Source organism: Trachypithecus francoisi, unplaced genomic scaffold (assembly GCF_009764315.1).
Source record: "Trachypithecus francoisi isolate TF-2019V2 unplaced genomic scaffold, Tfra_2.0 Contig00111, whole genome shotgun sequence".
In the NCBI taxonomy this organism is placed as follows: Eukaryota; Metazoa; Chordata; class Mammalia; order Primates; family Cercopithecidae; genus Trachypithecus; species Trachypithecus francoisi.
This window is the reverse complement of record NW_022680477.1, coordinates 1-69,717: the sequence shown is the minus strand read 5'-3', so window position 1 is coordinate 69,717 and position 69,717 is coordinate 1. Positions and strand designations below refer to the sequence as shown.

Here is a 69,717-nt window from a genome sequence, read left to right as displayed (position 1 = left end):
CGGATCACCTGAGGTTAGGAGTTCAAGACCAGCCCAGTCAACATGGTGAACCCCCGTCTCTACAAAAACATACAAAAAAATTAAATAAGCCTGGTGAAACCCTGTCTCTACAAAAAATACAAAAAAAAAAAACTTAAATAAGCCTGGTGCGGTGGCAGGTGCCTGTGGTCCCAGCTACTCGGGAGGCTGAGGCGGGTGGATCACCTGAGTGTTAGGAGTTCAAGACCAGCCCAGTCAACATGGTGAACCCCCGTCTCTACAAAAACATACAAAAAAATTAAATAAGCCTGGTGAAACCCTGTCTCTACAAAAAGCACAAAAAAAATGAGGCCGAGGTGGTGGACGGCTGGATCCCAGGAGTTCAAGGCCAGCCCGGGCAACACGGTGAAACCCTGTCTTTACAAAAAGCACCGAAAAAATGAGTTGGGTGTGGTGGCAGGTGCGTGGGAGGCTGACATGGGCGGATCACTTGAGGTTAGGAGTTCAAGAGCAGCGCAGGCAACGTGGTGAACTCCCGTCTCTACAAAAAATACAAAAAAAAAAAAAAATTAAATAAGCCTGGTGTGGTGGCAGGTGCTTGGGAGGCTGAGGTGGTGGATCACCTGAGGTTAGGAGTTCAAGACCAGCCCAGGCAATATGGTGAAATCCCATCTCTACAAAAAATACAAAAAATTAGTTCAGTGCGGCGGCAGGTGCCTGTGGTCCCAGCTCCTCGGGAGGCCGAGGCAGGACGATCCCTTGAGGCCAGGAGATGGAGGCTGCATGGAGCCGAGAGCGCGCCCCGTGTGCTCCAGCCTGGATGACAGACGGAGACTCTGTCTGAAAAAAAAACAAACCAAAAACTAAAATCAATAAATCCAGCTTTTCAAGGAATCCGCCAGGGACGGCCGGAGCCCGTGCGCGACGCGGGATTTGCAGGTACAGCCAGGAGTGGGAGAGTCTCCGTTTCTGGCCCAGATTCAGACCCAGGTCGGAGAAGCGGCTTTTCCGTCCTCGGAATCTGGGGAACGTGGCTGGTTTTCATCTCCTGGGCGACAGAGATGTCGTTTTGCCACGGGAACGTCACACACGGAGTCCGGCCAGGTTTTCCCCGGGACACGGCCCCAGGCCGTTCGGAATGAGCCGGTCACAGGTCTGGACGGCCCGGGGCAGGTGGCAGCTGAGGGAGGGAAGGGCTTGATTCTGGCTTGGGGTGAATTGAGAGACCCGGAGGCCAGCCCGGGAGGCGGGAAGGAGGCCCCGGCGTTGGCAGCGGGGGACCCAGCGGGGTGAAGGCCGTTCAGGGCTGAAAACGCGGCGAAGGCCCCGACGCACGCCCACCGTTTCCGTAGGTGACATCGCCATCGTGTGGCCGACGGGAAACGACGCAACGAAAGATGCGGGGCCGGAGTGACCGTCCTGTCTCTGGAGCGTCCCTCCCGTCTCTGGAGCGTCCGTCCCGTCTCTGGGGCGTCCGTCCCGTCTCTGGGGTGTCCGTCCCGTCTCTGGGGTGTCTGTCCTGTCTCTGGGGTGTCCGTCCCGTCTCTGGGGGTGTGTGTCCTGTCTCTGGGGCGTCCGTCCCGTCTCTGGGGCGTCCGTCCCGTCTCTGGGCGTCCGTCCCGTCTGTGGGGTGTCCGTCCCGTCTCTGGGGCATCCGTCCTGTCTCTGGGCGTCCGTCCCGTCTCTGGGGTGTCTGTCCCGTCTCTGGGGGTGTCTGTCCCGTCTCTGGGGGTGTGTGTCCTGTCTCTGGGGCGTCCGTCCCGTCTCTGGGGTGTCTGTCCCGTCTCTGGGGGTGTCTGTCCCGTCTCTGGGGGTGTCTGTCCCGTCTCTGGGGGTGTCTGTCCTGTCTCTGGGGCGTCCGTCCTGTCTCTGGGGCGCCGTCCTGTCTCTGGGCGTCCGTCCCGTCTGTGGGATGTCCGTCCCGTCTCTGGGGTGTCCGTCCCGTCTCTGGGGTGTCCGTCCTGTGTCTCAGGTCACCGTCCTCTCCCCACAGTGGTCGTCCTGTCTCTGGGGCGTCCGTACTGCCTCTGTCTGCCGTGGCCGTCCTGTCCCCCGTGTGCCTCTCGTGTCACTGCAGTGGCCGTCCTGGTTCCAGATGCCAATCTGCTGCTTCCTCCGCCCAGCACGGAGCCCAACCTCGGGGCCCAGAGGCGTCGCACGGCCTCCCGGTGAGTCCGGTGGGGAGGCAAGGAGCCCGCCCCAGTGATGGTTGGACTTTGACAGGTGAGTCACGACGCTGGAAATTCTGACATGGACGGACCAGACCGTCTGTGTTGACGGAACCGTTGCTTGTTCGTCAGGGCCGTGGGCGGTCGTTATTTTTACGGAGCTATTCACTGAAATCGTCTAAGCCATTAAAATCGTCTTCTCATGGTTTAAATAGACAGATACGTCTCACGTGTATCTATCCATGCACAAACACCTCTACAGCTGTAGGAATGCGTCTATGCGTACAAGCATGTGTGTGTGTGTGTGTGTGTGTGTGTGTGTGGAGAGAGAAGAGAGATACTCGCTGGTTTAAATACACGTCTACATCCTACACACGTATACATACAAGGGTGTGTGTGTGTGTGTAGAGGGAGACGAGGCGGACGGTTCCCTTGAGGTCAGGAGTTCAAGACCAGCCCAGGCAACCTGGCCAACATGGCGAAACCCCGTCTCTACTAAAAATACAAAAATTAGCCGGGTGTGGTGGTGGGTGCACCTGTCATCCCAGCTACTCAGGAGGCTGAGGCAGGAGAATCGCTTGAACCCGGGAGGCGGAGGCTGCAGCGAGCCGAGATTGCGCCACTGCGCTCCAGCCTGGGTGACAGAGTGAGACTCTCTGTCAAAAAAAAAAACAAAATTAGCCCAGTATGCTGGTGCACACCTGCAATCCCAGCTCCTCGGGAGGCTGAGGCAGTTGCAGATCAGCCGAGGCAGGATGGTGAACTCCCATCGCTACAAAAAATACAAAATAACTGAGCTGGGTGCGGTGGCAAGGACAGTTTTTCTAGGTTTGGAATTATGTGTCTCCCACAAAAGACCTACCTATTGGCCTCCCAAAGTGCTGGGATGACAGGCAGGAGCCACCGTGCCCGGCCTGCTGGTGATGAGTTGTTTGGGATAAATGAATTCATGGCGTGTTGAGATGGGGAATAACAAGGGTAATGATCTTTTAAAAATGCAGAAAGGGACAGGTACTGTGGCTCACGCCTATAATCTCAGCGCTTTAGGAGACCGAGACGGGAGGATGGCTTGAGGCCAGGAGTTTGAGAGCGGCCTGGGCACCCTAGCAAGACTCTGTGTTTATGAAAACAATAAATAGGCCGGGGCGCGGTGCCTCACACCTGTCATCCCAGGACTTAGGGAGGCCGAGGTGGGCGGATCACGAGGTCAGGAGATCGAGACCAGCCTGGCCAACATGGTAAAACCCCATCTGTACTAAAAATACAAAAATTAGCCGGGCGTGGTGGCAGGTGCCTGTGATCCCAGCTACTCAGGAGGCTGAGGCAGGAGAATCGCTTGAACCCGGGAGGCGGAGGTTGCAGTGAGCCGAGATCGCGCCACTGCACTCCAGCCTGGGTGACAAGAGCGAGACTCCCTCTTAAAAAAAAAAACCAAAAATTCATCACAAGCAGCAGTTAGATACTATTTTCTTTGTCTACTCCCTCCCGATCTCTCTGCTAGACAGGAGGGAACCTCACAGTCAGTTCCCCCCTCCCACCCGGCACCCAGCACAGCACCCAGGGCTCCGTGGATACTCCACAAACATCCACGAAGCCCAATTCAGCCCGGGGAAGGGCCGGGAGTATTTGGGGACGATTCCCCAGGGGTCCGTCCGTCAGCCAGAACCACTTCCAGGCTGTGTTTTTCTTCCCCGTCTCCGAGGCCGGGCAGGCGATAAATCTTTCAGCAATGTCGGGGCCTCGCAGGTCGGAGCCGGGCCGCCACCTACGTGGTGTGGCTCTGGGGACCCCCGGAACCTCCCCGCCGTCCGCATCCAGAAATCCCGCCGCGCCATCCCCAACCCGGCCGCAGGTGCCTCGACGTCCTGCGTTCCTTCCTCGGGGCACAAACAAAAATGAGCGGCAGCTGTGAAAACACTCATTTTATCCGGGTGGCGACATGCATGAGACCGGGGGCCCTAGATTCCCAACACGGCCTGGGAGGTCTGGACAGGGCAGGCTCCAGGTCCCAAGAACCAGGACAGACGGGAGCCGGGAGCAGGTGCGCGCTCTCAGAGTTTGCAGAGTGAAGATCTTCTCCCACCGACGTGGCTGGCTCAGGACCCCCAGCCAGGAAGGGTGGGAGGCAACTGGAGCAGCCTGTGTCTCCCTTAGACATTCCCTGTAACCCCTCACAAGACCCTGATGCCCTGGCCTGTGTGCTGTGTCTGCAGCATGAAAACAATGGCTTTTATTATTATTATTATTATTTTTTTTTTTTTTGAGACGGAGTCTTGCCCTGTCGCCCAGGCTGGAGTGCAGTGGTCGGATCTCAGCTCACTGCAAGCTCCGCCTCCCGGGTTTACGCCATTCTCCTGCCTCAGCCTCCGAGGAGCTGGGACTACAGGCGCCCGCCACCTCGCCCGGCTAGTTTTTGTATTTTTAGTAGAGACGGGGTTTCACTGTGTTAGCCAGGATGGTCTCGATCTCCTGACCTCGTGATCCGCCCGTCTCGGCCTCTCAAAGTGCTGGGATGACAGGCTTGAGCCACCGTGCCCGGCCTATTATCTTTTTTATCCTATGTTATTTGTTGAGACGGAGTCTCGCTCTGTCACCCAGGCTGGAGTGCAGTGGCACGATCTCGGCTCACAGCAACCTCCGCCTCCCGGGTTCACACCGTTCTCCTGCCTCAGTCTCCCGAGTAGCCGGGACGACAGGCACCTGCCACCTCGCCCGGCTGATTTTGTATTTTTAGTAGAGACGGAGTTTCTCCATGTTGGCCAGGCTGATTTCAAACTCCCGACCTCAGGTGATGCACCTGCCTCGGCCTCCCAAAGTGCTGGGATGACAGGTGTGAGCCACCACGCCCGGCCTTGTTTTTATTATTTTTGAGGTGGCATCTTGCTCTGTCGCCCGGGCTGGAGTGCGGTGGCGAGATCACAGCTCACTCCGGCCTCCAGCTCCTGGGCTACAGTGATCCTCCCGCGTCAGCCGCTTCAGGAGCTGGGGCGACAGGCACCCACATCACTAGGCCCAGCTAATGTATCTTTTATTATTTTTAGAGACATGGTCCCGTTATGTTCCCCAGGCTGGGGGACACTCAAACTCCTGGTCTCCAGAGATCCTCGTGCCTCGGCCTCCCAGAGTGCTGGGATTGCAGGTGTGAGCCACCGTGCCCGGCCCAAAACAAACTTCAGAAGCAAGAGAAGCAAAGTGGCTCACGCCTGTCATCCCAGCACTTTGAGAGGCCGAGGCGGATGGATCAGCTGAGGTCGGGAGTTCGAGACCAGCCTGACCAACGTGGAGAAACCCCGTCTCCACTGAAAATATGAAAATTAGGCCGGGTGTGGTGGCTCAAGCCTGTCATCCCAGCACTTTGGGAGGCCGAGACGGGCGGATCACGAGGTCAGGAGATCGAGACCATCCTGGCTAACACGGTGAAACCCCATCTCTACTAAAAATACAAAACACTAGCCGGGCGAGATGGCGGGCGCCTGTCGTCCCAGTACTCGGGAGGCTGAGGCAGGAGAATGGCGGGAACCCGGGAGGCAGAGCTTGCAGTGAGCTGAGATCCGGCCACTGCACTCCAGCCTGGGCGGCAGAGCGAGACTCCGTCTCAAAAAAAAAAAAATATATATATATATATGAAAATTAGCCGGGTGTGGTGGCACATGCCCAGAATCCCAGCAACTCAGGAGGCTGAGGCAGGAGAGTCGTTTGAACCTGGGAGGCAGAGGCTGCAGTGAGCCGAGATCGCAGCCATCGCACTCCAGCCTGGGCAGCAGAGCAAGACTCTGTCTCGAAAAGAAGAGAACAGAAGAGAGGAGAAGAGAGAAGAGAGAAAGGGGAGGGGAGGGGAGGAGAGGGGGCGACATAGCCGCTTATAAGAACAACAGAGTGGCCGGGCACAGTGGCGCATGCCTGTCATCCCAGCACTTTGGGAGGCCGAGGTGGGTGGATCACCTGAGGTCAGGAGTTCGAGACCAGCCTGGCCAACATGGTGAAACCCCATCTCTATTAAAAATCGAAAAGTTAGCCAGGTGTGGTGGCAGGTGCCTGTCATCCCAGCTACTCGGGAGGCTGAGGCAGGAGAGTATCCCCCACCGTGCTCTAGAGACTGAGGCTGTTTGTGCCGTTACGTTTCTCAAAGTTTTCTCGAATGAATTTATTTCTTTCCTGTATCATGTTCCAGAATTTTCTGCCAGGAACCTGTATGCCTTTTTTTTGCCAGCAGAAGGAAGCCCTGTTTTCTTTATTTTTAAAATCCAACGGCCGGTTTCTTTCTTGTCTTTGACAGGAGGATACAGTACGGTGACCGGTCCCAGCGCTGCAGGGACCCCGTTTTGTGGGGACGTCCGTGGGCAGAGTGGGTGAGACAGGAGGGCAGAAGGCGCCTCGGGCTGGGTCAGGGACAAGGAGCTGCCATGCAATGCCCTGATTATTCTATTCCGTGGCACAGCCGTGGGCAGGACCCCCTCACGCAGGTGAGCGGCCCCAGGTAAACCACACCCTGCCTCACCTTGCAAGCGTGCTGGGGAGGTGACCCCAGCCGCAGGTCACAGGCACGGCCGTTCTTACGGGAAGCCCGGAGCGTCCTGTGTGGCGAGGTGGCCTGGAAGGCGGTGGGGGGATTAGCGCCTCCGGGCGTCTGCCGCTGTGGCCTGACGTCGGCTCCCGGCAGAAACAAGTGGGTTTCTGAGACGCAGGCCCTGTGATGTGGGAGCCGGGCGCCCGGGCTGTGCAGACGTTTCTCAGTAATATTTGTCCAGAAGCAAAGACTGAACTCTTGGCTGGAGCCTGCGAGGCCACTATAGACAGACCACGGATTCTGGCGGCGGGGAACGTGGCAATTAGCAGGATTTATGATGTTTGCACGGCTCCCAGGGGCGGGATCCTGTGGGAGGCGGCCCCGGGCGGGAGCGTGGCGTCCAGACCGTGTCTCCAGCCCGGCTTCGGATCAGGCCCCGTGCTGTCCGGGAGGATCCGTTGTCAGAGATGAAAGAACCGGAGCAACTCCATCTCGACTGACGGCCGGGAAATGAGGCTGGAACCTCCTGGCTGCCTTCTCAGAAACACCCTTTGGAATCCCAGCAGTTTGGGAAGCCGAGGTGGGTGGATTGCTTGAGGTCGGGAGTTCAAGACCAGCCTCGCGTCTGGTACGGACGGAGAAACCCTGTGTCTACGAAAACACAAAAATTAGCCGGGCGTGGTGGTGGCAGGTGCCTGTCATCCCAGCTACCCAGGAGGCTGAGGCAGGAGAATGGCGTGAACCCGGGAGGCGGAGGTTGCAGTGACCAGAGATTGGGCCGCTGCACTCCAGCCTGGCGGCAGAACGAGACTCTGTCTCAGAGGAAAAAAAAAAAGGAACAAATTAATAATGTTTACTGGCCGGGCTCAATGGCTCATGCCTGTCATCCCAGCACTTTGGGAGGCCGAGGCAGGTGGATCACCTGAGGTCAGGAGTTCGAGACCAGCCTGGCCAACATGGTGAAACCCCGTCTCTACTAAAAACACAAAATTAGCCAGGCGTGGTGGCAGGTGCCTGTCATCCCAGCTACTCGGGAGGCTGAGGCAGGAGAATGGCGTGAACCCGGAGGCGGAGGTTGAGGTGAGCCGAGATCACAGCACTGCACTCCAGCCTGGCTAACGAGAGTGAAACTCTGTCTTAAGAAAAGAAAAAGAAAAACGTGTGTTTACTAAACATACTGAGACTTGGGAGTGTCCAGATAGGCTCATATTCGGAGAACAAAGGGATATTCCTAATTTTGCTCTAAACGTAATACTAATTCTTGGCCGGGCACGGCGGCTCACGCCTGTCATCCCGGCACTTTGGGAGACCGAGGCAGGTGGATCAGGAAGTCAGGAGTTCGAGACCAGCCTGGCCGCTATGGTAAAACCCATCTCTATTAAAAATACAAAAATTAGCAGGGTGTGGTGGCAGGTGTCTCTAATCCCAGCTACTCAGGAGGCTGAGGCAGGAGAACGGCAGGAACCCGGGAGGCAGAGGTTGTGGTGAGCCGAGATCGCACCACTGCACTCCAGCCTGGGCCACAGAGCGAGACTCCGTCTCAAACACAAAGAAACCAACAAAGAAAAAACGGCGCAAAAGGTGAATTCTATAGGTTCTGCTGTGCGTGTTACGTACCACGGTAAACGCACAGGAAAGCAAGCCTCAGCATTCATCAGCCACAGTGTGACAACCAGGCCTTCATCCATTTTTACCATTAATTTCAGACGGTCAGTCAGGGCAACTCAAAAAGCAGGTATTTGGTTTAAGAGCCGCGTGAGTCCAGGCTACCCGGGGTGCTCGGATGCTTAATTGCAAAATAATTAGAGAAAATTGGTGACTTCTCTCATCTCCCTTTCATCTTTCATCTGCGGCTAATGAGAATTCTGCAGCTTGGAGGGTGGAAGTTAAAATCTAGATGCTTCCAGTTCTATTCTAATGATGGTCCGTTCGCCGCGGCCCGGGCACAAAGCAAGCTGACTGTTTTGTACCATTTGGACTTTTTTTTTTTTTTTTCCCTAAATGTCATAAGGGAAATTTAATTCCTTTGAATTAAACGTCTTTAAAAGCCCATCCCTTTAGTCTTTGAGCTCCTCTGCTCAGGCTGCTTCCACGCAAAAAAATAAAAAAAAAAAAATAAAACAGGGCCAGGCGCGGTGGCTCACGCCTGTCATCCCAGCACTTTGGGAGGCCGAGGCGGGCGGATCACGAGGTCAGGAGATGGAGACCATCCTGGCTAACACGGTGAAACCCCGTCTCTACTAAAAATACAAAAACTAGCCGGGCGTGGTGGCGGCGCCGGTAGTCCCAGCTACTCAGGAGGCTGAGGCAGGAGAATGGCGTGAACCCGGGAGGTGGAGGTTGCAGTGACCTGAGATTGCACCACTGTGCTCCAGCCTGGGCGACAGAGCAAGACTCCCTCTCAAAAAACAAAACAAAACAAAACAAAAAATTGGCCGAGCGTGGTGGCAGGTGCCTGTCATCCCAGCTACTCAGGAGGCTGAGGCAGGAAACTCACTTGAACCCAGGAGCAGAGGTTGCAGTGAGCTGAGATGGTGCCACCGCACTCCAGCCTGGACATCAGGAGTGAAAGTCTGTCTCCAAAAAAAAAAAAAATTTAAATAGGCCAGGCAGGGTGGCCCATGCCTGAAATTCCAGCAGTTTGGGAGGCCGAGGCCAGTGGATCACCTGAGGTCAGGAGTTCGAGACCAGTGTGGCCAACACGGTGAGACCCCATCTTCACTAAAAATACAAAAATTAGCCAGGCACGCAGTGGGCACCTGTCATCCCAGCTACTCAGGAGGCTGAGGCAGGAGAATCGCTTGAGCCCGGAAGGCAGAGGTTGTGGTGACCTGAGACTGCACCACTGCACTCCAGCCTGGGCGACGAGAGCGAAAGTCCATCTCAGAAACAATCATCATCGCCATCAGATCAGTAAAAAATAAAAGAAGCCATTTCCCCTGCAACGGGTGACAGGCTTGTCGGTATGACTGTGGGCAGCAGCCGGCCCTGGCCCTGCAGTCCAGCGGCACCTGCTCCTGCCCCGGCCCCAGCTGACCGAGGTCTGTTTATGTCTCCCCCCCGGTATCACCCAGCAACGGAGACCAAAACACAGCTGAGCCGCGAAAACAAGGGCCCCCTTCTGCTCTGCACCCTGCACCCCACACCGCGAGGTCTCAGGCAGCACCGACCTCAGCCGTGGGCCCTGGAGGAAGGAGGGAGACGCTGTGTCAAGGTTCCCCGCGGGTGGGACCCAGTGCCCTTCTAATTCAGAAGGTGGCACATTCCCCAGGCCTGAGGTCATGCTGGCTGGAAGGGGGGCTGCCATCTCCGTCCAGGAGCCTGGCTCGTTTTGGAAGGGCAGGCACTGTGGAGGCTGGGGCTCCCGGCTTCTCCCCAGCTTCCTTCCTCCCTGACCGGCCCAGCGGAAAAGCAAATCCTCCTGCAGACCTCAGAGCTGCAGCATCTCCGGCATGCAACCGCCCCGGGTCTCTGCCAGCCACCCTGACCGCAGGTGCCAAGCGGGATGTCTAAATCGGGCACGTGCCTTCCTGCTGCTCCGCGTCAGCCTCGGTGAATCCCTGGCAGGGGCGGTTGTCTTGGTCGTGGAATGCGTGGATGGAATGCTGGGGCCAGGTGAGCTGTTGAAAGCTGGTCCCCGGCGCCCACCCAGCTGGCTTTGCGGAGAGGCAGGAGCCACAGCTGTGCTCCCCTCTATTCTTATTTAAATCTCACGGATCTAAAACAAAATCCTTCTCTATCTTCCTCTAGGTGGCTTGAGACTCTGTGCCTAGCAGGTCCGTGGTCGCCCGGGCTCTATTTTCACAAAGCATCGATTTTTTAATTTTTATTTTTTTAGACAGAGTCTCGTGGTCGCCCAGGCTGGAGAGCCGTGGCGCGATCTCGGCTCACTGCCACCTCCACCTCCCGGGTTCAAGCGATTCTCCTGCCTCAGCCTCCCGAGTAGCTGGGATGACAGGTGCCCGCCACCACACCCAGCGAATTTTTGTATTTTTAGTAGAGAAGGGGTTTCACCATGTTAGCCAGGCTGGTCTCGAACTCCTGACCTCAGGTGATCCACCTGCCTCAGCCTCCCAAAGTGCTGGGATGACAGGCGTGAGACACTGCGCCCAGCCTAACAGTAGCTACTTTTCACACTATGACTAAAGCAAGCTGCTTTGGGGCAGACATCAGCAAAACTCTTTATTTTTTATTATTTTTATTTTTTGAGATGGAGTTTCGCTGTTTGTCGCCCAGGCTGGAGTTCAGTGGCGCGATCTCAGCTCACTGCAACCTCCACCTCCCGGGTTCAAGTGATTGTCCTGGCTCAGCCTCCTGAGTAGCTGGGATCCCAGGCACCCACCACCAGATCTGGCTAATTTTTGTATTTTTAGTAGAGACGGGGTTTCACCATGTTGACCAGGCTGGTCTTGAACTCCTGACCTCAGGTGATCCACCCGCCTCAGCCTCCCAAAGTGCTGGGATGACAGGCGTGAGCCACCATGCCCGGCCCAAAAGTCACTGCTCTGAACACTATGACTAAAGCAGTAGGCAAGTGTGGTCAGCAGATTCCCAGATATAAAATCCAGGACTCAGGCTCTTTTCCAGAGTTCACCGTGGAACCCGTTGTAATGCCTGGGATCCACCTGGCCACCAGCTCCTTGCACCCCACAACCACGACAGCTGCCCTGGGTCCCCGGGACCGTGGAATTCTCCAGATCTGCCTATCGCGCCTGAATTGAGTAGCTCTTCCCACAAAACCTCCGCAAACCCCAGCCGAGGCCCTGCTCCGCGGGGGGCGGTGGCTCACGCCTGTCATCCCGGCACTTTGGGAGGCCGAGGCCGTGGATCACCTGAGGTCAGGAGTCTGAGACCAGCCTGGCCAACATGGTGAAATCCTGTTTCTACTAAAAATACAAAAAATGAGCTAGGTGTGGTGGCAGGCACCTGTCATCCCAGCTACTCAGGAGGCTGAGGCAGGAGAATGGCGTGAACCCGGGAGGCGGAGCTTGCAGTGAGCTGAGATCCGGCCACTGCACTCCAGCCTGGGCGACAGAGCGAGACTCCCTCTCAAAAAAAAAAAAACATGTAAGCAAAGCCTAGGAATCCCTTCGTCTTCCTTCCCATAACAGCAAAACCACACCACTCCCTCCTTCCCCCAGCGGCCCTCCAAAGATAGCACCAGCCAGCAGGCCCGCGATTGAGTGACGGGCACAGGGGACAGCCCCACAGATGCCGTCCTACACTTTCCACGGGATGTTTTTAGACTGCGAAGAGCCAGGAATAACCTCTCCCGCCCACGCCCACAAGGTGCCCCAGGAGAGGACGGCCCCGCGACACGTGCTCTACCTTCTTTTTGGGTTGTTTTTCATTTATTTTTATTTTTGACATTTTTTGGTAGGGACGGGGTCGTGCGAGGTGGCCCGGGTCGGTCTCGAGCTCCAGGCCTCGAGCGATCCTCCTGCCTCGGCCTCCCACAGTGCTGGGATGGCAGGCGTGAGCCACCGCACGCGGCCCTGCGGTCTTTCCTTCCAGGGCTGAGAGGCAGTTCAGGTGGCCTCTTGGCTGTGTGTCCGTCAAGGGCTCTGTCCTGTGACCTCTTCCCTGTGTTGAGAGCATTTGAGACAAGTTCCTCCATCGCCTGCAGGTGCAAATCTGTGGAACAGAAGAGCCGATGAGGCCCCTGCCTCTGAGTGGGAAATTGCCACTGGCAATAAAAAAGTCTAACTGCGGCCGGCCCGGTGGCGCACGCCTGTCATCCCAGCACTTCGGGAGGCCGAGGCGAGCGGATCACCTGAGGTCAGGAGTTTGAGACCAGCCTGGCCAACATGGTGAAACCCCGTTTCTACTAAAAATACAAAAATTAATCGGGCGTGGTGGCAGGTGCCTGTCATCCCAGCTACTCGGGAGGCTGAGGCAGGAGAATCGCTTGAACCCGGGAGGTGGAGGTTGCAGTGAGCCGAGATCGCACCACTGCACTCCAGCCTGGGTGACAGAGTGAGACTCTGTCTCAAAAAAAACAAAAAATAAAAAAATGCAAAAAAAGATATCAAACTGTACATAATACCACATACAAACCGTCCCCAGCTTCCAATGGTGCAATTTAGGATTTTTTAACTTGATGCTGGAGAGAAAGTGATATCAAGCCTACAATCCCAGCACTTTGGGAGGCCGAGGCGGGCGGATCACCTGAGGTCAGGAGTTTGAGACCAGCCCGGCCAGTAGAGTGAAACCCCGTCTCTACTAAAAATACAAAAATTAGCCAGGCGTGGTGGCAGGTGCCTGTCATCCCAACTGCTCAGGAGGCTGAGGGAGGAGAATCGCTTGAACCCGGGAGGCGAGGGTGGCAGTGAGCCAAGACCGCGCCACTGCACTCCAGCCTGGTGATAGAGCGAGACTCTGTCTCAAAAAAATAAATAAATACATAGAAAGTGTACTTGGAGTACCCACAAAACTATCCTGTTTTTTGGTTTCAGGACAGTCGTCAGTAACCGACAGGAGACCCTCAACAATATTATAAAATAGGCTTGTGTTAGGTGATTCTGTCCACCTGGACGCCAGTTCTCCAGCGTCTGCAGAAAGTCTAAGGTGGGCTCTGGTAGCTGTGGTATTCACTAGGTTAGGTGTATCAAATGCATGTTTCATTTTAATTTGTATTTATTTTTTGAGACAGAGTCTCGCTGTATCCCCCAGGCTGGAGTGCAGGGGTGCGATCTCGGCTCACCACAACCTCCACCTCCCGGGTTCAGACGATTCTCCTGCCTCGGCCTACGGAGTACCTGGGATGACAGGCACCTGCCACCACGCCTGGCTAAATTTTGTATTTTTCATAGAGATGGGGTTTCACCACGTTGGCCAGGCTGGTCTCACACTCCTGACCTCAGGTGATCCACGCAGCACGGCCTCCCAAGCCGCTGGGACCACAGGAACACCACGCCTGGATAATTGTGTAGTTTTTGTAGAAATGTACATTTTGGATTCGGATAGTTTTCAACTCAGGATGAGTGTATCGGCATGTCACCCCGTCAGAAGCTGAACAGCACCTGTAATATAATAAATAGAACTCATATCGTGTTAGAGTATATAATGCTGAATTCTATGCACGTGCATATATAATAAAAATACACAGCATATAACCACGTGCACATATTTAATGCATATGCATTAAGATACAGACACAAATATATAATGTATATATACAAGGCATGTGCATTATATAGACATACGCATATACATTTATATAATATGCAATGTGTTATAGACACGCACATATGTATATAATAATACAGTATTCTTTTTTTTTGAGACAAAGTCTCACTTTGTTGCCCAGGCTGGAGGGCAGTGGCACGATCTCGGCTCACTGCAACCTCCGCCTCCCAGGTTCAAGCGATTCTCCCACCTCAGCCTCCAGGTAGCTGGGACTACAGGCACCTGCCACCACGTCAGGCTAATTTTTGCTTTTTGTTTTTGTTTTTGTTTTTTTTTTTTTTTTGAGATGGAGTCTCACTCTGTCGCCCAGGCTGGAGTGCAGTGGCACGATCTCAGCTCACTGCAACCTCCGTCTCCCGGGTTCAAGCGATTCTCCCGCCTCAGCCTCCCGAGTATCTGGGACTACAGGTGCCCGCCACCTCGCCCGGCTGATTTTTGCACTTTAGTAGACATGGGGTTTCACTATGTTGGCCAGGCTGGTCTCTAACTGCAGACCTCATGACCCGCCCACCTCAGCCTCCCAAAGTGCTGGGATGACAGGTGTGACAATAATACGATATTATTACCCTACTGAGCCACCCCACTGGGTTCAATAATACGGTATTATTACTCTATGTAATGTATAATATGTAACAGCATTGTATCTAACATATAATACACTATATTGCTACAATATGTGTACACCTTATATACGTGGAATGTGTATGTGGGTTATGAAACAGATAGCTAATAGATTATGTATTGCATACTACGTATTCTATCGTTATATGAGATCTATCATTATACTATGTATAAGTTATATAATCTATAGCAACTGTTGAATATACTTAACGCCCACAACGTTCCGTGTGTGTCCACCTAGATCTCGACTCCCTGGCTGCGTCCTGACCGGGACGCCTCTGGTTTCCACCTGATGGCTGTTCTCCCAGGCCTCTCTGTGAGCCCGCACCGGCTCTGTAAACATCCGGCACACACGTACTTATTTTAAAGGCAGCACACGACACGCTTGTCTTGCAGATTGCCTCTTCTCGTCTAAAAGCACGTCACGAACACACTTCCTTTGGGAGCTGAGAGGTCCTCCTCACGCTGCTTCCCGGTGCCCACATCAGTCACCCCAATTCCAGGTGCACGGCTCTCATCCCGCCCTTCCTGCCAAGGCCCTGGCTTTGTGCCTCGGTCTGTGTCTTGCCTTTGAGCTGTCCCTGTCTGACTAACATAGTGAAACCCCATCTTTACCAAAAATACAGAAATTAGCTGGGCGTGGAGGCGGGCACCTGTCATCCCAGCTGCTCGGGAGGTTGAGGCAGGAGAATCGCTGGAACCCAGGAGGCAGAGGTTGCAGTGAGCCGGGATCACGTCATTGGACCGCAGCCTGGGAGACAGAGTGTGATTCTGTCTCAAAAATAAAAATAAAAAGTAAAATAAAATGGGCCGGGCGCGGTGGCTCAAGCCTGTCATCCCAGCACTTTGGGAGGCCGAGACGGGCGGATCACGAGGTCAGGAGATCGACACCATCCTGGCTAACACGGTGAAACCCCGTCTCTACTAAAAAATACAAAAACTAGCCGGGCGAGGTGGTGGCGCCTGTCGTCCCAGCTACTCGGGAGGCTGAGGCAGGAGAATGGCGTGAACCCGGGAGGCGGAGCTTGCAGTGAGCCGAGATCCGGCCACCGCACTCCAGCCTGGGCGACAGAGCAAGACTCCGTCTCAAAAAAAAAAAAAAAAAAAGGAAACCCCATCTCTACACAGAATACAAAAAATTAGCTGGGTGTGCCGGTGGGTGCCTGTTATCCCAGCTACTGGGGAGGCTGAGGCAGGAGAATCGCTGGAACCCGGGAGGTGGAGGCTGCAGTAGTGAGCCGAGATCACACCACTGCACTCCAGCCTGGGAAACACAGCAAGACTCTGCCTCAAAAAAAAAAAAAAAAAAAATGTGTGTTTCTGCACGGAAATGCCTGACAGTGCCTTGAAGGTGGGGATTAAGAGTGAATTGCATACTTCGGATTCTAGAGCCAGAAAGTCATGGCAGTAATAACGCAGTGCGTGGCCGAGGCTTCCTGAAATCTGCTGCTCCCTGACCTCTGGGGCACGAAGAAGAGGTCTGAAAATAAACCGGGTTCTGTGCAGCCAGAACAGCACCCGGACGTCAGCTGTTCTCCCCGGAGGCTTTCCTTCCACGCAGGCTCCTTCGGAAGACAAAAGCAGCAGATGGTGCCTGCCCAGCGAGCCCACGGCCTCTTCACTCCTGGAGGGTGTGGGGGGGGGGGGCGGGGACAGAGAGGGCCATGGTGTCTGGGGCAGCCTCGTCCGGCCACTTCTCAGCCGGTTGGACGACCACGTCCGGATTTTCTGCTCACACAAAGCACAGGGACACACATGGTGCAAGTCGCCGGTGCATTCGCTGTTGGAGTGTCCGGGGGGTTGCCAGGGAGTCAAGTGACCACACACTTGTCCTGGATATATACATTATGAGTCTGAGATGAACGTCTCTCAGGAACGTGCTCCCTCCAGAGGCTCTAGGGGAGGATCCTTCCTGCCTCTCCCAGCTCCCGGGGGCTCCAGGCGTCCCTGGGCTTGTGGCCGCATCACTCCAGTCTCTGCCTCCGTCTCCACGTGGCCTCCTCCTCTGTGTCTGTGTCTCTCTTCTGTCTCTTAGCAGGGCACCTGTCATGGGATTTAGGGTGTACCCTAATCCAGAATGATTTCATTTTGAGAGCTTTCACTTAATTGCACCTGCAAAGACCTCATTTCCAAATGAGGTCCCATTCGCAAGTTCCGGAGGTTAGGACCTGAACGTAGTTTTTGAAAGTCACCATTCCACCCATTTCAGTTGGGTGTGATACCTTCTAGAAGGTCGGGGGGTGGGGTCCTTCCTGCCTCTCCCAGCTCCTGGGGGCTCCAGGCGTCCCTGGGCTTGTGGCCACATCACTCCAGTCTCTGCCTCCGTCTCCACGTGGCCTCCTCCTCGGTGTCTGTGTCTCCTCTTCTGTCTCTTAGCAGGGCACCTGTCATTGGATTTAGGGTGTACCCTAATCCAGAATGATTTCATTTTGAGAGCTTTCACTTAATTGCACCTGCAAAGACCTTTCTTTCCAAATAAGGTCCCATCCACAGGTTCTGGGGGGTGAGGATACAGATGTAGCTTTTGAGCGGACTATAGTTCAACCCACTACAGTTATATCCAGTTCCTTCTGGAGGCTCTAGGGGAGGATCCTTCCTGCCTCTCCCAGGTCTAAGCTCCGGAGGCTCCTTCTTGCCTCTCCCAGCTCCTGGGGGCTCCAGGTATCCCTGGGCTTGTGGCCGCATCACTCCAGCCTCTGCCTCCATCTCCACGTGGCCTTCTCCTCTGCATCTCTGTCTCCTCTTCTGTTTCTCAGAAGGATGCCCATCATTGGATTCAGGACAGGTCCCACTCCAGGACGATCTCATCTCCAGGTCCTTCAGTTAATCACATCTGCAAAGAAGCTATTTCCAAATAAGATGCCAGGCAGTGGGCAGTGGCTCATACCTGTCGTCCCAGCACTTTGACAGGCCGAGGCGGACGGTTCCCTTGAGGTCAGGAGTTCCAGACCAGCCTGGCCAACATGGCAAAACCCCGTCTCTACTAAAAATACAAACATTAGGCTGGACGCGGTGGCTCACGCCTGTCATCCCAGCACTTTGGGAGGCCGAGGCGGGCGGATCACAAAGTCAGGAGTTCGAGACCAGCCTGGCCAACATGGCGAAACCCTGTCTCTACTAAAAATACAAAAATTAGCCGGGTGTGGTGGCAGGTGAGTTTGCATTTCTGAGCAGCTGCAGGTGTGTGAACCTCACAACGTGGGGCCCCGTGGGCTGCAGAAGCTGTGGCCACACAGGAGACCTGGGCTCAGGTAGGTGAAGGGAAGAGCTGCTCTCCCTCTACAACCGTCATGGCTCCCACCTTCCTCACCTCCCAAGGAAGCTGACCCAGCTCTTTGTTCCTGGGTCTACCTCCCACAGAGGATCAGAGTCTTCCGGGATCTTCCTCTCTACTCTTCCCTCTCCGTTCTCGCTTTTTATTTTATTTTTACTTATTTTTTTGAGATGGAGTCTCACTCTGCTGCCCAGGCTGGAGTGCAGTGGCACGATGCCGGCTCACTGCAACCTCCGTCTCCCGGGTTCAAGCGATTCTTCTGCCTCAGCCTCCCAAGTAACTAGGATGACAGGCACCTGCCATCGTGCCCAAGTAATTTTTGTAGATACGGGGTTTCACCATATTGGTCAGGCTGGCCTCGAACTCCTGACCTCAGGTGTTCCCCCCGCACCTCGGCCTCCCAAAGTGCTGGGATAACAGGTGTGAGCCACCACGTCTGGTTGCTTTTTAAAATTTAATGTTTTTAGGGACGGGGTCTTTCATTCCTGCCTAGGCTGGAAAGCGGTGGTGAGATCTCGGCTCACTGAGGCCTCAACCTCCCAGGCTCAATCAATCCTCTCACCTCAGCCTCCCGAGTAGCTGGGACCACAGGTGCACACCACGACGTCCAGCCAATTTTTACATTTTCTCTAGAGATGGGGTCTCCCCATGTTGCCCAGGCTGGTCTTGACCTCCTGGGCTCGAACAATCCTCCCGCCTCGGCCTCCCAAAGTGCTGGGATGACAGGCGTGAGCCATTGCACCCGGCCTGCCCTCCCCGTTCTCTCCCCAGGACGATTCTGCTGGCCACCCAGCAGCCCTGCAAGACGGACAGACCCAACGGGCAGGGCGTCCCTCCTGCTGCAGGGCAGCTTGGATAATTGTAGCTGGCCACATCCCAGCAAGCTCTGCACAGCTCAGGCCCTGCCAGCCTGGGGGCCCGACAGCACCTCTTTGTCCTCCCAGAGCACAGCCTGCGCCGAGGCCCCAGCGCAGACTGAAGGCACATTCTGTTTCTGCCCTGAGTTTATTTCTGTCCCGTTGGCCCTGGGCCTCACCGCTGCGCCCCCAGGACCCCGGCAGATAAAGCCCTCTTGTGCTAGCGTTGAAAGCAACCCCTTTCCCCTCACAACCGCAGGGATGCCCCACACAGGACTCGCAGCTCATCGAAACGCCCAGAGTGAACGCCACGTTTGTTCTTTGAAAAGATGCCTGTGTAGGATACACACTCTAAACAGAGATCTGTATTAATATATCCACTTCCCTGCAGAAATCACGGCGTCGCACACACACACACGTGTGCTTCCCGGTTAGTCAAAATAAGTTCACAGAATTCCTACGTGATGAGGCTCTTCTGACCAAGAGCGCTCGGATTTTTATGTCCAGTCATGGAACACAACCTGAAATTGAAATCAGGACGGACACAACAGAAAACCATCGTTGACGAGTGATTGACACCGGGCGCGGTGGCTCACGCCTGTCATCCCAGCACTTTGGGAGGCCGGGACAGAGGCAAAGGCAGGAGGATGGCTTGAGGCCAGGAGTGTGAGACCAGCTTGGGCAACACAGCCAGACCCTCTCCCTATCAACCACAAAATTAAAAATTAGCCAGGCACGGTGGTGTGTGCCTGTTGTCCCAGCTGCTTGGAAGGCTGAGGTTGGAGGATTGCTTGAGCCGGGAGATCAAGGCCGCACTGAGCTAAGATCGCAGCTTGGGTGACAGACCAAAACCCTGTCTCAAACGAACGAAAAGAGTTACTTAGGCCGGGCGTGGTAGCTCATGCCTGTAATCCCAGCACTTTGGGAGGCTGAGGCGGGTGGATCATTTGAGGTCAGGAGTGCGAAACCAGCCTGGCCAACATGGTGAAACCCCGTCTCTACCAAAAATACAAAAATTAGCCAAGCGTGGTGACGGGCGCCTGTAATCCCAGCTGCTCGGGAGGCTGAAGCAGAAGGATCCCTTGAACCCAGGAGGCCGAGGTTGCAGTGAGCTGAGATCTCACCATTGCACTCCAGCCTGGGCGACAGAGCGAGGTGCCATCTCAATAAATAAATAAAACTAAAAAAAGAGTTACTTATTGAGTCTAGCTCGATTGATGCAGCTCAGAAGTAGGAGAACTTGGCTCATAAAAGACCTTGAATTTACTCTAAAAGGGTGCAAAGCCAGCTGAAACCCTATTTTGATAAAAAATGAATAAAGTGGGGGGCGCAAGACGTAAAGGAAAGAGGTGCATGTGTGCCAGAGAGAGGATAATGCAGTGTCTTTTGGACACTGCTAAAAGCAGAGAGAAACATAACCACGGGGTGAAATGATTTAAATAACTAACGTCCCGTCCCGGGACGCAGACGAGTTTTGCCATTTTCAAAGCAGTGGACGCTCATCCCAGAACTCCAGCGTTTCATGGGGTCCAACGCCTCCAACCTGTCTTTACTGTTTGATAAGCAAAGCGAACAGAAACGGGGCCCTGTGGGTCCCATGTAGCCCGTGATAATGAAAAATTCGGTTTTTTTTTTTCCCCGCGCGCTCCCGCAGGACGCACGCTCGCTCCCGAGCTCGGCGGGCGCGCACCCCGCATGCTCGCGCGTTCCCGCTGCCTCGCACTGCGCAGGCGCACTCCCGTCCCTCAGCCCCGCCCGCTCATACACCTTCCAGCCTCTCGCTCGCGCCTCGCACGCAAGCACTGCGCATGCGCACCCGACCGGCCTCCCGAACGAAGCGCCTCCACCGCTACGCACGGCGCATGCTCCCTGCGGAGGCCGCCCCTCCCCTCGCTCTGGCAGGCACGCACTGCGCATGCTCGCATCTCCGCAGCTCTGAGGCCGCCTGGCCGCCATGGGCCGCCCCTCTGAAATTCCTAAACGCAGAAAGAGCTCGGGCGGGACGGCCGCCACAGCCCCTCCTCCGTCCTGATGGCAGCCGCTTGGCCCCACCAAAGCCTCCTGCAAAGGCTCCGAGGGCCCCCGGAGCGCGCGTGGCCCGCGGCGGCGGCGGCGTCGCCTCGTGATGACGTCGTCGCGATGACGCGGCGCCGTGACGTCACGCGGGCGCCGTTGTTGGGGAGCGCGGCCGGCGCGCCCGTTTTGAAGCTGCCCTGAGGTGCGCGGAGCCGGACCGCGCCCCCTCCTCGGTCTCCCCGCACCCCGCGAGTCTGCGCCCTGTCCCCTGCGCCGCGCTCCCCTCAGCGGGCGGGGCTCGCATCCCCCGGGTCCGTCCGGGCCGGACCGAAGCCCCCCGGGGCGGGGCGCGGGTGTCCCGGGGCGCCCCGGGCCCAGCCCCCGCCATGCCGCCCGGCAAGGTCCTGCAGCCGGTGCTGAAGATGAAGGTGGACGAGCTGTTCCTGTACTGGCTCAGCGAGGCCAGCACGCAGCGGATGCTGCAGGACTGTCTGCGCCGGATCCAGGCGCCCGGGCGGGACCTGCCGACCGCGGGGGACGGGGAGCTGCCCGGGGCGTGGCCCGCAGCCCCGCTCGCCGCCACCCCCAGGCCCGGCGGGCTTGACCTCGCGGCCACCCCCGGCCCGGGCCCCGCGCTGCCCCTGGGCGCCGCCTGCAGCCCCAGGAACGCGCCGCACGCTCGAGGCAGCCGTAGATCCGCAGGGACGAGAGTAGTAAGTGACTCTTCCTTCTGCTGACACCTGCGCAGGTGGCTCTGGAAGCAGAGAGCGGACGTGTGGCCGCGCGGTGCAGGCAGGTGGGGGAGCGTCAGACCCCAGAACGGTTTCATATTGAGACTGTTCCCCGCCCCGACCCACCCCCCCCCCCACACACACAGATGAGAAAGTCCCATGTACTGAACATTCCGTCATTGACAGTTGTTAACCTACATGTCACACAATTTATAAAGGTAGAAACGCTTTCTTCCTGTTTATTCTATTCCATTCTCTTTATTTTAATTTAATTTAATTTAATTTTATCGTGAGACGGAGTCTTGCTCTGTCGCCCGGGCTAATGGCCCGATCTCGGCTCACTGCAACCTCCGCCTCCCAGGTTCAAGCGATTCTCCTGCCTCAGCCTCCCAAGGAACTGGGATGACAGGCGCCCACCACTACGTTCGGCTTATTTTTGTATTTTTAGTAGAGATGGGGTTTCACCATACTGACCAGGCTGGTCTTGAACTCCTGACCTCAGGTGATCCGCCCACCTTGGCCTCCCAAAGTGCTGGGATGACAGGCGTGAGCCACCACGCCCAGCCGGATGAGCTGCTTTTTCTACTACCTCTAGAACTCACCATTGTGCGTTTAGCCCTCGGTAGAACTAAGCATCGTGCGTTCCATCCCCTCTAGAATTCACTTTCCTGCCTTCTGTCCCCTCTAGAACTCAGCATTGTGTGTTCTGTTCTTTAGAACTCAGCATTATGCGTTCTGTCCTTCTCTGGAACTCATCATTGTGCGTTCCGCCCAATGTAGAACTCAGCGTTGTGCGTTCTCTCCCCTCTAGAACTCAGCATTGTGCATTCTGTCCTCCTCTAGAACTCAGCATCGTGCGTTCCGTCCCCTCTAGAACTCAGCATTGTGCATTCCGTCCCCCTCTAGAACTCAGCATTGTGCGTTCCGTCCCCTCTAGAACTCGGCGTCGTGCGTTCCATCCTCCTCTAGAACTCAGCGTCGTGTGTCTGACACTGGACCTTGTGGTTGCGTCCGTCTTGGTTGCGTCCGTCTTGGTTCCTTTCGTAGCTGTGCAGGGTTCTGTGGTGAGGATGGTCCCCGGTTTATCCACTGAACATGGATGGCCACGTGAGCTGTTTCCTCTTTTTGTGCATTAGGAGCCAGGCTGTTGTGAACATTCCTCTTGGGTCAATGCCTCGGTGTGGAATTGCTGGGTTGTATGGTAAGCAAAAGTTTAAAGACACGTAGCAACAAAAAAGCTTGAGGGAGCCCCGTTCTCTTCCAAAGTGGTTTTCCCATCTCACGTTTCCACCCGCCACGTGGAGGGTGCTCCCCCAGCTCTTCCGCACTCAGCAACCCTGGATGCTGCTGGCCTTTTGTAATTTCAGCCATTCCGATGAACGTGTGACTGTTTTTCTTGTTTGTTTCTTTGACAACCCCAGTGTTTGTCTCACTCTGGGGTCGGGCTGCTGTGCAGTGGTGTGATCGTAGCTCACTGCAGCCTTCACCTCAGCCTTCTGAAAACCGGGACCACAGGTATGTGCCACCACGTCCGGCTACTTTTATAATTTTTGTAGAGATAGGGTCTTGCTGTGTTGTCCAGGCGGGTCTCAAACTCCTGGGCTCAAGGGATCCTCCCACCTCGGCCTCCCAACGTGCTGGGATGACAGGCGAGGGCAAGCACACCCGGCCAGCATGGCATGGTTTGGATTGCATTTCCCTGTGGCCTGGTGTGGCTGAGGGATTTCCAGGTGCTTATTTTCCCTTTACGTGGTTTCCGCTATGAAGCACCCGTTCAGATCGTTTGTGTGCTTTTTAAATCGGGTCGTGTTTTCACTGAGTTGCGAGAGCTCTTTACGTCAACCTGTGGGCAAGTCCTGGGTAAGATAACGTGGTGTGTGCCGATTTCTCTCGAGTCCGGCTTGCTTTTTATGTTCTTCAGTGTCTTTCAAAGAGCGGAAGTGTTTAGTTTTTCAGCTTTTTTAGGACTCTTATTTTTTGTGTCTCATTACAAACTGTTTGTACAGCCCAAGGTGTCAAAGATTTTATATTTGTCTTCAGAAAGCGTTGTGGTTTTAGGTTTGCGTTTCGGCCTGTGATCCAGTTCAGGTCAGTTTTTCTGCGTGGTATGAGGTGAGGTATAGGGATGACCCCAGCACCATATGCTGGTGAGTCTTTTTCCCCCCCATGGAATTGTGTTGTTGAAAGTCGGTTGACTACGTACATCTGGGTGTATAGCTATTTTCATCCCATTGCTGTATGTGCATCCCCTCACCTTCATGGCCCTTTCCAGATGAGGGTCACTTTCCAGCAAATTTTGAAAGCCGGTAGTGTGAGTCCAAGCCTGTGCTTTAAAAGTCGCTTTCCAGCAAGAAAAGCCTGTTGGAATTTTGGTTGGGAATGCTTTGAATCTGTGGATCAATTTGGGTTCATTGATACCTTAACAATATTTTCCAATCCACGAACAAAGGACTTTCCATTTACTCAGGTTTTGTTCAGCTACGTTGTGTAGTTTCCCGGGTACACATCTTGCACCTCCTTGATTAAATTTCTATCCATTTGTTTAGTTCTTCTTTTTTTTTTTTTTTTTTTTTTTTTGAAACGGATTCTCACTCTGTCACCCAGGCTGGAGTGCAGTGGCCGGATCTCAGCTCACTGCAAGCTCCGCCTCCTGGGTTGACGCCATTCTCCTGCCTCAGCCTCCCGAGTAGCTGGGACTACAGGCGCCTGCCACCTCGCCCAGCTAGTTTTTTGTATTTTTTAGTAGAGACGGGGTTTCACCGTGTTAGCCAGGATGGTCTCGATCTCCTGACCTCATGATCCGCCCGTCTCGGCCTCCCAAAGTGCTGGGATGACAGGCTTGAGCCACCGCGCCCAGCCTATTTAGTTCTTCTTTAATTTCTGGAAGGTACTCAGTACTTTTGGTACCCACCTAACCCGTGATTTTTATCAGACCGGCTGCCTGCATTCTAGAACGTTAGAACGGGGTATTTGGAGATAAACGTGTGCGTGTGCATCAGACACACAGGTGCATACACACAAACACACACAGGTGCATACACACACACAGGTGCATACACACACAGGTGCATACACACACACAGGTGCATACACACACAGGTGCATACACACACACAGGTGCATACACACACAGGTGCATACACACAGATGCATACACACACACAGGTGCATACACACACATACACAGGTGCATACACACACAGGTGCATACGCACACAGGTGTGCTTATTTTAATGTTTCATTAGAAGTTCTTAACAAACATGTCATAGGACAGAAATGCACCCAGAACCCTCAGGGCAGGAGCTCGGGTTTCTGAAGGTTTTGTGCGGGAGCCGTGAGCTTGCCCAGGGACTGTAGCTTTCGTATCAGGTGTGTGCCTGTCTGCGTTCAGTTCTTACTGCCTTCATAACAATGACCTATTCACGTTTTCATGGTTGGCACCGATGAGAGTCTCATTGTGAGGAGGAAGGAAGGTGTTCAGAACCCTTCTTGTAACCTTCGAGAATCTGCAACCATGGAAACTGTGTAAAGAGCCTCGTCCCTCCCTCCTCTTCTGTTGACAGAGAGAACCGTACCGTTTCCTGAGATGAGGTGGACAGGTTTTGAATCCGCTGGAGCCTGTCCTCTCAGGGCCTTTGAAACAGGGAGGAAGCCGCACTCTGCAGACGGCACCTGCAGGGTGAGGACAGATTCCTCATCTTCATGGCTCACGGGTTTGCCTGTTACTAGCTGTGCTGTTAGCTTTGGATGTTCAGAAAAACATTTTCTCACAAAGGGTAGGTTGCTTTCATAAGCCTTTTATTTTATTTTATTATTTATTTATTTATTTATTTATTTTTGAGATGGAGTCTCGCTCTGTCGCCCGGGCTGGAGTGCAGTGGCCAGATCTCAGCTCACTGCAAGCTCCGCCTCCCGGGTTTACGCCATTCTCCTGCCTCAGCCTCCCGAGTAGCTGGGACTACAGGCGCCCGCCACCTCGCCCGGCTAGTTTTTTGTATTTTTTAGTAGAGATGGGGTTTCACTGGGTTAGCCAGGATGGTCTCGATCTCCTGACCTTGTGATCCGCCCGTCTCGGCCTCCCAAAGTGCTGGGATTACAGGCTTGAGCCACCGCACCCGGCCCGTAAGCCTTTTAAATCTAGGATTTCACAAAAGCCCTTATGTTTGCTCATTGAAGACACATTTTTATTCTAAAACAAGCCATCGGAACAAATGTGTGTTTAGTGAGAATGAAAAGTGAAGCGATTTTTATGAAAATTTTGCATAAAGGTATTCTGGACATTTTAGGAGCATTAGAGGTTGATGGTACGATTGTGTCCCCACGGGAGAAGGACAGTGGAGATTCGGGTGCCGGGAGGGCCTTCATTGGCCCGGATGGCAATCCTGTCTCATCAGTGTAGGAGTGTGGGGGAAACAGGCTGAAAACAGGCCTCACAGATTCCAGGCTGGCCTGTGGTGCAAAAACAACTCTGATGGCCCCGTCCCTGCACATAGTCGTGTATAGACAGCCCCGTGGCGGCCCCACTGGGTGTGGACGGCCCATCCCTCCCCCATCCCATGTAGACAGCCCCGTGCCTGCACTGGGGTGAGTGGTGCAGGTTCTGCGTCAGGACAGGACGTAGGGGTTCCAGGGAGGCAGTGGGGGCTGCATCTGGAGGTGGTTTGAGGGCTCCAGATCAGAGTCTTTAAATCTCTGTGTATGTGCACTTCAGGATTTTGAGGCTGTGTTCCAAAAGTCTTTTTTTTTTTTTTTAAGACGAAGTCTCTCTCTTGTCCCCCAGGCTGGAGTGCAATGGCAGGATCTCGGCTCACTGCAACCTCCACCTCCTGAGTTCAAGCGATTCTCCTGCCTCAGCCTCTGGAATTACTGGGATTACAGGTGCCGCCACCATGCCCAGCTAATTTTGTATTTTTGGTAGAGACGGGGTTTCACCATGTTGGCCAGGCTGGTCTTGAACTTCTGACGTGAGGTGATCCGCCCACCTCGGCCTCCCAAAGTGCTGGGATGACAGGCGTGAGCCACTGTGCCCAGCCGTGTTCCAAAAGTCTTGTACGGAAAGCGGAAACATGGCAGTAAAGTCCGCAGGGGCGTGTCACCCGGTGTGGCAGGATGGGGCGTGTTGCCTGAGTGTGAGGATCGCACCTCCATCGGCTGGCATCCCCCCGCATTTTGGGCTTGATCTTTGACTTTGGGAGGGAGATCACAGGAAGTTGCCTGCTAATCTGGTTCCCCCAGCTGCGTTTGGGAGGCCGTCCCTGTGTGGTGCTGGTCTGAACTCAAGCGGCGGCACCTCTGCGCTGTGAGTTTGCGCCCCGCATGGTGGGGGACTGGGCCGCACCTCTGTCCTGTGAGTTTGCGCCCCGCATCGTGGGGGACTGGGTGGCGCCTCTGCCTGTGAGTTTGCGCCCCGCATGGTGGGGGACTGGGTGGCGCCTCTGCCCTGTGAGTTTGCGCCCCGCATGGTGGGGGACTGGGCCGCACCTCTGCCCTGTGAGTTTGCGCCCCGCATCGTGGGGGACTGGGTGGCGCCTCTGCCTGTGAGTTTGCGCCCCGCATGGTTGGGGACGGGGCGCACTTGTTTAAATCCTCTCGTGGTGGTTTGAGCACACTCCCTCTGGGCCTGTGTTTCAGCTTCCGTTTGGAGACTTACAGGGGGTCAGAGGCCGACTTCTCAATCCTCAAGGACAGGAAGGAAATGAGAAGGATGGAGGCATCCAGGGACGGCTGGAGAAGGGAAGGAGGTGGAAGAGAAGGAAGTGGAGAGGGGCGTCCCCCTAAGAAGAGTTGGAAGGGGGCGTTGAGGGTGGGGAGCTGTGGTGGGCGTGAGAGGTGGTGTGGAAGGTTGCAGGAGAAGAGGCCAGTCTGAGATGGCTGCAGACTGCTGGTTCCAAGTCTGGGACACTCGGAAAAAGGAAAACCATGGAGACAGGAAACAGATCGGGGGTTGGCAGGGTTAGGAGGGAGGGAGGGGTGCGTGGGTGCCACACCGACGTTTTTCGGGGCAGGGAAACTCCTCTGCATGACCCCACAGTGGTAGATCTGTGTCATCCTGCGTTTTTGCAGACTCAACAGCGTGTGCGGCAGCGGGAGAGCCCAGTGCACGGTTGACTCGGGGTGATCATGACCCGTCCAAGGAGGTGCATTGACTGTAACGGACACAGGCGGTCACGCAGGACCTTCCTGATCGGGGACCCAGGAGGCTTTCTGCTGACAGCGTCTGGCCTGGCCGGGATGTGGCCAGTTTCTGACCCTCATCCCCAAGGTATCTCCTTCCCGGTGGGATGCAGGTGCAGGCCCCGGAATGTCAGTTCATCCTCAGTTAACGTTCCCGTCCCCCTTTTCCACCGCCCCTCTTTTCTTGTCCTAAATACCATCGCAAGCGAGTGCAGTTACCACAGTGAGCAGCGGCAGAGAGGACGAGATCCTGGATGCCCATGCAGCTTAGCTGGATTCTAGAAACTCTTCAAGTGTGGGAAGGGGCGGAGAGGCAGGCATGCCCTGATGCTGGGGCTCCTGGGGCCTGCCGTGCGTGTGTTTGTGGAGGCGCAGCTGCACCTGGCGCGCCCTGGGCTCTGGAGGGGCGAGCCGGAGCCGGCACCGAGCCTGCAGCCAGCTCTGCTATTGTTGTGGGGCAGGGGGAGACCTTATTTCTTCAGGGGGAGCGCCTTCCACTGGGTCCCCAGGCTGTCTTCTCCGGGACCTGTTGATGCGCGCTCCAGGGCGAGCCACGTGACGGTGCAGAAAGCGCCCCCTGCCCTGCCGGACGGCCCAGCCCGCAGCGAACGGGGAGAGGAGAGGAGAGGACCGCGGGGAGCGGAGGGCAGTGCAGGGAGCACAGCAGGAGGAGAGGAGAGCAGCGCCGGGGGCGGCCGGGTCTGCACAGTGGCGGGTCAGGAGGGGCGGCCGCCGCCACCCCCGGCGCCATGAGCCCTCCTCAGCCTGAGGAATGCGCGCGGCGCGGGCCCCGGCCCCAGAGCGCCTGGCGGGCGACGCATGGAGCGCGCTGAGCCCGGGCTCTGCCTGCAGCGCCCCGCCGGCCCTGGCCCCGGCCCGGCCCGCGGAGAGCCCTGCGCGCCGAAGGCATGCGGCTCCGGGAGCTCTCGCTGCGCCAGGTCCCCGACCTGCGCCAGGAGCCGGCCTCGGTGGCCGGCGGCTGCGACTTCGTGCTGCCCTCGCGGTTCAAGAAGCGGCTGAAGGCCTTCCAGCAGGTCAGCCCCGCGGTGCTCCGCGGTGCCCCACACCGGGCGAGGCCTCCCGGCCCCGCGCGGACCCCCTTGCCACTGACGGCCGTGCACCCGCTGTCGCGTGGCGGGGCCGGAACGCCAGATGTTCAGCACCAGTTGCGGGCGCGGGGGACCCGCTCGGGCCTCACGCCGCCGGAAACTGGGTTCTGCTCCTTGGGAGGCTGTGCCAAGCTTGTTAGGAAACCCGGGCTTTGGAAAGAGCCCCCGCTTCTTTCCCGGGAGTTTGGGCTGTGAGTGCGCGCCTTGCTGGGATCGACCAAGGGCGGGCTGGGTGAGAACTGTCAGTGCCTGGGAGGGCTCGCTGCAGACAGACTTTTTGAATTTGAATAACACCTTGCACTGCTGGTAATAAACGCCAGGAAACTCCTTCACCCTTTGTCAAGGCGTCGGGCGGGTGAAACTTCCCCTGCGTTATTGCAATACCCAGCATTCCTTCCCACTGGCTAGCTGATTTAAAAGAGTCGGTTGAGATATCACTCACATACCGTGCTATTTATGCAGCGTGCTTTTATGCAGTCACTTGCGGGCTTTGGAATTTATTTGTTTTTAGTTTTATTTATGATTTATTTATATGGAGACGCTGTCTCTCCGCTGCCCAGGCTGGAGTGCAGCGGCGCTATCTCGGCTCACAGCAGCCTCCACCTCCCGGGTTCGAGTGATTCTCCTGCCTCAGCCTCCCGAATAGCTGGGAGGACAGGCGTGCGCCACCAGGCCCAGCTAATTTTTGCGTTTCTGGTAGAGACGGGGGTTTCACCCTGTTGGCCAGGCCAGTCTTGAACTCTTGACCTCGGGTGATCCACCCACCTGGATCTGGGATTAGGGGCGTGAGCCTCCGCCGCAGCCGGCTTTGAAATTTAATCTCCGTTCTCTTTAGTGCTCAGGGAAGCAACATTTGTGTCTGTGCCCCGTGTGTATTGTGTAAGTTAGTTCTACGCGTACCAGGTGGTTTAAACGTGTAAGAGTCTTCCCGTGACAGCCTCGATATAATTTCAGAACGTAGGGTTTGGCTGTGGTCGAATCGGATCCGAATCTCATCCAGGCAGGGTGTGCGTGGCGGGCGCTCTCACACCCAAGTGATCCATCAGACCCGCTTTTCACACTCAGTTCCAGGCGTCTGGAACTAGTGGCCTAAACCTCAACTTGAACCGAAGCGTCCTGCTTGAAGGGGGAGGGAGACCCCCTTGCTGTTGATATTTTCATTGACGTTTTTTCTCTCGGATCACATCAACGTTTACACGCCTTCAGAGTTTTTGTCTGACCTTTGTCTTCCAGGTTTTCACATTTTGCCTGTAAGTGGATAAGGGCGAGGCCGGTTTCTTTAAAATGCTCTTAACCTGCAGACCCTAAGAGTGAGATCAGCCTCGTGCAGTATTTGCTTTAGACGGTGGGAGGTGCGTGTCTGCTGGTTGCAGAGTCAGTTAGGTGATGAGCTCGCACGTGGCTGGATGAAGAAACTCTTCTGCCCTGCGGCGGGCCCCTGGCTCTCCTGCGGGGGCTGCGGCGAGGATGCACCTGTGTGTCCACCTCCAGGAGGCAGGGGAAACCGTGAAAATACTCCGTTTACATAAGTTTTGCTTCATTTTACGGAAAATCGGTTTCCACGTTTTTCGGGAGTGAGGACAGACATCGTCTGAAATGCGTGTTGTCTGACGGGTGGTGGAGGAATTACAGGCTTATTTTGGGGTATTTGTGGGGGCGGTGTTGGGAGAGAAGGGGGCGTTTCCTGGCTGCTTTCGCTCCCCGCATGAACGTGGGCTCTGTCAGGTTCCCCCAGTTGGACACACCCTCAGGAGGGTTGTCAGGGAGCATCCGTGTTGGAGCCACTGGATGTGTCTGGGTGCCGCGCCTCCGCCCTGGGACGCTGCAGGCTGGGCAGCACGGTGCTGTTTCAGGGGTCCTGTGACAGGCACAGCCTTCTGTAGCTAACGTAGACGCCACCCACAAGCCTCTGGTGGGTGCTCCTGAGCTTGGTCTTCCGAATGTGCAGACGTCCCGCCTGTGCTTCTGTTCCTGCAAACCCCCTGGCAGATGCTCCCTGCCCGGCTGGTGAACCCAGGCTCCTCCTCCTCCCTGTCACTGCCCATTTCCCAGTCACCGGCATCCTTGCCAAACCAAACCGGGAGGGGGGGGTCAGCGACCGCCAACCTTGGGAGGGGAACAGCATGTGTTCACGCCGTGGGTCCCGGGAGACACCTGTGTGACGATAGCGTGTTACACGTACTCTCGCCGTGGGTCCAGGAGCCCCGTGTGACGATAGCATGTTACACGGTACACGCTCTCACTGTAGAACCCAGCGTGTACCTGGAGCGTGGCCGTGCAGCTGCCTGGCCGAGCTCTTCTTGCTGGAGCCACTCTGCCTGCGCCTGTGCCCAGGGATTCTCGGGCCTTCTGTCCCCGGGCAACAGCAGGACAGCTCACACCTTGTTCCCAGCCCAGGACAGCTGTGCCGCCCCAGCCTGGCCCTCCTCGCCTGGGGAGTGACTCTCCCGCTCCCCACACAGTGGTTCAGCACAGATGCTCCTCTTCACCTGTCCTGGTCACACAGACCCTGTCCAGCGTCCCCACCGGGTCCTTCGGGCGGACGCACAGACCCTGAACAGCACCATCCACGGCCGAAAGCACCGTCCCCAACGCGGCAGCCCCGTGGTGGTTGGAGCCGACCTCGGTGTGGTGACAGCCTGGGCTCTGGGCATCCCTGACGCACCTGCTGCTCTCACCGCTAGAGCTCGTGCCATTCCCCTCCCAGGGCCCCTGGTCGCCAGAACCCTTGCAGCCTTTGGTTTGGCCGGGATGGCACCCCCTGGGCAGTGGCAGGGAGAAGGTAGAGCTTGGGTTCCCCACCTGGCAGGGAGCCGCAGCGAGGGGGGTTCACAGGAAACAGAAGCCCGGGTGGGAACGTCCACACAGAAGACCAAGCTCAGGAGTATCCACCAGGGGGCTTGTGGACGCAGGGAGGGCGCCCGATCCTCCCCTCGCTGTGGTGCCCGGCATCCACCGTCACCCCTTGGCTGGTGGACAGAATGACCCCCACGTCTCCCAGCCCAGCCTTCCGAGCTCCGTGGAGACTGACACCGCGCTGCAGCGTGGGTGCAGGTGCCAGCGCCTGGGCTGCAGGTGTGGGTGCAGGGCGCCCCCAGTGTCTCTCGGCGTCCGTCGAGGCCCCGTGGCTCGGCTGCAGTCGCGTGTCTGAGTGAATGTGAGCCCCGTGAGCTGTGGCCGACTCAGGCACCTGGACCTGCTGCGTTTCCGTGTTGATCCCTCCACAGCAGTTCTCCGTCTTTGCTAGAGAGGGGATTTTTAAACGCATGTGCGGGGCCTGAGTCTCTCGCCTCCGTGCACGGCTCCTCTGTGTAAACACCGACCTTTTTGACTGCGTGTTTAGCCGTCCAGCATGTGGTTTGCAGGTGTGGCTGGCAGTGCTCTACCAGCCCTCGCAGAGCGTCCCTGGGAGTCGAGTGCTGGGCAGAGAAGAATGCTCAGACCTTGCAGCGGGCCCTGCCTTCCAGGGGGTGGCCTCCATCTGGGTGGGCGAGAGGCTCAGCTGGAATCCATGAGTGTGGGTCCCTGCCGAACCCCTCCATCCCATCCCACAGCCTCCCACGCTTCCGCCTCCCGCTGCAGAGTGGGGGGCTCCTGGGGACACGGCTGTGCGTTGCAGCCTCTACGGAGCGTGCCTTCCGCCGGCCCCCTGCTGCTCTGGCACCTCCTCTGTGGCCTTGACCGTGGTGTCTGGTCCTGCTGGGGTTGGGGCGAGGGTCCTTTTTGCTGGTCACCGCGCCCTGCCTGCTGTGCGCACCTTCTGCACACGCGGGGGTCCTGCCCGCGGCGGGTGTCGCGAGAGGACGTATGGCAGTTGCACGTGGCCTGTGTTCTCAGACTCACCTGCACCCAGGAAGCGCACGTAAAAACAGGCGGCGTCGGTGTTTCGGTCGTATATGGACGTGTTTTGCAAAACTGGGGGTGTGCTCTGGGAGGGCGACACACATCTGTGACTTCTGGAATTGTGATGAGTCAGGGAGCTGCCTTCTCAGTGTCCTCAACAGAAATAGCTTGTCGGGAGGCAGGGCGTCGCCTTTATCAGCGTGCTTTGGGTGGCGGGTGCTTTACGAAGCGCTTTATAAAGTACACATGTTGAGGAGGATTGAACGTGGGTGACCGGGCCGCCCGAGGCCCCTCTGGTTTGTCTGAACTTTTAATGAAGAGGCAGCTGACTTTAGAATTCTTCTTCCCCGCACAGGCAGCTGTTTTTGCTCCTTCTGTGTTTACCGCGGACGCCTGGCCTCCCCGGCTATGTTCGGGGCAGGGCCGCAGTCCCTGTGATTCCTTCAGAATCCACTGAGACCTGCTGCTGGGCCCCAGAGGCGGCCAGTTCCCAAGTGCGCTGTGTGTGTTGAAAAGAGTGTGTGCTCTGCAGCTGTGCTGGGGCTGAGTCTATTTCTGTCCGTGAGATTAAACTTGTCAATCTCCCGTGCCCGCATGGGGTGGCTGTGTTGTTTGTTGTTCCGTCTCTCGTCTATTGGTGCCCAGGGTGGGTGGCCCCAGCTTCCCCGTGTCGGTGCCCAGGGTGGGGGTCCCGGCCTTCCCTGTGTCGGTGGCCAGGGTGGTGGCCCCAGCTTCCCCGTGTCAGTGCCCAGGGTGGGTGGGCGCAGCCATCCCTGTGTCGGTGCCTGGGGGTGGGTGTTCTCTTCCTTTCCTGGCGTGCTGAGTGTGTGTCCAGTGGTGTTTACTTGATCGGTGCCAAGGCTGCGATGTCAGGCACGGATAAAGTTAGCGTCATCCTGTCCTCCCGTGACCGCCCTCTCCAGCGTTCTGCGGTGGCCTGTCCGTCTCCAGGTCTGTCCATCACCTTGTGTCACTTCATGGACGTTAGTACAGCGACCCCAGCTTTACTGGCTGTCTGCTCTTTTTCCACCTCAAAAAAATGTGTAGCCTCTGGGTCCTTAAGCCATGTATATCTTCTCTGTCCTTCTGTTTTCTGTATCTCCCGTATACGTGAATGCTGTTTTCTTTCTGCCGCCGAATCTCTGTCTTGTAACCGGAACACTTGGTTCATTGATGTCCACGTCGTCTGCTCGTCCGTGCGATGGACTCTTACTATCTCATCCTGCATCCCTGTCTCCCGCTCTTTTTCAGCTCCGTCACCTCGTCTCTCGTTGGGGTCACACGCTTTCTACGAGCTCACCATTTATCCCACAGATGTCGGCGGCTGGCCGGGCACGGTGCCTCACACCTGTGATCCCCGCGCCTTGGGAGGCTGAGGCCGGGGAATCGCTGGAGGCCAGGAGTTCCAGACCAGCCTGGGCAACATAGTGAGACCCCCATCTCTTTAAAGGAAAAAAAAAAAAAAGGAATGTCAACTAAATATTTCAAAGCCTAATATTAATCAGTATCTTTTCCTCCAACTCACAGACAGGCACAGTCTCATCCAGTCACCATTTGACTGACACGCTGTTGTTGTATTGAGCTTTTTTTTTTTAAGAATTGAACGTATGTTTCCCACTCATTACCGCTCTTCGTCCCTTCTTTCAATTCCAACCTTCCCTTTGGGAGCTCTAGGCTTCTCCCGGCTGCGTTTCCTCAGCTTTGGCCTCACAGGGTGTCTGTTAATGGCACGTTAATGGTCTGTTAATGTCTGTTAATGGCACGCATACTCTGTACATTCTGGTCTAAACGTGTCTACGTGTTCATCTCTCTTTTTTTTTTTTGAGATGGAGTCTCGCTCTGTCACCCAGGCTGGAGTGCAGCGGCCGGATCTCAGCTCACTGCACCCTCTGCCTCCCGGGTTTAAGCGATTCTCCTGCCTCAGCCTTCCAAGTAGCTGGGATGACAGGCGTGTGCCACCAAACCCAGCTGATTTTTTCAATTTTTTTTTTTTTAAAGTAGAGACGAAGTTTTGCCGTGTTGCCCAGACTGGTCTCGAACTCCTCCGCTCAGGCCGCCTGCGCCCCTCAGCCTCCCAAAGCACCAGGATTGCAGGCATGAGGCACTGTGCCCGGCCGGTGTGAGGGTTTCGCACCATCCTGGTGACGTAAGTTTGGTTTGCAAACCTGCCGGAGAGTTGGCTGTCGCCATAAGTTCTCGGGGGAGAGCTCCGCCCTGCCCAGCCTCCTACGAGCAGCCCCAGGTGACGAGCAGCCGCAGGTGACAAGCAGCCCCAGGTGACGGCTGCAACTTCCCTTTGCTTCCTGGGGCCGGAAGTGCGCTGGGGACTTGCTTGGAGTTCTTGCCACTGAAGGTGACGTGTTGTGGGCGCCGTACTTAGGGCACCTTCCCCGGAGGACCCTGGGTTTTACCTCCTCTTCCCCGGAGCCCTGCAAGACGGAGAGATGTCGGGTGAGCCCGCTGGGCCCACGCTTTTGCAGGCAGAGCCTGTTCCGGCTCCCCGGGCTTCCCTGGGTTCCTCCTTCCAGGCAGCCGTGGCCTGAGATGTCCCTCTTTCCTGCCAGCCCGGGGGTGCCGTCTGGAAGACGTTTGTGGAACATGCCGTCCAGGGGTCTTGCCAGTTTTCAGCAGGAGGGTTGGTTTGTGTGCCCAGGTCATCATGATGTGGCCAAAACCGGGAGCCCGAGAGCCCACACGGAAGGGGGTGCCCTTCCGATAAAGCTCTGCGGAAGGAGCGCTCCGTCGGCGCCTGCTGCGGGAAACCTGCTCCGTCCCCGGTCACGGAGGCGGCCTCTTTCCTCCTAGATGGGGGATCACAGAAAAACAACAGAGTCTCACCTTGGGTGAGGGTCCTGTGGAGACAGCGGGGTGGGGACAGTTGGGGCGCTGTCTGTGGCCCTTGTGACCTGGGGTGAGCGTCCTGTGGGAGTAGCAGGGTGGGCTGTGTTCTCTGTGAGGACACTGGAGCTTGGACCCAGGCCTGGCGTGATCCCGGCAGTCAGGATTGTGGCTGCAGAGGCCGTGAGCTGTGGTCCACTGGTATATGGGGACTTCCTCCCCGGACCCTCCTCCATGGCATGTGGTGGAGGAGGACGCGGCCCCGTCCCCTGGGTAGCTGGTGGCACAGGATGCAGCCTGTCCCCTGAGTGGTTGGAGGAGGGGGACACAGCCTCATCACCTGGGTCGTTGGAGGAGGAGGACGTGGCCCCGTCCCTTGGGCAGTTGATGGAGGAGGACGCAGTGTCCACCTCTCAGGTTGTGGGGGCTCCGTGGTGCAGAGCAGCCACCCAGCGTGGGGTCCGTGGCAGCATCGTGTGGCCTCCTGGGCGGAGGTGGCCCCTCAGGGCAGTGCCCGTGTGGTCCCCGACAGGGACTGCAGCGTGACCCCTCCCAGCCGGGGTCCGGCGGCCTCGGCTCCATCGGCCCCAGAGAAGCCCCTGGTGTTGTCCGGGTGGGGAAGGCGTTCGACGCTCCCGGGTTCTAACCCAGCGCTGTCTGTGACTCTTCAGGTTCAGACGCGGAAAGAAGAGCCTCTGCCCCCGGCCACGAGCCAAAGCATTCCGACCTTCTACTTCCCCAGAGGACGCCCGCAGGACTCGCTCAACGTGGACGCCGTGATCAGCAAGATCGAGAGCACCTTCGCCCGGTTCCCCCACGAGAGGGCCACCATGGACGACATGGGCCTGGTGGCCAAGGTGCGTGTCACCCGTGTGACGTGGAGCCGCCGAGGGGGTACTGCGGGCACGAGAGGGTGAGGCGGAGCGGCCGAGGCGGGTGCCCGTCACACGCGTGAGAGTGAGGTGGGGCGGCCGAGGCGGGTGCCGCCGGCGTGCGAGGGTGAGGTGGAGAGGCTGGAGCGGCTGAGGTGGGGGTGTGGACTTGGCATCTTCTGACCGAGTTGAACTCACTCATCAGCTCTGCCGGCTCGCTGTTGACTCGCTGTTTACAGCCGGCCGAGTCTCCGACGCACGGTCAGGATATCGTCAGGCGAGCCCAGTTCAGCCTCTCTCTTCTCGTCTGCGTCTGCGTCTCTCCCCTGACGTGCTGCACGGCGCTGCCCGCCACTGCGGTGCTGGACAGCCGCAGAGAACACGCCCCTTCCTGCCTCGGGCTCACGCCGCCCCTGGCACAGCGGCCCTGCCTCATGTCTTCATGGCATCCTTCGTCAGACTCCGCAGGCCCCTTCCCTTTCTGTTCCTTGTTTGCTGGGAACTCTTTTTTTTTTTGAGCCAGGTTCTCACTCTGCCCCTGGGCTGGAGTCCAGTGGCATCATCTCAGCTCACTGCAGCCGCGACCTCCTGGGCTCAAGTGATCCACCCCCCTCAGCCCTCCCGAAAACATTCAGCCAGACCACTGGCACCTGCCACCACACCTGGCTGATTTTTTCTTTTTTTTTTTCCGTAGAGACAGGATTCCGCGACGTTGCCCAGGCTGGTCTGGAACTCCTGGGCTGGAAGGGCCCTCTTGTCTCAGACTCTGAAAGTGCTGGTGGGATGATGACAGGCCTGAGACACCGTGCCTGGCCTCATTTTAAAATCACCAACGTGCCTTGAAGTTGGTCCAGTATATTCTCGACACGTATTTTCAGAGGTGTCTTTCTGCGTGTAGCGAGCGGGGTTTTCCTTTGGTCCTGTAAAAGGTGAATAGACTGACTGACATCTGAGTGTGAAGGCAGCTCCGGTCCCTGGTCCACGACAGCTGTCACCTGGATATTGGTCAATATATACTATGATGGGTGAGCATTGCTGGGTTTTCACAAATGACATGACGCTCCTCATATGCACTAGCTGTGCATTGCCAGGCCTTGCACGGGCTGGGTCACGAGGAACTGGTCTTGACCTGACAGACGTCTGAGTGTGAAGGCAACCCCGTTCTTGGGGTGAGCCCTGGTCTTGGGGTGAGCCCTGGTATTTGGGTGAGTCCCGGTCTTGGGGTGAGTCCCGGTATTGGGGTGAGCCCCGGTCTTGGGGTGAGCCCCGGTCTTGGGGTGAGCCCCGGTCTTGGGGTGAGTCCCGGTCTTGGGGTGAGTCCCGGTCTTGGGGTGAGCCCCGGTATTTGGGTGAGCCCCGGTCTTGGGGTGAGAGCGCCGGTCCCTGGTCCACCACACGGTCTCACACTTCTCCTATGTGCTGGGTGCACATTGCCTGGCCTTGCAGGGGGTGTGTCTGTGCTCGTGCAGGACTGGCCTGTGGTCTCCTTGTCTTGTGATGGCTTGGTCTGGGGGAGATGCTGGCCTCGGGGAGTTGCTTGGGAAATGTCCCTTAGAATTCACTTTTTCTGGAGCCGTTTGTTTACAGTGGGTGTTATTTTTATGTGAATGTTTGCTGGAACTCATCAGTGAAGCCATTTGGGACAGAGTTTTCTCTGTGGGAAGGTTTTTAACGACAGCGTGAATTGTTTCAATGGACACAGGCTGTTTCTTGTTTGTTTGTTTGTTGTCGTTTTTTCACACAGAGTCTCGCTCTCACCCAGGCTGGAGAGCAGTGGCACCATCTCAGCTCACTGCAACCACCACCTCCCAGATTCAAGCGATTTTCCTGCCTCAGCCGTCCGAGTAGCTGGGATTACGGGCGTGTGCCACCATGCCTGGCTAATTTTTGTATTTTTAGTAGAGATGGGGTTTGACCATGTTGGCCAGGCTGGTCTTGAACTCCTGACCTCGAGGGATCCATCCACCTCGGCCTCCCAAAGTGCTGGGATGACAGGCGTGAGCCACTGCGCCTGGCCACTGCCACCCACTTTTAAACCGTCGGATCTCACAAGAACTCAGTATCACGAGAGCAGCCAGGGGACTGTCCACCGCCATGACCCAGTCAGCCCCCAGCAGACCCCGCTCCAACACTCAAGGATCACGGTTCCCTGTGAGATTGGGGTGGGGGCTCCGAGCCAGAGTCCAGCCCTGCTTCATGTGACCTTGAGGACTCATCCGGCTCCACGATGTCATTTGCTGGCATCTTTCCATGTCTGCACATTGCCCCTTGTTCTGGCAGTGGCCGAGGAAGTCATGCTGAACTTGCGAGCCGTGGCCGTGGCATCCTCCTCTCTCCTCTCAGACCCGTCAGTCGGTGTCAGCGTGCCCCGTGCGAGTGTAGACGCTCGGGTCTTGGTCCTCCTCGCGATGCCCCTGCAGCAGCACCATCACGTGGGCCTCGGGCCCGGTGGTGGTTCCTGCTTAGGGAGCTGCTTTGCACTCAGCAGAGCCGTGATGGAATAGGATGCAGCCGTACACGGGCGGACGATCCACACAGAGCAACGTGCCTGACTCCTTCACGCGTGCGCTGAGCAGGGGAAGCCAGGCCTAAAAGTTCCAGGTCCTACTGCCGTGGCCTGGAAAAGGTGGACTGGAGCCACGGGGAGGAGGTCTGGGGGCTGTCGCTGTGGTGGGGTGCGGAGGGACGGAAGGGACTGTCAGGGCTGGCGGCCTCGATCCCTGTCCTGGCTGTGCGGGTGGGCGTGCTGCGGCTCTGCCTGGCCCCACCGAGAGCTGGTCTTTCTGTGTGTGGATCACGAAAACACTTTTAGAGTCAAATCAGGTTATCCGGTGTGTTATTCCCTTTCTGATAAGGATTTTGTAACATGTAGGAAAAACTACTTTCCTTTGTATCTTTTGCATTTTAGAGTTGATTATCTCCATTTCCTTCAGGATTTTTTTTTTTTAATTGTGAGCTAATTAGTTTGGAGGTAATTTTTGGGTTTGGTGTGGTGTGCGGACTGCGTGCCCAGCACTCCCACGCTCAGTTCTCATCACCCAGATGCTGGGGATGCAGCCGTCTCTGGTTGTAGTATCAGGCCTGTAGTCCCAGCACTTTGAGAGGCCGAGGCGGGAGGATCGCTTGAGGGCAAGGGTTCCAGACCAGCCTGGGCAATCACCCAGATGCCAGGGATGCAGCTGTCTCTGGTTGCAGTGTCATGCCTGTAGTCCCAGCACTTTGGGAGGCTAAGGCGGAAGGATGGCTTGAGGGCAAGGGTTCCAGACCAGTCTGGGCAACATAGTGAGACTTCACTCTACAAAAAAAAAAAAAAAATAGCCACACATGGTAGCACGTACCTGTGGTCCCAGCTACTTGGGAGGCTAGGGTGGGAGGATTGCTTGAGCCCATGAGGTTGAGACTGCACTGAGCTGGGATCACACACTGCACTCCAGCCTGGGCAATAGCAAGACCATGACTCAGGAGAAAAAAAAAGGATCACCCTGTAGCTAGCCTGTAGGACCGGGTAGATTTGACTCTAGCCTGTAGGACTGGGTAGACTTGGCGCTAACCTGCAGGACTGGATAGATTTGATGCTAGCCTGCAGGACCAGATAGATTTGACTCTAGCCTGCAGGACCGGATAGATTCAACACTAGCCTGTAGGACTGCATAGATCTGACTCTAACCTGTAGGACTGGATAGATTTGACTCCAGCCTGCAGGACCGGGTAGACTTGGCGCTAGCCTGTAGGACTGGATACATCTGATGCTCCGTTCGTGCCACCAGGTCATTACGGCGTGTCTTGCACACCGTGAGGAGCACAGATGTGAAGGCTGACACATCCCCACATACCTGGGTGTTGAGTGCTTGGGGTCTGAAATCTGCATGGCCCGGGAGCCAGAACGGCCTGATGAGGTCAGAAGCGTGAGAGCAGCACCAGCCCAAGGGCCCAGTGCCCGGCACCCAGCTCGTTCCCTCCCGCCGCACCAGGCACCCTTCCAGGTGGCCAGGGCTGAGCTCCGTCAGGATCCTCGTCACGGGAGCTGGCACGTGTCTGTACATCCTGCAGGGCCTGGCCCCTCCAGCTCTACACGGCTGCCTTTGCGTCATCCACTGGTGCACCAGCCGGAGAGCATCTTTTCCCGTCGCTGCACTGCTCTCTGTGCGGTGGCATGCAGCCCCTCCAAGTTCCCCCATGCCCCCTGTGGTCACTCCCACCCTGCACCTGTCCAGACTATGCTGCCACAGTTTATTCCTCCAGCCCCTGCTCTGGCATCCGGCTCCTCTCCCCGGGGCACCGTGAATCAAGCAGCCGACGTCCCCATCCGTGCGGCTGTCACGGGCATCGGCCCTCTTCCCACTGGTATGCTTCTGGGAGGACGGATGCCCTGGCCGGGCCTCGGGGCCTTATGCTCAGCCGCCCTGTGGGCCGCTTTCCCGGCAGCTGTGCGGCGTCCTGCTTCCCCCAACAACGCGGATGCCCGGCTGCCTGCCAGCCTTGCACGACCTGGCATCTTTAGTCCTTTCTGTCTCATCGTGTGTCGTGCTCTTGTTGCCACCTCTCCGTGCCCCGTGAACCCTGCCCTCGTCAGCGCCAGCGCCGGGCGCACTCCCCCTTGTCTGCCGGCCGTCGTGCACCCCTCTCTGGAGGGCAGTGTCCCTCTCTGGAGGGCAGTGCCCGTCTGGGCTCTGTCATGTTTGGGCCTCTGTCTCAGTGGCTTCTCCTGTCATTCTGTTCACCGTGCCGGGCGCTGAGTCTGAGTCCCGGGCCGGGGCGGGCAGCTGGCCGCTCTCTTCTTTCAGGGGGTTCACGTGTGCCCTGTTCAAGAAACCCTGGCCACGGCAGAGCCTCTCGTTTCCTTCCAGGAGGGCCGCTGTCTGGCCTTTCACCCTTCGGGCTGGGATCCCCCGGTGTTCAGTTTGCGTGATCTGCCCCAGCTCACTTCCTTCCCTTGCTCTCTTAGCCCAGCGGTGCCTGAGGGAGACTGACTTCATACCCTGACTTTACGGGAAGGGTTGAAATGGGGCAGTGGGACTTACATCCACCACCGTGGTCCCCTGGAAGTTCTTTTGTGTTCCCTTATAAGTTTTCACATGATCCTGTCAGTGTATACTGCACACCCCAAAACAACAAGCCCTCGGTGCATGTGGGTGGGGGCTGCGTGGACTCTGTGGGTGGGGGCTGCATGGACTCTGTGGCTGGCGGCTGTGTGGACTCTGGGTGAGGATTGTGTGGACTCTGTGGGTCAGCAGAGTCGTCTAGAGAAAATTGCAGTCTGTAAACTCAGCAGCGCAGTGAGGTCCACCTCACCACGTTTAGCTCGTCTTTGATTTCACCCAGCCGTGCTCTGTAGTTTGCTTTGTAGACATTGTGTGTGATTTTTTTTTTTTTTTCAGACAGTCTCTTTCTGTCACCTCCTGGGTTTAAGCAATTCTCCTGCCTCAGCCTCCTGAGTAGCTGGGATTACAGGCACCCACCACCACGCCCAGATAACTTTTGTATTTTTAGGAGAGATGGGGTTGCACCATGTTGGCCAGGCTGGTCTCAAACTCCTGACCTTGTGATCCACCCGCCTCAACCTCCCAAAGTGCTGGGATGACTGGCGTGAGCCACCGCGCATGGCCCTGTGCGTGATTTTTGTTCCGTTTTTTCATAGGTTGATTTTTTTAAATGCCTTTGATAGTTGGCATTATTGAAGATTTTATTTTCTAGTTGTTTGTTGCCAGTACATTGAAATAATTTATTTCGGCATATCGTCCTTGGATGCAGCAGCTTTGCTGAAGATACTTATTAATTCCCGTGTTTGGTAAGCATTTGGATTGTCTACACAGTTTGTTGCTTGTGAATTAAGAGGGTTCTGCCTCTTCCTCCCCGTCGTGGCATCTTTCCGCCTTTCTCTTGCCTGCTGCCCTAGCTCGGCCGTCAAGGCGGCCTTGGCGGTGACACGATCCTCTTGTGTCCGGCACAGGGAGGAAGCGTTCGTATGTCATCGCTGTCTGAGAGCAGCTGGGGTGTTTCGTAGACGCCCCGTGTCTTAGAGCATTCAGGCTGCCGTCACAGAACACCATAGCCTGGGCAGCTCGTCAGCCGCAGACATTTATTGCTCACAGCTCTGCAGGCTGGAAGATCACGGTGTGGCACAGTGGCGAGGACCTGCTGCCTGGTTCATCAACACAGGATGGAAGGGGTGACGGAGCTCTCGGGGGCCCGTTAGAAGGAGACTCATCGCATTCATGAGGCCCCACCTCCCAACACCGTCGCCCTGGGGGAGAGGATTTCAACACGCAGATCGGGACCCAGGCAGTCAGGCCATAGCACCCTTTATTACAATAAGAGTGTCCGTCCTGTTTCTGGTTTCCTGGCTGATGATTATTGTGATTTTTCAATTACTGCCGAGTTGGACTTGCTCCTGTGTGTTCTGTGTGGGATTTCTGCCTCTAGTGATAACTGGCCTGTGACTTCCTGCGTCCTTGACCGCGTCCAGGCTGTACCAGCCTCGGAGCAGACACTGGGAAACGCCCCTTGTTTTTATTCTCCAGGGTAACACACGTGGGATTTCTTCCTTAAATGTGTGGTCCGCTTATGGGAGCCGCCTTTGGGCGCTGGAATTTTCTTGGTGGGACAGTTTCAAACGATGGATTCAATTTCTTGTAGAAACAGTCCTTTCAGATTTTCTATTGTCGTTTATTTTTTGACTTGAACTGTTCTTCAGGGAGTCTGTTTCAACAGTCATCTGACTTACAGGCATAAAGTGATTCAGGAGCATCCACTGACTCTCTGATGTTTGCAGAGTCTGCAGTTACAGGTGTTTTCTCTCTCTCTCTTTTTTTTTTTTTTTTTTTTTGAGACAGAGTGTTGCTCTGTCACCCAGGCTGGAGCGCAATGGCGCGATCTCGGCTCACTGCACCCTCCGCCTTCCTCCGCCTCCCGGGTTCAAGCAATTCTCCTGCCTCAGCCTCCTGAGTAGCTGGGACTACAGGCACGTGCCACCACATCCGGCTAATTTTTTGTATTTTTAGTAGAGACGGGGTGTCACCATGTTTGGCCAGGCTGGTCTCGAACTCCTGACCTCGGGATCCACCCACCTCGGCCTCTGAAACTGCTGGGATGACAGACCTGAGCCACCGCGCCCAGCAGGGTGAATTAATTTTTAAGAACTCTTTCAAATCATCAGTTTTGATTTTCTTGATTTTCTCTGTTGACTATTTTTTCCTTCCATCTCTGCCGTGTGTGTGTTACTTTGAGGTAGAAGTGCAGATGACTGATTTTAAACTTTCCTTCCTCACCTGTGTATTTAAGGCTGTGAACCTGCCATGGGCCGCTGCTGCAGGCCTGTCCCACACGTTCCATAAGATGTTCTGTCGCTGTCAGACTCACCACTTCCCTGGCTGACGGGCCATTTCTTCCTGCACATACTGGTTCTTAGTCTGTGCCGCTTGATTTCCAGACACTGGGGACGCAGCTGCCTCTGGTTACAGTGCCCGTGTGTGGTCTCTGGTCGGGGGAACTGCGTGCCCGGCACTCCATCGCTCCGCTCTCCTGACTCGGTTCCAAGGCTGGAGCCAAAGCCAAGTGGAGTTTGCGGCACCCGGACGTGCCTGGCTGAGTGTGCTGCGTCTTTCTGCAGCAGAGGGTCTCCGGGCAGCCTCGGTCAGGCGCCAGGTGCGCAGCAGGTGCGCAGGCGTCCAGGCCCCGCTGACTGCCCACTCCTGCCCTCTCTGCCCCAGGCCTGGGGCCGCCCCCTCTACTGGAAGGGGCCGCTCTTCTATGGCGCCGGCAGGGAGCGCACGGGCTCCGTGTCTGTCCACAAGTTCGTCACCATGTGGAGAAAGTGAGTCCCGGGCCGGGCACGGGGCTGTGTCGGGAGGGCGGAGGCGTCCCCGGGTCCCCGTGGCGTCAGGACAGGTGCCCCCCGCGGCTGCCACAGTGAGAGGAGAAACCTGCGCATGGGCACAGACCTGCCGGGGTTGTGCGTGGCTGCCTGCCGTGTTCCACTCTGCGTCTGCGGGGTCAAAACCCTCCCGCCTGTGAGGGTGGCGCACAGTCATCCTGTCCTTCCAGAATCCTGCAGAACTGCCACGACGAGGCGGCCAAGTTCGTCCATCTGCTCGTGAGCCCTGGCTGCAACTACCTGGTGCAGGAGGACCTGGTCCCCTTCCTGCAGGTGAGAGCCGACGTCTACACCGCACGCCTCACCCCTCAGGGGAGGGCCGGTGTCTACACCGCACACCTCGCGGGAGGGCCGGTGTCTACACCGCACATTTCACGGGAGGGCCGGTGTCCACACCGCACACTTCACGGGAGGGCCAGGGCCGGCGTCTACACCAAACGCCTCATCCGTCACGGGAGGCCCAGGGCCGGCGTCTACACCGCACGCCTCATCCGTCACGGGAGGCCCAGGGCCGACGTCTACACTGCACGCCTCACCCCTCCCGGGAAGGCCCGTGTCCACACGGCACGCCTCACCCCTCACAGGAGGGTCGGAGTCCACACCGCACGCCTCATGTCTTCCCACCCGCAGGACGTGGTGAACACACACCGGGGGCTGTCGTTTCTGAAGGAGGCGTCCGAGTTCCACTCGCGATACATCACCACGGTGGGTCCCCAGCAGAGGGGCCGGGGTGAGCCCCGGGGGCGGTTCCAGCGCGGGGTGGGGCGGGCGGCGTCCGGGGTCTTCAGCTTCGGCAGGAGGCGGCTGTTTCCTGGGAACGTGTCTGCCGTGCCTGGGAGCCCGGCGTTGGGGGCACTCTGGTTTTCCGGGGTGGCCGCGCCCCTTTCCCACCTGTCCTGGGCCCCCGTAGCTCCGGGGCGTCCTCGGCCAGACCCTCCCCGCTTTGCGCAGCCTGAGGCGGCGCCTCCCTCAGGGCCCTTCCCGCTGCCCCCGTCCGTCGGACCCTGGCGAGCCTGGTGCGGCTGAGACCAAGGCCGCGCCCCTCGCTCCGGGTCTCCGTGCGGGGCGAGGCTCGGGGGGTCTGCGCACCCCCCGCACTGACGGCGCCCCCGCAGGTCATCCAGCGGATCTTCTACACCGTGAACCGGTCCTGGTCCGGCAGGATCACCTGCGCCGAACTGCGGAGGAGCTCCTTCCTGCAGGTGCTGAGCGCGCCTGCCCTGCCCTGCCCTGTCCTCCCGTCCCTCCCTCCCTCACCTCCTTTCCTTACTCCTCCTTTCCTTCCTCTCCTTTCCCCTGCCCCTCACTCCCACCCCTCCCCACCTCCCCCACGCTCACTGCCCACCCCCAGGCCTGTGAGCACCGACACCGCGCCGCCTGCAGTTGCGGGTCCATGGTTGATCTGGGAAGTGGGGGGGGGGGGCCGTAATGGGCACCAGGGGGAGCCGAGCCCTCATTCCCTGAGAGCTGCCCCCCCACGCCCACGCCCGCCTAGGGAGCCACCCCCATGCTGGAGCTCCCCCCACCGCAGAGCTGCCCCCACTCGGAGTGGCCCCGCCCCGCCTTCCCTGCCCCCGCCCGCAGCCACCCGGACTTGGGGCGTCCTCCCAGAGGCCCCGCGCTCAGGCCTCCTGGGTCCTTTGGCAGAATGTGGCGCTGCTGGAGGAGGAGGCGGACATCAACCAGCTGACCGAATTCTTCTCCTATGAGCACTTCTATGTCATCTACTGCAAGTTCTGGGAGCTGGACACGGACCACGACCTGCTCATCGACGCGCACGACCTGGCGCGGCACAATGACCACGGTGCGCAGGGGCAGAGGGGCGGGCGGGGCGCGGGGACACCGAGCAGACCCTTCTTCTCTCAGGGCCTCCCGGGTCTGCAGCTGCCTCTCGTTCCCCACTCCCCGCTCCGTGTCTGGGTCCCCGCGTGCGCCTCTGCACCAGGCCTCCGCCCCGGGCGTCTGCAGGGTCAGTGTGGGCCGCCGGTCCTGAGGCTCAGACGGCTGCACCCGGCCCCGAGGGCCTGCACCTCTGCGGGGCTTTATTGTTAACACCCGGGCAAGGGCGTGCAGACCAGCCGCCGTCCCTCAGGAGCTCCGGGTTCCAGCCCCAAGGCCGGGAGCAGTTTCCATCCAATCCCAGGCTGGCTGGAGCGCAGGCTTAGAGGTCGGTGGGATACCTCCGCGGGAGGCGGTGCCTCCCAGGTGTCCTCACCTGGCGCCTCTGAGAGTCGTCGAGCTTTCCAGGAACGAGAACCTGCCTGTGGCCTGTGGGGCTGGAATTTTCTAAAAGATTCCTTGAAGTCTGCTTTCCCCCCGTCCCCCAAAAAACCACATGACCAAGAGTATTTCCCAGTCACGGTGGCATCTGTCGCGGGCGGCCGACTCGCAGGCCTGGTTTCCGGAATGTGGGCTCCGCCCGTCCGCGTCTCCCGGGGCTGGTCCTGGGCCGCGTGGCCGCGGTAGATCCCCGTCCTGCGTGCGTGGGACGCGCCCCTGAGCCGACGTAGCGTTTCCTGGATTTCTCGTGTACCCAGTTCAGGGAGCCACCTGCGTCCTGGACCCCATAAGTAGCCGCGAGAAGAGCACAGCTCGGCAGAGCCGCCCGTGTGGCCCGAGCCAGAGCCTCACCGCGGGGAATCGCCCCGAACCAGGCGTTCGCTGTCCCCGTGAACCCCGGGCCCGGCCCTGGCTTTCCCTGTTCCTCTGGTGCCCACTCTGGGTCTCAGGGCAGGACGGGCTGTGCGGCCGGGCGATGGCGGGTGCGGCCGGGCTGGGCTGTTTGTCATGCAGGGCGGCCTGAAGCGGGGAGCATCTTGGCTCTGTGCGTGCCAGGGACACGGGCGACCGCAGGGATGGCCGTCCAGGCTGCGGGACCTCGTGGGCCGGAGCTGACGGCGACGGTGCCTTTGCTCTTGCCTCTCGTTAGCGGAGTCTGGGCTGAAACGTGTTACTTTTCGGGATCGCACTGGAGGCCTCACTCTGCCTCTGGAAGCAGAACCTTGGAGGCCTGAATGTTCTGCCCGTTAAAGTCGGGTTTGGAACCACGCTCAGCTTCGTGCTCCCCTGGTCCGCTCCAAGGGCAGGTGTGGCTGCACCCGGGAGGGGCCTGTGCAGGGGCCCCGGGGCCGCCTGTGGGCATTTCGGTCCTTACCCCATCCGGGCTCGGCTCGGGGGGTCGTGACATGGGGCCGAGGCGCGGTGCGGGCTGCCCATCCACCCCCTTCCTTTCCAGCCATTTCTACCAAGATGATCGACAGGATCTTCTCCGGAGCAGTCACGCGGTACGTGCGGCTCAGACCCCGGGCCTGAGCGAGCCCCGAGATGGGGACGTTGCCGGCATCCAGGCGGCCGTGGCGGGGGTGCAGGTGCACTGCTGACCCCACCTGGATCTCGGGAACGCTCTCTGGCCACGTGGCCTCCCCCTCCTCCCCGGAGGGTCAGGAGGAGGGCTGGGACTGGGGTCGCTCTCACCCCCAGTCATGGGCAGGGGCTCCACGCCTGGGAAGCTCTCCCTGACACGTGTCTGCGTCTTTCCCATCCTGCCCTGGGATCTAGAGGCCGAAAAGTGCAGAAGGAAGGGAAGATCAGCTACGCCGACTTTGTCTGGTTTTTGATCTCTGAGGAAGACAAAAAAACGCCGACCAGGTGGGTTCCTGCCGCGGTGTGGGTGTGTTCCGGTGCAGGACCAGGAGCCGCCCGTGTGACGTGTGTCCCCAGGCGGATGCCTGCATGTCGGGAGGGGAGTGCCACAGGGCACGGGCGGATGTACATGCCTGGCAGAGGGGCCGCAGGGGACACGCGGATACGTGCACGCCTGGCAGAGGGGCTGCAGGGGACAGGCGGATACGTGCACGCCTGGCAGGGGGGCTGCAGGGGACAGGCAGATGCGTGCACGCCAGGTGGGGGGCTGCAGGGGACAGGCGGATACGTGCACGCCTGGCAGAGGGGCTGCAGGGGACACGCGGATACGTGCACGCCTGGTGGGGGGCTGCAGGGGACACGCGGATACGTGCACGCCTGGTGGGGGGCTGCAGGGGACAGCGGATACGTGCACGCCTGGTGGGGGGCCAGGGGACAGGCGGATACGTGCACGCCTGGTGGGGGGCTTGCAGGGGACAGGCGGATACGTGCACGCCTGGTGGGGGGGCTGCAGGGGACAGGCGGATACGTGCACGCCTGGTGGGGGGGCTGCAGGGGACAGGCGGATACGTGCACGCCTGGTGGGGGGGCTGCAGGGGACAGGCGGATACGTGCACGCCTGGTGGGGGGCTGCAGGGGACAGGCGGATACGTGCACGCCTGGTGGGGGGCTCCAGGGGACAGGCGGATACGTGCACGCCTGGTGGGGGGCTGCAGGGGACAGGCGGATACGTGCACGCCTGGTGGGGGGCTGCAGGGGACAGGCGGATACGTGCACGCCTGGTGGGGGGGCTGCGGGGACACGCGGATACGTGCACGCCTGGTGGGGGGCTGCAGGGGACAGGCGGTAGTGCACGCCTGGTGGGGGGCTCCAGGGGACAGGCGGATACGTGCACGCCTGGTGGGGGGCTGCAGGGGACAGGCGGATACGTGCACGCCTGGTGGGGGGCCGCAGGGGACACGCGGATACGTGCACGCCTGGCAGAGGGGCCGTAGGGGACAGGTGGATGCATGCACGCCCTGTGGGGGGGCTGCAGGGGACAGGCGGATACGTGCACGCCCGGCAGAGGGGCCGCAGGGCACAAGCAGATGCGTGCACGCCTGGTTGGGAGGCTGCCCCGGGGGCTGCAGGGCACGGGCTGGGAGGGTCCGGGGCGGGGGCTGACAGCGCACCGTGCCACAGCATCGAGTACTGGTTCCGCTGCATGGACCTGGACGGGGACGGCGCCCTGTCCATGTTCGAGCTCGAGTACTTCTACGAGGAGCAGTGCCGAAGGCTGGACAGCATGGCCTTCGAGGCCCTGCCCTTCCAGGACTGCCTCTGCCAGATGCTGGACCTGGTCAAGCCGAGGACCGAAGGTGACGCCCCTTGAGGGCACGGCCCAGGGTGAGGGGACAGATGGGCGAGAGGACGGGACAGACCGGAGAGAGGACGGCCCAGGGTGAGGGGACGAGTGGTGAGAAAATGGTCCAGGGTGAGGGGATGCGTCCACCTGTGAGGCGCTGTCCCTGCTGCAGGGGACCCTGGGAAAGGACCACCCCTACTCCGAGTTTGTGACGAGGGCAGCAGTGCCCAAGAACCTCCTACTCGGGACGTCGACACCCCTCGAGGGTGGCCTGGAGAACCCAGGGCCGGGGCTCACTGGGGACGTCGGCACCGGCTGACGGACCAGTTGCCGCGTTTGTGCTGATGCCACACAGGGTGGTCCAACCCTCTCACCCCTTCTGGTTCCTCCCCACTCACCCTGTCTCCTCCCCTCACCCTGTCTCCTCCCCTCGCACCCCTCTGGCTCCTCCCCTCTCATCCTTCTGGCTCCTCCCCTCTCACCCCGTCTCCTCCCCTCACCCTGTCTCCTCCCCTCTCACCCCCTGGCTCCTCCCCTCACCCTGTCTCCTCCCCTCACCCTGTCTCCTCCCCTCTCACCCTCTCTGTCTCCTCCCCTCTCACCCCTTCTGTCTCCTCCCCTCTTACCCCCCTGGCTCCTCCCTTCTCACCCCCTCTGGCTCCTCCCCTCTCACCACCTCTGTCTCCTCCTCTCTCACCCCCTCTGGCTCCTCCCCTCTCACCCCCGGCTCCTCCCCTCTCATCCCCCTGGCTCCTCCCCTCTCACCCCCCGGCTCCTCCCCTCTCACCCCCGGCTCCTCCCCTCTCACCCCCTGGCTCCTCCCCTCTCATCCCCTCTGGCTCCTCCCCTCTCACCCCCCTCTCACCCCCCCGGCTCCTCCCCTCTCACCCCCTCTGGCTCCTCCCCTCAAGGCTGTTCCCTGCCACCCATCGTCCCAGCCGGGAAGTCCTGAGTAGGAGGTTCTTGCACGGTGAGACTGGACACCGTGGTGCTGGCCCTGGTCACAAACTCAGAGTAGGACTGGCCTTTCCCAGGGCCGCTAAGGCAAAGGGGCGCATCTGCGCTCCCTGGTTTCCTTCTCATCTCAGACTCCAGCTCTGGGACTTTCACTTTGGAAATGGCTCTGAGGCCCGGGCACCACCCTGCAGCCCTCCCTCTCCCTGGCTGGGGCTCTCCTGGTGCTCAGTGTCCGGGGACACCCTGTGGCCCCCGCCTGTCCCATCACACCCGTGGCGGGAGAGCCCGGAGCCTCGTGCCGCATCCTTAACCGCGTGTGACCGACGCAGCAGCCCACACCCGGGCCCGAAGGTGAGGCCGGGCTCACGCCTTGGACACGTCCCCTCCCTGCAGGGAAGATCACGCTGCAGGCAGGACCTGAAGCGCTGCAAGCTGGCCAGCGTCTTCTTCGACACCTTCTTCAACATCGAGAAGTACCTGGACCACGAGCAGAAAGAGCAGATCTCCCTGCTCAGGGTGAGTGCGGGGGTGCGCGGGCGGGGCCGCAGCAGGCCGGGAGTGTGACACGTGCGCTTCCCCCAGGACAGTGACAGCAGCGGCCCCGAGCTCTCGGACTGGGAGAAGTACGCGGCCGAGGAGTACGACATCCTAGTGGCCGAGGAGACGGCGGGGGAGCCCTGGGAGGACGGGTGAGCGCGCGGCCGGGGGACGCGGGGGGCAGTGAGGGGGTGCGGGGACAGTGACGGGCGCGGGGGCAGTGAAGGGGGTGTGGGGGACAGTCATGGGGGCGCGGGGACAGTAACGTGGCGTGCGGGGGCGCAGGGGACAGTAAGGGACGCGGGGCACAGTGAGGTGGGGTGTGGGGACACCGGGGACAGTGAGGGGATGCGGGGACAGTGAGGTGAGGCGCGGGGATGCAGGGTGGGACTCGGTCACTGTCCCCGCCCCCCACACCCTGTAGTGGTGTAAACGGTACTTTTAAGATCCCCGGACGCTGCTGGGTGACGGCTGGCAGGGGGTCGCGGCAGACCACGCCCAGCTTGAGTGAGCTTTGTGGGTCCTGGTGCCCAGTCGTGGGGGCGTCTCCCCTCACCCAGCGGTCAGCGCGCTCACTGAGGGGATGCTCTGGCCTCTTCCTGGTCGGGGGAGGTTTCCCCACATGGGGCTGAGTGTCTCAGATGCTCTCGCTCCGTGTTCCTCTGTCTGTCTGTCCATACGGTAAATGACACTGAGGCATCTTCAGCCAGCCCGGTATTCCCAGCATAGATCTTAGTCGTGTGATCCTTGTATAGGATTGCATTCTTTTTGCAAAGATTATCTGTAGTAGTTTATTATTTTTTTTGAGACAAGGTCTTGCTCTGTCCGCGAGGCGAGGGCAGTGGTGTCATCACAGCTCACTGCAGCCTCAGCCTCCTGGGCTCAAGCCATCCTCCACCCTCGGCCTCCTGAGCACCTCGGATTACAGCAGTGTCCCCCCACCACACCCAGCTAATTATTACGGGGGTGTCCCACGCCTGGCTAATTACTACAAGAGTGTTCCCCCCTACACCCGCTAACTACGGGGGTGTCCCCCCCCCCCCGGCACCCAGCTAATTACTACAGGACTGTCCCCAGCGCCCGGCTAATTTTTTGTTTTTCTAGAGACAGTCTTGTTATGTTGCTTGGGCTGGTCTCAAACTCCTGACCTGGGGTGATCCTCCCGCCTCGGCCCCCCACAGCGCTGGGGTCACAGGCGAGGAGCCCCCACACCCGGCCCACGGCTTTTCTTGGGATGTGTTGGTCTGGCTTGGGTGTCAGGGTAATGCTGGCTCATGCAATCGGGGGCAGTGTCCTCTCCCCTTAGTTTCTGGAAGAGTTTGTATCCAGGACCTGTTACTTCTTCCCTCCATGTCTGGTAGAATTCACCAGTGACCCTATGTGGGCCTGGTTTTATTTATTTATTTATTTTAGATAGAGTCTGGCTCTGTCGCCCAGGTTGGGGTGCAATGGTGCGATCTCGGCTCACTGCAACCTCCACCTCCCGGGTTCAAGCGATTCTCCTGCCTCCGCCTCCCGCATAGCTGAGGTGACAGGCGCTGCCACCGTGCCTGGCTGATTTTTTGTATTTTAGTAGAGATGGGGTTTCACTCTATTGGCCGGGCTGGTCTCGAACTCCCGACCTCAAGGGATGCGCCCGCCTCGGTCTCCCAAAGTGCGGGGGCCTGGGTTTTTACGGTTTGCCTACTTTATCATGGGTCGACTGCCTTCGCCGTGTGCACGTCTGCTCCGGCAGGTGCAGCTCAGGTCTGCGGGGAGCTCGGCGCCGGGCCGTGGGGGGCGTCTTGGAAAGGTGTCCCCACGGGATCTCTCTGAGGGTCTGTGTGTGGGGTTGGTGGCCGCACCACTTTCTCGGGAGCCATGCCTGAGGTCACTGCCCAGACCTTAACGGAAAGCGCGCGTCCCGTCCTCCCACCGCTTGTGTTCCGGTCGGAACCGAACTGGTGGCCTCCACTGGGGGGGGAGGGGGGAGGTGTGTGTGTGTGTGTGTAGCATTTGTCTAAGCCGTGTGTGTGTGTGTGTGTGTAGCATTTGTCTAAGCCGTGTGTGTGTGTGTGTGTGTGTGTGTGTGTGTGTGTAGCATTTGTCTAAGCCGTGTGTGTGTGTGTGTGTGTGTGTGTGTGTGTGTGTGTGTGTGTGTGTGTGTAGCATTTGTCTAAGCCGTGGTCCCCGTTTTGGAAACCGCGTTCCGTCACGGGCTTTTGTTCTCCGGTCCTGCGTGGACACCACGACCCAGTTGTGGACACAGTCCCCTTGCAGCGGGGAGGCTGCCCTCTTCCAGTCGCGGTGGTCGCTTTGGGAAAAGGCGCAGTCCCGGCGACCCCTCTGTCAGGGCGGACGCCGTGCGCACCTGATGCCTGGGGCTCCCACCCGTCCTGGTGCGTTTCCACCTGCGCCGCAGGCCACTCCCCCGGGAGCCTTCGTGGAGCCGCCGGATTCTCAGCCGGGAGCGTGTTGCTGGCTCAGCGGCCGCAGCTCAGGGTCGGCTTAGGGGACGTTCTTGTGCTGGAGGCTGGTCGCTGGGAGGCCTGCGTTTCCCGGAAACCACGGCGCTGGCTCCGGGGCCTGGCTCTGCGCCGCCGGCCCCGTCTTCACCATCCCCTCGTTGCAGGTTCGAGGCCGAGCTCAGCCCTGTGGAGCAGAAGCTGAGTGCCCTGCGGTCCCCACTGGCCCAGAGGCCCTTCTTCGAGGCGCCCGCGCCCCTGGGCGCCGTGGACCTGTACGAGTACGCACGCGGGGACGAGGACCTGGAGACGCTGTGAGGTCGCCCGGGGACCCCACCGCGGGCCCCTCTGCCCGTGCCACGGCTGGGACAGCGCGGCTTGTGTAAAAACTCTTGTCTTTTGGGGAAAGTGAGTGCGTTTGTATGGAATGGTAAATTTTTATTTATTCACAGAAGCGTGTGGTGTGAATTGCCGCGGTGGGTTCGCGCCTGGACCTGCCTGGAGCTCTGACGCCTGGTGGCCCCGCCCGGGGGACACGCGAGGGCCGCTCGGGACTGGGACAGGCTCCCACACGGACACCCTCCGGCCTTTGCCGTCCCGGGGGCCACGTATCTCTGGAAAGGGCCATGTGCGCACAGCTGTGAGCGCAGCTCCCGGGCACGTCGCCCGTCCCCGACAGGAGCCTCCGCCACAGCCTGTGTGTTCTGTGTCAATGCACAAAAACGTTTCTGGCGATCGCGCTTGTGTTTTTGAACGAATGTTGGGAGGCTTTTCAGCCGCGGGCTCGGCTGCCTCAGCCACCGCGTGGGCTTCGTTCCGGATCTACGGACGCGGCCTGGATGGGGGCAGCGGCCACGCCACAGGCCGATGCAGCCTGAGCCTCCTCCCCAGCTTGGGGCCCTTCCCTCCCAGCTCCCGCGGCCAAGGCCGCGTTCCACAAACGGCCCCAGAAGGAAGGAGCCGGCGCCGAGTCGGGGCGTGCGCACCCGGGAGCCACGTGCAGTGACGCGTAAACGAGGGGGTTAGGAGGCCCCGCCGGGCGCAGCCCTGAGTGCAGGGGGGACCACGAGCTCCAGGGGCACCGACACGGATGAACCCAGGCCCAGCTCTGCTCCCTCCGCAGGCCAGGGAGGGTCACGGGTGGTGACCACAGGAACGACCGCCTTTCCTCGCACACGACAAAACACTCCCCCCGGAAAGGGACGTGGCCGCACGGCGGGGAACAGGCGGGCGGGGCGGGAACACCCTGAGAGCTGCACACACGCCCCGTTCATCCACCGCAGCCCTGGCCGTGAAGGAGCTGGACGCACAGGGGGGTCCCCGTGACCCCGGAGAGACGGTGGGAGCTCGGGGCGGTGGGTGGACCTGGCAGACCTCCCAGGGGAACGGTTGCTGCCCCCAAGGTGTCCCCAGTGTCACCAGGTGTCCCCGGATTTCCCGGACGCCCCCACCTGGGTCTGCAAAGGGTCAGGGTCCCCCAACAACAGGACAGGTGCCGGGCAGGAGGGTCCGACGGTGGCCGCGGCAGGTCAATGACAGCGGGAGCCACGGCCTCAGGGCCCAGCCTGCCTCGAGCTCAGGGGAGCCCGTCGGGGAGGGCAAGTGCGCCCCCCACCACCTCAGGACCCCCCACAGCGATGGTCATGGGAGCGAGGGGGCAGAAGTGGGGGTTCACCCCTGACCGGAGCCCTCCGCCTCCCACGCTGACACTAGGAGGCCCCCAGTGGGGCTTCAAGGCTGGGGGTTCAAGGCTGAGACATCCGAGGGCTCCCTGGGGCCGGGAAAGGAAGGACAGCGTCCCCCACCCACATCCCTGGTGAGGCCCCTGCGCGGCCCCCGACACACCCCTATTCACCGCATTCCCCAAGCGCTCCCTCCTCCGCCAGCCACGGCCTCTCATTCCCTGGGCCACACCCGGGCCGGCCCTGCACACTCGGCCTCTGCTGGAGAAGCGGGGGGTCCCCGTGGATGGCGGCGCGGCGGGGAGACCCAGAGCCCAGCCCCCACTTGGTCTAGGGGTCCGTTCCCCTGACAGCCCACGTGGAGGGGGACCGGGGGCCCCCACAAAACAAGCACCCGGCTCACCCTGACGGTGGCCAACGGCCAGGACAGAGGCCAGGACGTCCCAGGGCTCGGCGGGGGCGCCTTTGGCGTCGCCACCTCCCTCTGGGAATGGCCGTCCCGGGCGCACCGCCCTTCCTTCGTGGCCATCACCCCTTGGAGAGCCGCGAGCAGGGACTCAGCCAGCCCCGCCCCTCCCTCCCAGAGTCCCTTCCTGTCAGATCCAAGCGCGACCCCGAAAGGTGCAAACCACAGCCCCGAGGCCCCCGGGCGCCGCCACCTGGGACGGGACACGCGTCCTGCAGGTGCAGTGGGGGTGACGGGCACCCCGGGCTCCCAGCACTGGCGCCAGAGCGCTGTCCCGAGGGGCGGCAGGGACGGGCATGGGAACACGGCGGCTCCCCAGAACGAAGGGACCCAGCCTGGGGCGGGGGGCGGGGCCTGGACGGCCGTGAGACGGGGGCGTTGGGGGAGAACTGGGGGCATCAGACGCAGGAACTGGACAGAGCTGGACGCAGCCGTTCCTGGAGGAGACGCGGCCCCCGGGGGGAGGGGGGGCGGCAGGGAGGCCCTGACGTCTCTCAGAGCGGGGGAAGGAGCAGAGGCCGGAGGTCGTCCCCAGTTCGTGCCCAGGAACCGCCCTGCCCAGGCCAAGCGATCAGACCCCACGTGGCACAGGGGCCTCATCTGTGGCTGACGGGGACACAGTCCCCTGGCCGGCCCAGACCCCGCGTGGCACCAACGGCCCTGCCCAGCCTGAAGCCGCAGACACGGCCCCTCAGCCGGCAAGACGCTGCTGCGTGGCTCCCGCGGGGGCCTCGAACCCAGTTCCCCGTGACCTACGGGCAGACCCCGGCAGGGCAGGGATGCCCCCACCCCGGCACCCTCTGTACAAGCCACAGCTCCCCCAGGCTCGGCCGCCGCACACCCCACTGGGAGCCTGGGGAGCCGCCGCAGCACTGGACCGCACCCCCGGCCCCAGGACATGTCCGGGTGGGGGCTGCCCCTCAGCGGCCCATGTCCTCACCAGGGCATAGCTCTCTCCACTGCAGTATCGAGCAGCCACAGGAGGGGACGAGGCCCCGTGGGGAAGGAAGACCCCAGGGGTGGAGGGACAGCAGGTGCCACTTGGACAAGCCTCCCACAGGGCTCCAGTCTCGCTCTGTCACCCAGGCTGGAGTGAGTGGCGCGATCCCAGCTCACTGCAACCTCCATCATCTCCCGGGTTCCCAGCATTCTCCTGCCTCAGCCTCCCAAGTAGCTGGGACTACAGGCGCCGCCACCTCGCCCGGCTAATTTTTTGTGTTTTTAGCCGAGACGGGGTTTCACCATGTTGACCAGGTTGGTCTCGAACCCCTGACCTCGTGATCCACCTGCCTCAGCTTCCCAAAGTAATGGGATGACAGGCATGAGTCACTGCACCTGGCCTTTAATAGAAAACTGGGCCCCCCCTCTCCTGCCCAGGCTGGTCCTGGGCTTCAGTGATCCCACCTTGGCCGCCCAAAACGCTGGGATGACAGGTGCGAGCCGCCGTGCACAGCGCAGCAGCCACACAAGCTGTGCACACGGGGGTGCTGACCAGAAACTCGACCCAACACACCTGCCACATGCGACTCTAGAAATGCCATGGAGGCCGGGCGCGGCGGCTCACGCCTGTCATCCCAGCACTTTGGGAGGCCGAGGCGGGCAGATCCCCTGAGGTCAGGAGTTCGAGACTAGCCTGGTCAACCTGGTGAAACCCTGTCTCTACTAAAAATACAAAAATCAGCCAGGCGTGGTCGTGGTCACCTGTCATCCCAGCTACATGGGAAACTGAGGCAGGGGAGTCACTGGAACCCAGAAGGCAGAGGTTGCAGTGAGCCGAGATCACGCCACTGCACTCTAGCCTCAGCGAAAGAGCGAGACTGTCTCAGATAAACATGCCACAGACACGGAAACCTGCTCCGTGCTCACCTCCCCCAACGTCACAGTCAGGGACACAGGCCGTGCCTCACAGGGTGCGGTGACAGGACGTCCACTGTGGCCGTGATCCTCCTGACCTCCCCTCATCCAGGGGTGCCCTGACCCTTCGGGACTGTGGGGTGCCCTGGACATGAGGGCCATGGGGTACCCCAACCCTTTAGGGCTACAGGGTACCCTAAACATGACAGCCGTGGGGTACCCTGAACATGACAGCCGTGGGGTGCCCCAACTTTAATACTGTAAGGTACCCTGAACACGAGGGCCATGGGGCACCCCAACCCTGTGGGACTGTAGGGTGCCCTGAACATGACGGCTGGGGGGAACCCAAACTTTTAGGACGGTGGGACATGCTGACTTCTTAAGACCACGGCTTACCCTGACGCTTACGGCTCTGTGGTGCCCCCGACTCCTCAGGCTGGTGCCTACGGGACGCCAGGCGTACGTGGGGAGGGGGCAGAGGCAGAAAAGCGATGGGGGAGGTGGAGGGCATTGGCTGTCCCTGCCCTGAAGGACAGGATGGAGCTAGTCAGGTAGGAGTGTGGCCAGAACCAGCACCCAAGGACTCAAGGGAGAGACAGGGTGCGAAGAGAGAAGGGGAGGGGTGGGGGGAGAGGAAGGGAGGGGGTGTGGGCGGGGAGAGTGGGGGAAGAGATGAGGGGTGGGGGGAGAGAGGAAGCATGATGGGGAGAGAGGAGGGGTGGGGGATATGGGGGGATGGTGGGAGAGAGGAGGAGTGGGGTGGTGAGAGAAGAGGGGGTGGGGAGAGGGGAGGGGCGGGGAGAGAAGGGGGTGGGGTGGTGGGCAGAGAGGAGAGGAGGGGAGGGGGGAGAGAGGAAGCATGATGGAGAGAAGAGGGGTGGCAGGTATGGTGGGACGGTGGGGGGAATGGGGGATATGGATGGGGGGTGGGGAGGGGACACAGGGAGGAACCGGGGTCACACTTGGGGCCGGCCCCCTGACTGGAACGTGGCCTTGAGCCACCTGCCACCAGCCTGTGGGACCTCAGGGACACGGTGAGGGAGCTGGGCCTCGGGTCCCAGCCTGGATGCTGCCGCCTCCCATCCCCAGCCTCACCGAGGGGCCACTGACTTCCTCACTGCCCAGGAATCCCGTCCCCGGGTTCTGGGGCCTGCACAGGAAATACGCAGGTGCAGGTGCAGAGCCACGTCCCCACACCGCGGGTGTCTGTTTGTATCCCCGTGGGTAGAAAATCCAGGGATGCGTGTAGACGAAGAGCCCTCCGCACGCCTGGAACCCCAGCGCCTTGGGACGCTGACGTGGGGGGATCACCTGAGCTCAGGAGTTTGAGCCCAGCCTGGGCCACATGGAGAAACCTCGTGTCTAGGAAGAATTACAATCAGATGGACGTGGTGGCAGGTGCACCTGTCACCCCAGCTACGCGGGAGGCTGAGGCAGGAAAATCGCTTGAACCCGGGAGGCAGAGATTGCAGGGAGCCGAGATGGTGCCATTGCACTCCAGCCTGGGCGACAGAACGAGACGGTGTTTCAGAAAAAAACCAATTTAGCCGTTTGCATGATGAAGACCAGAGAATAAAACATGAAGAGAATCTCAGCAACTCACTCTCCAATGCCTTTAGGAAAATGACATGAGAAACATACACACAGGAAGTATTCGGGATTTCTTCCAGTTTAAGAAACAGAATCTGGGGCCGGGCGCGGTGGCTCACGCCTGTAACCCCAGCACTTTGGGAGGCTGAGGTGGGCGGATCCCCCGAGGTCAGGAGTTCGAGACCTGCCTGGCCAACATGGAGAATCCCCATCTCTACTAAAAGTATGAAAAGCAGTCCGGTGTGGTGGTGTGCACCTGTCATCCCAGCTACTCGGGAGGCCGAGACCGGCAGCCATCCTCCCACCTCAGCCTCCTGAGTAGCTGGGACTACAGGACCCATGCCCAGCTAATTTTTTTTTTTAAGAGATGGGGGTATCAGTATGTTGCCCAGGCTGGTCTTGAACTCCTATCCCCACTCGGCCTCCCAAAGCAGGGGGATTCCAGGTGTGAGCCACTGTGGGACGCACACGACCCGGCTCACACCTGCCCCTACACACAGGTATTTCTGACCCGAATGGCGGGGCAGTCACTGCAGAATCAAAAGGAACCTGAAGCCTGCAGCCCTGCACCATCCATGTGCCACTGCATTGACTTAAAGCTTCTCACGGGCCGGGCGCAGTGGCTCACACCTGTCATCCCAGCACTTTGGGAGGCCGAGGCGGGCGCATCACCTGAGCTCAGGAGTTCAAGACCAGCCTGGCCAACATGGTGAAACCCCGTCCCTACTAAAAATACAAAAATTAGCCGGGCGTGGTGGCAGGTGCCTGTCATCCCAGCTACTCAGGAGGCTGAGGCAGGAGAATCGCTTGAACCCAGGAGACGGAGCTTGCAGGGAGCTGAGATCGCACCACTGCACTCCAGCCTGGGCGACAGAGCGAGACTCTGTCTCAAAAACAAAAATAAATACAAAAAGCTTCTCGTGAACGATGAAAACCAAAATGACCATCGCGTCCGCACCGTACGGATCTGCCTCTGCTACAACCAGCAGGACCACAGCTGGGCTGTGACTCAGTTTCCTTACGAAAAGCACCAGGGGAGACCGGGAATTAGTCCCCCCCAGGTGACACTCACATCCCTATGGATCAAACACAATCCGAGACACGCATCTCATCCTGTCTGTGCGGCCCACACGGTGCTGCCGAGAGCACGTTCAGTCTATGGTTTGGTTTGGGTTTTGCTGTTTTCTGACACAGGGTCTCACTCTGCCTCTCAGACTGGAAGGCAGCGGTGCAATCTCAGCTCACCACAGCCTCCACCTTCTGGGCTCGAGTGATTCTCTTTACACAAAACATACAGGCCCACATGGACCCTTTCCAGAGAGACGTGGCCCCCGGAACTGCAAAGGTCAGACAGTGTCTGTGTGGGAGCCCGTCCCATTTTTTTTTTTGAGACGGAGTCTCGCTCTGTCACCCAGGCTGGAGTGCAGTGGCGTGATCTCAGCTCACTGCAAGCTCCGCCTCCCGGGTTTACGCCATTCTCCTGCCTCAGCCTCCTGAGTAGCTGGGACTACAGGCGCCCGCCACCTCGCCGGCTAGTTTTTTGTATTTTTAGTAGAGACGGGGTTTCACCGTGTTAGCCAGGATGGTCTCGATCTCCTGACCTCATGATCCGCCGTCTCGGCCTCCCAAAGTGCTGGGATTACAGGCTTGAGCCACTGCGCCCGGCCTTTCTTTTTTTTCTTAAAAAGAGATGGGATCTGGCCGGGCGCGGTGGCTCAAGCCTGTAATCCCAGCACTTTGGGAGGCCGAGACGGGTGGATCACGAGGTCAGGAGATCGAGACCATCCTGGCTAACACGGTGAAACCCCGTCTCTATTAAAAATACAAAAACTAGCGGGCGAGGTGGCGGGCGCCTGTAGTCCCAGCTACTCAGGAGGCTGAGGCAGGAGAATGGCGTAAACCCGGGAGGCGGAGCTTGCAGTGAGCTGAGATCTGGCCACTGCACTCCAGTCCGGGCGACAGAGCGAGACTCCGCCTCAAAAAAAAAAAAAAAAAAAAGAGATGGGATCTCACTACGTTGCCCAGGCTGGTCTTGAACTCCTGGGCTCCAGTGGTCCTCCCCAGTTGGCCCTTCCAAAGCGCTGGGATTCCAGGTGTGAGCCACTGCGCTTGGCATCGGGTCTGTTTGAAGTTAAAAATGTCACAAGACAAGCCGGGTACAGTCTCATGCCTGGAATCCAGCACTTTGCGAGGCCACGTGCTTGAGCTCAGGAGTTTGAGTCCAGCCTGGGGAGCACAGGCTGAGAGACTCTGTCTCCATGAAAAAAAAAATAAACAACAACAACAAAAACCACACAGTAGCCAGGTGTGAAGGTACACGCCTGTAGTCCCAGCTACTTAGGAGGCTGAGGTGGGAGGATTGCTTGAGCCCGGGGGGTAGAGGCTGAAGTAAGCAGAGATCACACCACTGTTCTCCAGTGTGGGCAACACAGCAAAATCCTGCCTCAAAAAAAAAAAACAAAAAAGTTTCCAGGCCAGGCGCGGTGGCTCGCACCTGTCATCCCAGCACTTTCAGAGGCCGAGGCGGGTGGATCACTTGTGGTCGGGGGTTTGAGACCAGCCTGGCCAACAAGGTGAAACCCCGTCTCTACTAAACATACAGAACAATTAGCTGGGCGTGGTAGCAGGTGCCTGTAATCCCAGGTACTCGGGAGGCTGAGGCAGAAGAATCGCTTGAACCCGGGAGGCGGAGGTTTCGGTGAGCTGAGATCACGCCACTGCACTCCAGCCTGGGTGACAGAGCGAGACTCCGTTTGAGGAAAAAAAAAAAAAAGTTTAGAAAACAATATACACAATATGAATTTTTTAAAAATTTTTTCCTGAGACAGAATTTCGCTTGTCGCCCAGGCTGGAGAGCAGTGGTGCGATCTCGGCTCACCGCAATCTTTACCTCCCGGGTTCAAGCGATTCTCCTGCCTCAGCCTCCCGGGTACCTGGTATTACAGGCACCTGCTACCACGCCTGGGTAATTTTTGTATTTTTAGTAGAGACGGGGTTTCACCACGTTGGCCAGGCTGGTCTCGAACTCCTGACCTCCGGTGATCCGCCCACCTCAGCCTCCCGAAATGCCAGGATGACAGGCGTGAGCCATCGTGCCCAGCCATGCATCCCTGTTTGGTACAATTTTGAGAAACACAAACGTCTATATACAGACATACACAGGTGTATCTATTATCCATGCATGCGTGCCTACACACCCTCACAAATGTGTGTGTGCATGTGTGTGTATACTTACACATTTTGGTGATATTTGGTGATAATCTTCTAGCCCTATATAGGACTGCGGGAACACAACCAAATCTTAACAATGTTTACCTCAGGGCCGGGCGCGGTGGTTCACGTCTGTCATCCCAGCACTTTGGGAGGCTGAGGCGGGTGGATCAGCTGAGGTCGTGAGTTCGAGACCAGCCTGGTCAACATGGTGAAATCCCTTCTCTACTAAAAATGCAAAATTAGCTGGCTGTGGTGGCAGGTGCCTGTCATCCCAGCACTTTGGGAGGCCGAGGCAGGTGGATCACCTGAGGTCAGGAGTTCGAGACCAGCCTGGTCAACATGGTGAAATCCCTTCTCTACTAAAAATATAAAAATTAGCCAAGCATGGTGGCTCACACCAGTAATCCCAGCTACTCAGGAGGCTGAGGCAGGAGAATGACTTGAACCTGGGAGGCAGAGGTTGCAGTGAGCCAAGATCACACCACTGCACTCCAGCCTGGGCGACAAAAGCAAAACTCCATCTCAAAAAAAAAAAAAACAAAAACAAAAACAAACCTGCAAACCTGCTATAAAACCGCCACCTCCTTGGCCTGATGTGGTGGCTCACATCTGTCATCCCAGCACTTTGGGAGGCCGAGGCGGGTGGATCACCTGAGGTCAGGAGTTCGAGACCAGCCTGGGCGGCAGAGTGAGACTCTGTCTCAAAAACAAACAGTCACTCCCAACCCACTCACACTAAACCCTTCTCTCAAGGGCTATGGATAAACAGTTCCACGTCTAAGAACCCAGGCTGCCACGAGACATGTGACAAAACTCCAGGACAGGAAATTGCAAACATCTAAGATGATCGTAGGTAAAACATCAGAGCAATCTCTTTTTTAAACACTTGTGAAGGTGCATGGGTAAATGATCAGATTTCTTAGATTCTTTTTTATTATTATTTTTTTGAGACAGAGTCTCGCTCTGTCGCCCAGGCTGGAGTGCAGTGGCCGGATCTCGGCTCACTGCAACCTCCTCCGCCTGGGTTCAAGCCATTCTCCCACCTCAGCCTCCGGAGCAGGTGGGATTACAGGCACCTACCAGCACGCCTAATTTTCTCTATTTTTAATAGAGACAGGTTTTATGTTGGCCAGGATGCTCTCAAACTCCCGACCTCAAGTGATCCACCCGCCTCGGCCTCCCAAAGTGCTGAGATGACAGGTGCGAGCCACCACGCCCGGCCTAGATTTACTGGATTCTAAAATGCACAATTCTCTTATACCTTGGTGGGTCTGAAACCGAGGTCGTCTCACCATCCACAGGAATCTTTAATAGTGTGGGTTTTTTTTTTTTTCCCCTAACACTGATTACATCAATGATGCATCTTAAAACTCACTGGTACTTCAAAGTCAAGGAAGCAGGAAATTCCCAAAACCAGGGTGTTTCTGCTAAGCGGTCTGCGGCCTCCGGTGTATTTTGAATACCAGCCACGGTGGGGCGGCCGCATCTCACCAGGCAGGCACATCCGTAAACGGCTTCAGGACCGACTGAGTGGCCAAATTACATATAAAAACCTGAGAGAGGCCGGGCGCGGTGGCTAACGCCTGTCATCCCAGCACTCTGGGAGGCCGACGCGGGTGGATCACGAGGTGAGGAGTTCGAGCCCATCCTGGTTAACACGGTGAAACCCCGTCTCTACTAAAAATGCAAAAAAAAATTAGCTGGGTGTGGTGGCAGCGGCTGTAGTCCCCGCTACTCGGGAGGCTGAGGCAGGAGAATCGCTTGAACCTGGGGGCAGAGGTTGCAGTGAGCCGAGATCGCGCCACTGCACTCCAGCCTGGGTGACAGAGCGAGACTCCATCTCAAAAACCGAACCTGAGGCCTGGTGCGGTGGCTCACGCCTGTCATCCCAGCACTTTGGGAGGCCGAGGCGGGCAAATCACGAGGTCAGGAGTTCAAGACCAGCCTGAGTAACATGGAGAAACTCCGTCACTACTAAAAATACAAAAGTAGCCGGGCGTGGTGGCGGGCGCCTGTCATGCCAGCTATTTGGGAGGCTGAGGCAGGAGAATCACTTGAACCAGGGAGACAGAAGTTGCGCTGAGCTGAGATCGAGCCACTGCACCCCAGCCTGGGCGACAAGAACAGAACTCCGTCTCAAAAAATAAATAAATAAAAATTAAAAAAAAAATGTAAGAGCCCAGCGTCCTTATACAAAGGCTGGAATGTCACCAAGGCCCACCAAGTTTTGCCGAGGGCTTTCCTGGGCCTTGAACCATGACAAGATGACAAAGGAATTCCCAGCAGGACCCATTTGAGTTTAAAGAAGTTTCGTTGGGGGTCTGAGGAAACTCGCCAGGCCTCCACAAACAGTTTCCTAGGGTGTAAGGGATCCGTCCAAACCTCCGTGGTTTACCAAGAGACGAGATAAGGGTAATCACCACCCCCCCCAGACCCACCTACAGTGAGACCATTTACTGAGGCTCCAGAGAAAGGTCTTTAGGACTCAGACCTACTTTATAGATTAAAAGAAATTAATACCTTATGTCTTTTTTTTTTTTTCTCCTGAGGCCGAGTCTCATTCTGTCGCTCAGGCTGGAGTGCAATGGTGCGATCTCGGCTCGCTGCAACCTCTGCCTCCCGGGTTTGAGCAATTCTCCTGCCTCAGCCTCCCGAGTAGCTGGGATGACAGGCACCTGCCACCACGCCTGGCTAATTTTGTATTTTTAGTACAGACGAGGTTTCCCCATGTTGGCCAGGCTGGTCTCAATCTCCCGACCTCAGGTGATCCACCCGCCTCAGCCTCCCAAAGTGCTGGGATGACAGGCGTGAGCCACCGCGCCCGGCCCCACTTACGTCTTTGCATGAATGCACACTTACCTATAGACATATAGCATACAAGGTACGTAAGCGCTGGAAAACTTTGTAATTTTGAGTCTGGTGATAATTTCCAGACCTTCTCCCTGTACCCGGTTACAGAAATAAAACCTGTCTCCTCTCCCAGTTCATCCACGTCGCACTGTTCGGCTGTGAGAATTAGCAGGCGAGCTTCGGTTTGGACTCGGAACAAGAGAAGTGACATCGTGCCATCATGATCGATTTTCTTCCCTCTTTTCCTCTATCAGGACATAGTATCAATAACAGAGAAGACAGTAAGACATTTACCACCTCATCAGCAAGAATGTTAATCCCCACCGTTCCCCTTCCGCATCTCCCAAAACCACTGGAAGAAACGAAAGCAGGGCCAGGCACGGTGGCTCACGCTGTCATCCCAGCACTTTGGGAGGCGGAGGCAGGTGGATCACCTGAGGTCAGGAGTTCAAGACCAGCCTGGCCAACATGGAGAAACCCCATCTCTACTAAAAAAATACAAAATTAGGGGCATGGTGGTGCCTGCCTGTAATCCCAGCTACTCAGGAGGTGGAGGCTGCAGTGAGCCCAGATCGTGCCGTTGCGCTCCAGCCTGGGCAACAAGAGCAAAACTCTGTCTCAAAAAGAAAGAAAGAATGAAAGAAAGAAAAAAGAAAGGAAGGAGGCGAGGGAGGCGAGGGAGGCGAGGGAGGCGAGGGAGGCGAGGGAGGCGGGAGGGAGGCGAGGGAGGCGAGGGAGGCGAGGGAGGCGAGGGAGGCGAGGGAGGCGAGGGAGGCGAGGGAGGGGAGGGAGGGGAGGGAGGGGAGGGAGGGGAGGGGAGGGGAGGGGAGGGGAGGAGGGGAGGGGAGGGGAGGGGAGGGGAGGGGGGGAGGGGAGGGGAGGGGAGAGAGAAGGAGGGGAGGGGAGGGGAGGGGAGGGGGGGAGGGGAGGGGAGAGAGAAGGAGGGGAGGGGAGAGAGGAAAGGAGGGGAGGGGAGAGAGAAAGGAGGGGAGGGGAGAGAGAGAAAGGAGGGGAGGGGAGAGAGAAAGGAGGGAGGGGAGAGAGAAAGGAGGGGAGGGGAGAGAGAGAAAGGAGGGGAGGGGAGAGAGAAAGGAGGGGAGGGGAGAGAGAGAGAAAGGAGGGGAGAGAGAAAGGAGGGGAGGGGAGAGAGAAGGAGGGGAGGGGAGAGAGAAAGGAGAGGAGGGGAGAGAGAAAGGAGAGGAGGGGAGAGAGAAAGGAGAGGAGGGGAGAGAGAAAGGAGAGGAGGGGAGAGAGAAAGGAGAGGAGGGGAGAGAGAAAGGAGAGGAGGGGAGAGAGAAAGGAGAGGAGGGGAGAGAGAAAGGAGAGGAGGGGAGAGAGAAAGGAGAGGAGGGGAGAGAGAAAGGAGAGGAGGGGAGAGAGAAAGGAGAGGAGGGGAGAGAGAAAGGAGAGGAGGGGAGAGAGAAAGGAGAGGAGGGGAGAGAGAAAGGAGAGGAGGGGAGAGAGAAAGGAGAGGAGGGGAGAGAGAAAGGAGAGGAGGGGAGAGAGAAAGGAGAGGAGGGGAGAGAGAAAGGAGAGGAGGGGAGAAAGGAGAGGAGGGGAGAAAGGAGAGGAGGGGAGGGAAGACGGGAGGGGAGAGAGGAGATCTACGTCCAGCGAGAAGCCCCCAACACAGACCACACACCCTGGAAACATCTGCTCCTGTGAGGTTTTTAGAGACAGGGTCTCTCTGTTGCCCCGGCTGCAGTGCACCGGTACAGTCACAGCTCACAGCAGTGTTAGCCTCCCAGGCTCAGATGATCCTCCGGCCTCAGCCTCCCTAGTAGCCGGGAGGACTAGGCGTCCACCACCCAGTCCAGCTAATTTTTAAAATTTTCTCAGGGCCAGGCACGGTGGCTCACGCCTGTCATCCCAGCACTTTGGGAGGCCGAGGCGGGTGGATCACAAGGTCAGGAGATGGAGACCAGCTGGGCAACATGGTGAAACCCCGTCTCTACTAAAAATAAAAAAGATTAGCGGGCGTGGTGGCGGCGCCTGTAATCCCAGCTATTTGGGAGGCTGAGGCAGGAGAATCGCTTGAACCGGAGGTGGAGGTTGCAGTGAGCTGAGATCGTGCCCCTGCACTCCAGCCTGGGCAACACAGACTTTGTCTCCAAAAAAAAAAAAGAAAAGAAAAAATATTCTTACAGAGAAGAGGGTCTCGCTGTTGGCCAGGCTGGTCTGGAACACCTGGGCTCAGTCAATCCTCCTGTGTCGGCCTCCGACGGTGCTGGGAGGACAGGCCTGAGCCACCGTCCGGCCACCTACAGCTTTTTGTCCCCAAAATCAGTCCAGGAAGAGGCACAGCTCAGGCGTGAGCAGCCCGAGTCGGCGCCAGGTGGCGCCCAGGTCCCGAGCCAGCTCTGTCGGCAACGCAGCCTCATCCCCCGACCTGCACGTCCCCTCTCGTCCCAGAGCTCGACCCCCCAGAGCCATCATCCCGCCAACCGCAGGGCTCACCCTCCCAAGGACCCCTGGCCGGGGTCTGGGCCTGCGTGCTGGTCCATGGACTCGCTTACGGACACTCCTCCTGCTCAGAGGGCACAGAGACCAGGTACTAAAGGATACTGATGGCTACACACACGTCCCTGAGCTCTCCACCTGGGGACGCCCAGAGCTTCCCCCACAGCACCTTCAAAGCTCTCATTCCATCTCTCAGTCTATTAACAGGGCAGACAGAGCCCAGGAGATTGTCGGCTACACACACACACACACACATCCCTGAGCTGTCCACCTGGGGACGCTCTCATTCTATCTCTCAGTCTATTAACAGGGAAGACAGAGCTCAGGAGATTGACGGCCACACACACACACATGCACGCACGTCCCTGAGCTCTCCACCTGGGGATGCCCAGCGTTCCTCCTACAGCACCTTCAAAGCTCTCATACTGTCTCTCAGTCTATTAACAGGGCAGATGGCACCCAGGAGATTGTCAGCTACACACACACACACACACAACACACACACACACACACACACGTCCCTGAGGTGTCCACCTGGAGACGCTCTCATTCCGTCTCTCAGTCTATTAACAGGGAAGACAGAGCCCAGGAGATTGACAGCTATACACAAACACACACAACACACACACACACACACACACACACACACCTGACTTCACACCTGGGGATGCCCAGAGCACCTCCCACAGCACCTTTGAAGCTCTCATTCCGTCTCTCAGTCTATTTAAACAGGGCAGATGGAGCCCAGGAGATTGTCGGCTACATATACACATACACATACACGTACACACACACACACACACACACACACGGAGCCCAGATTGACAGCTACACACCCCCCTCCCCCTACACACACACGTCCCTGAGTTCACCACCTGGGGACGCTCTCATTCCGTCTCGCAGTCTATGAACAGGGAAGACAGAGCCCGGAGAGGCCTCTGTCCCGCGCTGCCCTGGCAAATCTGGGTTCCGATTCTGAGTTCAGCGATGTTAAAAAATAATAGTCTACGTCCCCTGCTTAGGGCTACATATAGCAAACCCTATTTACCCCGGCTGGGCACATCACGATTCCACCTGCAGAGGCTCCCATCACTGTCCTAGGTCCATCCCCAGCTTGGCGATGGTTCCAAATGCCTCCCCCGACCGCTCCCCCAGTCAAGGTCTTGCTCTGTCGCCCAGGATGGAGTGCGGTGGCGCGATCTCAGCTCACTGCAACCTCCACCTCCCACGTTCAAGAGATTCTCCTACCTCGGCTTCTGGGGTAGCTGGGACTACCGGCACCTGCCACCACGCCCAGCTAATTTTTGCATATTTAGTAGAGTCGGTGTTTCTCCGTGTTGGTCAGGCAGGTCTCGAACTCCTGACCTCAGGTGATCCACCCACCTCGGCCTCCTAAAGTGCTGGAATTACAGGCTTGAGCCACTGTGCCTGACCTCAGACACCTATTGATGCTTCTTGTTTGAGATGGGGTCTTACCTCTGTCACCCAGGCTGGAGTGCAGTGCTGCAATGAGCTCACTGCAGCCTCCACCTCCTGGGCTCAAGTGATCCTTCCCACCTCAGCCTCGCGAGTAGCCGGGACCACAGGCACCCACCACCATGCCTGGCTAATTTTTCTTTTTCTTTTTTTTTTTTTTTTTTTTGTAGATAAGGGGTCTTACCATGTTGCCCATGCTGGTATCAAACTCCTGGGCTCAAGCAATCCTCCCACCTCAGCCTCCTTCCCAACGCATAAATGGGGGAGACATTTCTGCACAGTCTCCGCTGTCTCCCCCATTCTGTTTTACAACTACGGTCACATAAAGTAACGCAAAAAGGCGAGCCCCGTTATTCCCCTTAAAACGTAGCCTGGAGCTTGCAGGAACCTGGCAGGTGGTAAAGATTCAGAGGCCAATTGAGATCACACGAGTTTAAGCTAATTCAGGTGATTTTAAGCTAATCAAGGGCCCCTTTCACGCAGGTGACTTTAAACGAATCGAGTTCTCCTTTCACAGAACTAAAAAGGTAGGTTAATTTACACAAATGCGCAGGCTACAGCCACCTGTCCTTCCTAGGGACTTCGGGCGGAAAATGTCACCTCTCACACCGGTAATCCAGCCCTGCAGGGCTGTTAGGAAGGGAATTAGCAGCTGGGATACCCCGATCCTACAATGAGGGGGAATTAGCAAACCCTCCTGAAATACCAAGAAGGCTACGGCTTCCTGCAGACGCTTAAGGAACATGCCAAATGCAACTGATCTGAAAAATCAAGAACTGCTGGTGAGGGCTGGGGTTGCGGGACGCTTTGCACACACGGGTCAGTTTGTGGGGGAGCTTCTACTGGGACCGGCTGCCTCTCACCATCCCTTGGACCCAGTGGGGCGCCGTTCGCATCTTCCTGGCATCTCCCAGGCCCCTGCCCCACTCACAGCTCCTCCGCAGGGGCTCCCGAGGCTGGACTCAGACCTGCTGGATCCCATCCAGGCCCCCAATGTAGACTCAGAGACCCCTGGGATGGACTCGAGGCCCCAAAGCAGACTTCAGGACCCTAAGAGCTGGACTCCACCCTCCAAAGCAGCATTCGGGACCCTCACGGCTGGACTCGAGGCCCAAGGCAGACATGGGGACCCCTGGGAGGCGTCCGGGATC

General features: G+C 58.3%; 1 protein-coding gene and 1 long non-coding RNA gene across 2 annotated transcripts; one reads left to right on the top strand and one right to left on the bottom strand.

The window, feature by feature from the left end:
* Positions 1 to 20,489: 20,489 nt before the first annotated feature.
* Positions 20,490 to 53,426, top strand: LOC117099195 (serine/threonine-protein phosphatase 2A regulatory subunit B'' subunit beta-like). Its single transcript, XM_033238676.1, is given in 14 exon segments — positions 20,490 to 21,323; positions 35,977 to 36,162; positions 43,887 to 43,990; positions 44,221 to 44,323; positions 44,681 to 44,755; positions 45,166 to 45,252; positions 45,698 to 45,854; positions 47,286 to 47,334; positions 47,609 to 47,698; positions 48,875 to 49,050; positions 50,388 to 50,404; positions 50,406 to 50,510; positions 50,577 to 50,683; positions 53,143 to 53,426. Coding segments are annotated over 14 exon segments (1,734 nt in total). The 5' UTR covers positions 20,490 to 20,996; the 3' UTR covers positions 53,294 to 53,426.
* Positions 53,427 to 66,775: 13,349 nt separating this feature from the next.
* Positions 66,776 to 68,203, bottom strand: LOC117099102. Its single transcript, XR_004443711.1, has 2 exons — positions 67,588 to 68,203; positions 66,776 to 67,348 (listed from the first exon to the last, which is right to left on the bottom strand). It is a non-coding gene; the product is annotated as an uncharacterized LOC117099102 (long non-coding RNA).
* Between the last annotated feature and the right edge of the window lie 1,514 nt (positions 68,204 to 69,717).